The following is a 72,089-nucleotide window of genomic DNA, read 5'->3' on the forward strand; positions in this document are numbered from 1 at the left end:
CGAGGAAGAACATGTCGTTCTTGAAGATCTTCATCTCGATTGCGTCGTCTTGAAGGTTGTGACAATCGTAATGTCTCGTCCGGCAGGTCAGCAAACGAAGGTTCTTGAGTTGAATCCGCTAGTTGTTGGCTCTCCATCTAATTAGCATCACAAATGTAAAGAAGTTACAAACAAGGATAGGAAATTGAATGTTATCTTGCCTCAATCTTGTCTCTTTTATAAGAGAGATTTTCATCTTGGTTTTGATGGATGTCGTTGATGAAAAACTTTGACTTTAGCTGATGCATTTGCTAGATTCCTGGATGGCTCCCATGTGCGTTCACTAATATCATATCCGCGCCAATGAACAAGATATTCCAGCTTATTTTGGTGCCGCCTTGAGTCTAATATCTCTTCCACCTCAAATTCTTCATTATTATCTAGTTCTATAGGAGGCGATGGCATTTGTCTTCTTCCTTGTATATCCGCTGTCTTATATGGTTCAAGAAGAGATACGTGGAATACAGGATGGATCTTCATTGACTCCGGTAGATGTAACCGATATGCAACTGGGTTGATCTGTTCAGAAACAAAAAAGGGGCCAAGCCTACGATAGTCCAACTTGTCACAAGGTCGAGTAGTCTTGATATTGCGACGAAGTAGCCATACCTTATCACCCACGTTGATTTGTGGTTGCTCCTTACGATATAGATCTGCGTTTATTTTTTGTCGTTCTTGAGCTTCCTTCAATTGTGTCTTCATTATTGCATGTAACTTTGACAACCGATTTGCCATATCTTCTGCTGCAGGATTATCAACTTTTGAAAAATCAAAAGTATCAAGTCGTGGATGATAGCCATAATTGGCAAAGAAAGGTGTTTGTTGCGTGGAAGAATGTACCGTATTATTATAAGCAAACTCTGCCAATGGCAGAAGGGTTGTCCAATCATCTTGTTGGTAGTTGATAGTACACCTTAAATATTGCTCCAAGACTTGGTTTACGCGCTCTGTTTGACCATCAGTTTGAGGATGGAAAGCCGAAGATAGCTTTATGTCCACTTTTAAAATCTTGAAAAGGGTCCTCCAAAATCTTGACACAAATTGAGTTCCCCTATCCGATATGATATCTTTAGGTAATCCATGATAGCGATAGATATTATCAATGAAAAGCTTAGCTGTTTCTTCACCTGTGATAGATTTTGTACATGGCACAAAATGTGCCAACTTGGTGAAACGATCTACTATCACAAATATAGAATCATAAGATCTTGAGCTTGGAAGATCTGTGATGAAATCCATAGAAACAGAAGACCATGGTTGTTCTGGTATAGGTAATGGCTGAAGAAGTCCGTAAGGTCGATGACGAGGAATTTTTGATCTTGAACAAATATCACATGATTGTACAAAGTCTTTGACTGACTTCCACATTTGTGGCCACCAAAAATCTCTTGATATGAGTTCCAAAGTCTTATTATATCCAAAGTGCCCTGCTGCTGAAAAGTCATGACGTGCTTGAAGAACACGTAAACGTGCTTCTCCTTCTGGAACATATAGGCGTCCTTCAAAATATAATAGATTATTCTTGAACTCAAACTTAGAAGAATCATGAGACTTGGAAGAATTATTCTCGATATCATAAACAAGAGGGTCTGAGGACATACTGGACTGGATTTGCTTGAGAAAAGTTGAATCAACAGTCAATGTTGATTTCATTGCTCGGAGATAAAATTGCTCCGGTTTCAAGAGGACCGTTCTTTGTTGCTCAAAAGCTGCATCTCCTTCTTTTGGTGCAAAATAAGAACGTCTAGATAGGGCATCGGATAAACCTTGTTGTTTTCCTGGCCGATAAGTGATAATGAACTCGAATCTTGACAAAGACATACTCCAACGAGCTTGACGACGATTCAACACGCGTGCTGACATGAAATACTCGAGGTTCTTGTGATCTATATACACAGTGACTGGACTAGAAGCGCCTTCTAGATAATGACGCCATTCTTGAAAGGAATCCACGATCGCAAGAAGTTCTTTATCGTGGATCTCATAATTGATCTCGACTGCTGAGAATTTTCTTGAATGAAAAGCTATCGGATGGAGTTTGTCATCTGTTCCCATTTGTGATAAAACTGCACCCAAGGCAAAATCTGATGCATCTGTTTCCATAAAAAATGCCTTGAAAAAGTCAACACGATATAAGACTGGTGCAGAGACAAACGATGTCTTCAAGGCTTCAAATGCTGCTTCCGCTTCTTGATTCCATTGAAATTTATCTTTACTAGTCAAGCGTGTAAGTGGAGCTGCAACTCGTGAGAAATCTTTGATGAAGATCCGATAGTAATTGGCAAATCCCAAGAAACATTGGACATCTCTTACCGTCCTTGGAATCTTCCAATCCACGATTGTTTGGACTTTCTTAGAATCCATCATGAGACCATCATTTGAAATGATGTATCCTAAAAAGTCAACTTGAATAGTGTGAAATACACACTTTTCCATCTTGGCGTACAATCCTGCATCTCTAAGTTTTTGTAATACTTGACGAACATGTATTTCATGTTCTTCGACGTTCTTGGAATAGATCAGGATATCGTCTAGATAGCAGACGACAAAATTGTCTAAGAATTCACGAAATATATCATTCATGAGATGTTGAAAAGCAGCTGGTGCATTCGTGAGTCCAAAGGGCATGACATTATATTCGAAATGTCCATACCTGGTTCGAAACGCAGTCTTCCATTCATCTCCTTCTTTGATCCGTACTAGATTATATGCTCCTCTTAGATCTATTTTTGTATAGATCTTAGCTTGATTCAACTGGTCAAGGAGTCCTGATATCAAAGGTAATGGATACCTGTTCTTGATTGTGATCTTGTTGAGTCCTCGATAATCAACACACATTCGTAAAGATCCATCTTTTTTCTTTACGAATAGAATTGGAGCTCCTGCTGGAGATTTTGAATGGCGTATGAAATTCTTCGCTAAATTCTCGTCAATATATGTCTTGAGTTCAGCCATCTCATCTTGCGATAAACTGTAAATTGGTCCAAATGGTGGCTGAGTTCCTTCCTTGAGGTCGATTGAACAATCATATGGGCGATGCTCAGGAAGAATATCTGCATTCTTTTTCTCAAAAACGTCTTGATACTCCTGATATTGACTTGGAATGCCACTTGAAGTCTTTACGTTTTCAGAAATAGGTGCAGCATAAATAGCAAAAGTTGATCCTTCTTTTGCTGCGTGTATAAATGCTTTTGTACCTATCAGTACGGGTTTTACTGTACTAGACTTATAATTTTTTACTTGGTTCATAGAACTATTAATAACGCTTTTGGAAAAGTCAAGTTTACGTGAATTCCAATCTATTCGAGGGTTATATTTTTCTAGCCAGGATAAACCTAAAATAACTGGATTAGACGGGGATTTAATTATGTTAAAAGCTATGTAGCTATCATGACCGTCTATTGTTACTTTTATAGGATGAGTTTCATGAGTGACATCTCCTGAAGACAAGGGACGACCATCTATGACTTCTACATGTACTTGTTTAGGTTTCTGTACAAAGGGTATTTTACGACTTTTAACAAATTGTTCATCTAAAAAACATGCTGAGGCTCCCGAATCTAATAAAGCAGAGGCTTTGTAATTCTTAGGTCCTAAATATAAGTCTATTATAAAACAAGGAGAGGGTTCTGAGGAGAGGATAGGACCTTCATTAGGAATTGTACAAGGTTCCAGCTGCACGGTCCCTATTGTAGCTGGACGAATCCGTTTTCCGACATGTTGTCTTCTTTGACCGTCGTACCCCTCATTTTATAGTTGCATCGTTTCTTTGGACAATGTTGAGCAGTGTGCTTAGGTTCTCCGCAATATAAACATAATCCTTCTTGACGACGACGAATCTTTTCTTGCTCAGTTAGGGGTTTAAAACGTACCGCGTCAATTTGCATGTCTTCTACTTCCGAATGTACGTTTGGCAAAGATGTTGATGTTGCCATTGAGTAATAACGTTGAGGTCCCCGTGAATGATTCTCAGATCGAAATTCAAAAAGTCGATTATCACATTTTACCGCAAAATCGATTGCTTGACTCAAAGTTTGAGGATCAGGTAAGTTGAGCATCAATTTCTTTACTTCGTATTGCAATCCATAAAGAAATTGATTGATGAGTGCAGCATCATCTCACTTGATGTCAATTGCAAGTTGTCGAAATTGTGAAGCATATACTGTTACTGAGCGATTTCCTTGTCGCAGAATTCGGATCTTATTTGTTGCAACATGAGTTGCATCGTGTTCACCATACATAGATCAAAACTCTGCCAAAAAAGCTTCCAAATTGTCCAATATTGGATTTCGTTGTTCAAGAAAAGACGAAAACCACGATAATGCAGAACCAGAAAGTAAAGTGCCAATAAACCTGACTTGTGATCCTGGAGTTGGATAGCTTTGTGGTTGAAGTTCAATTGCCAATTGTACTTGATTGATGAACCCTCGAAACTTTGATCTCGTACCATCAAATTTCTCAGGTAAGGCAATTCTTGGTTCTCTAGTGCTTATAGGGTGTTGTACAATTGGAGAAGGAACGTGATTTGTTGTAGATGTTGAAGCAGCTCTGATCATCTCTATATCTCCACTTTCTGCTATTCTTGTTCTTTCATGTGTTGGTGAATTGAGTTGATGCATCGCAAGCATTAACTCCCTCATTTGCTCTTGCATTTGTGCCATTGCACTCTTCATTTCAACAAGTTCTGCCATAATGACACTAAGAAGAAAAATTTGTTTGATATTGCTCAAGACAAAAGAAAAGAAAGACTTGATAACAAAGAAGATACTAAGAACAATATCAGTTTAGAAGTGGGTAATCCGCAAACTTCTAATACGCTTATGTCTTGTCAAGAGAAAGGGGTAATCCACCCTTACTCAAGAAAAAACAAAGCTCTGATATTGTAAGTGTACTCTTGTCAATCTGTCAAGGACAAAGACTCGATGAGGAAAAATATACACCAAAAGGCTATCTCGATATAATAAGTCAAAATATAAACAAGTAGGTATATTAAAAGGAAACTGAAATGGCTATTGCCACAAGACAAGAAACTAAAGACTCTTGAACCTGGACTAGAAGCAAGAAAGGAGTTGACAAGAGTGAAGAAGCCTTCACTCTTGTCTCTATATATACTATCTAACTAGGGGCTACGTGGCGACGTTCTATAGGACCTCCAATATGTGTTGACTTTGTAGGACACATGCCTTGACTTACAAGGCAAGTTTTTCTACGTGTGGGCCACATAGTTAGCTTGATCTTCAAGCTAACAACATGTGTGGCACATGGCCAACTTCTTGACCACGTTTCTAATCCAAAAAGTCAATTAAAGACACCTATGAAGTCAAAGCAGCGTCTAGGAAGTTTCTAGGAAGCTTCTATATTAAATATTATATAATTAACTTACTTTTACCTATTTCTATATGTAATTATTAGCTTACATGATTATGGCCGTGACAGCCGTTTGAAGATCTCAATACTCCAAGAGGTAAGAAAAAAATAAAAGATCAGGTCTCGCTAGTTGTTTGTGTCAATGCTATTGGAACATACAAAAGGTCATGCATATTGGTTGGAAAGCCTAAAAGTTAAGCCTGCATCAAAAATTGTCAGTGGCCTCTAAAACACTTTAGTCAAGACAAAGCATGGATGGATATTGAGATGTATTAGAAATGGTTTAATAAAGTATTTTATCCCAAAGTGAAAAAGCAAACTAGCCATCATGTTTTGCTTTTGCTGGATAATGCCCTAAGTCACTTTGAAGCATTTGAAAGGGATGATGTCAAGATCATTTTCTTTCCTTCAAACTGCACTAGCAGGAAACAACCATATAATGTGGGAATTATAGCTGCATTGAAAAAGAGATACAAGTATTTGTATCTTAAGGACGTCCTTGATTTTTACCAACTTAATGATGAGACGAAGACTCATAAGAAAGAGCAAGTAATTAGGCTTGTATGAGGAGTGACATGAGTGATTTACGATAAATCAATACATTTCTTAGATGCTGCATAACATGTAAAACTAGCCTGGGATTCTATCTCTGCATTATCAATTAAAAATGTATTGAAGAAAGCAAAAATCATGACATTGGAAGATGCTGCCAATAAACTTGAGGCTGTTTTGATCACTAAAATTATCCAAAATTTTGCCTCTTTGAACATTCAAATTGAAAATGGCAGATTGCGAGAATTCTTATACATTCATGACTAAAACAATGAAGAGTATTGACAAGCGATTCTAAAAGATGGCAATGAAGTATTGAAGACAATGATTAGCAAGGTAGTTACAAAAGATAATGATAAAAAAAATAATGATCACGATCCTAAAAATCTATTAATGAAATTTCATATAAATTTTCTTAGCTTCAAATAACTTTACAAAAGTGTACATGAGATCGAAGACCAATTGCTATGCTGCAATGTCTATAATGAAGTAGGAGACAAATTTGATAATTTAAGAAAGTCATTTGAGTCCTTTCAGTGAAAACTCTAATAGATAACTATCAATATTAAATGCAAAAGAATGAAAAGCACCCGCCAATGACATTGGATGACATGTTTAATCAATAAAAGTTGAATCTGGATTTTTGCTAAAAACATTGTGTGCTTATCTGAAATGCGTACTTAAATGGATACGTACTTAATCGGGAGATGACGTAGTTAAAAAGATATAATCCTTAGATAGTCTAGATTTCTTACAATCTTAATTTCACCCATATTTTAGCCCAAAGTCTTGCTATGTAAGTAGAAATCCATAAGTCTTTTACATCCAAACCTTCATTGATATATACAAGAGCTTTCATGCATGCCACAAATAAAAGGCCATCTTTTGTTATATATGCCGTACCTATTGCTGATGGTGAGAAGCTATCAGGTGGTATCCCTAACAATTATTGAGATTTTGAAGACGTTTTTGAAGAGGAGAATGCAGATATTCTTTTGGAGCTATTACGGACACAAAATACAGACTTGAAATCTAACCAGAAGTTCAAGAAGAAGTGGCAGAACTAGATTAAACAGATGAGTACAAGAACAACACCAAAAAGGTGAGCTAGAACTCCAAGAGGTGTGTTGTCGAGACTAAAGAACTCTTCAGCCTCGATCCCTATATATACTCCTACTTAGGAAGCTTCTCGAGCTACTTCTATTAACTAGGAAGCTTCTAGAAGGTTCCAGAGGCTTCCTTTCTAGAAGGTTCTAGAAACTTCTCGAGTTACTTCTATTAACTAGGAAGCTTCTAGAAAGGTCCGGGGGATTCTTTTCTAGAAGCTTCTAGAAACTTCTCTTCTAGAAGGTTCCAGAGACTTCCTTTCTAGAAGCTTCTAGAAACATCTCTCTAAAAAGTTCTAAAGAATATGTCTCTAATATCACCCCCTCCTTTAGCTTCGATGTCTCTGAGAAGCAATGTTGTTGATCAGTACCAACGCAAGAAAATGAAGATCTGTCGCATAACTTCTGCTGTGAAGTCCAACTATTGTTCACGAGGCAAGTGGTTCATCGACCCTTGAAGCCAACGGTAGTGGCCCACGCCTTCGACTTCTGACCAAGCATGAACTTTTGTGTCCTCATTGTGAAATTGTCCTACAAACACGCCTTCTGGTTGACCATCGTAAGCATGCTCGATCTCAAATACAATCACCAGTGATCGATTACTCGGTATCCTCCGTCGTCATCGTAGTACATGTAGTTCTTCATCTCGGGGTCGCCTTCGTCAGCTACTCGGTTGCGATACTCTGACTGGCATAGTATCTATCTCTTGGCTATTCATATCAAAAGACCAAACTACGATCTATCTTGGAGAAAATAACTACATCAACTATGAATTTAACTGGTGCTCTCCCCTTTTCTTATATTGTTGGGAGAACAAGCTTTAGAAAGAAGCTATCATCCAATTGATTTAGGTTTATCGGGATGTCGTTGATGAAACTCCTGTACCTTTTGTGGCGCATTCGCAAGATTTTCAGCTGGCTCCCACGTTCGCTCATTAATGTCATAGCCGCACCAATGAACAAGATATTCTAACTTTCCCCACCTTCGCCGTAAATCCAATACCTTTTCAACCTCGTATTCTTCGTGGTTCTTGATTTCAATACTAGGTGGCGGACATTGCACTCTTCCAAGAAAAGATGACTCTCGATAAGGTTCCAACAGAGAAACATGAAAGACTGGATGTACCTTCATAGAAGCTGGTAACTCCAGCCGATATGCCACTGGATTAATTTGCTTCTGGATGATAAATGGTCCCAATCTTTGATAGTCCAACTTATCACATGGTCGCTTGGTCTTGATATTTTGTCGAAGAAGCCAGGCTTTGTCTCCAACTATGAAAGTAGGTGCTGAATTCTGAAATCTATCTGCAGACATCTTATAGGATTCTTGAGCGGATTGTAATTGAAGCTTCAACATAGTTTGAAGCTCTGATAGTTGCTTCGCAAATCCTTCAGCTACTGGATTGTTATTTGTTGACGGACTCAATAAATCAAGCTTCGGATGATACCCATAGTTGGAAAAGAATGGTGTTTGTTGAGTCGACGCATGGAGGGTGTTGTTATATGCAAACTCGACTAGCGGTAGATATGCAGTCCAATCGTCTTGCTGATAGTTGATGCTGCATCGTAAGTACTGCTCCAAGACTTGATTCATCCGTTCCGTTTGGCCATCAGTTTGAGGATGAAAAGCTGAAGAAAGCTTGATATCCACCTTCAATATCCCAAAGAGAGATCTCCAAAACTTTGACACGAACTGGGTACCTCGATCTGATATGATATCATCTGGTAGTCCATGATATCGATACACATTATCGAGAAAGAGTCTTGCTGTGACTTCACTGGACGATGCCTTCTTACAAGGAACAAAGTGTGCCATCTTCGTAAGCCGATCTACCACGACAAAGATGCTGTCAAATGAATTTGATGATGGCAAGTCCGTGATGAAGTCCATAGAAATTGAAGACCATGGTCGACGTGGAATTGGCAATGGCTGTAGAAGTCCATAAGGGCGATGCCGAGGATTCTTAGATCTTGAACAGATGTCACAAGAGAGGACAAAATCTTTCACATCCTTCCACATTTGGGGCCACCAAAAATCTCGGGAAATAAGTTCCAAGGTCTTGTTGAATCCAAAATGTCCCGCAGCTGGAAAATCATGGCGAGATTGAAGAACTCGGAGTCGTGCTAGTCCTTTTGGAATGTACAATCGTTCTTCAAAGTATAAAAGATCTCCCTCCACCTTGAACTTGTCGTCATTGGTACGTTGCTTGATATCAATGGCTACTGAATCTTTAATGGTCATAGCACGTACCTGGTTTAGGAAGTCATCATCAAATGATATAATAGTAGCACAAAGTTGAAATCTCTCTGGCTTCAATAACGTTGTACATTGTTGATCAAACGCTGCTTCTCCATCCTTTGGTGCAAGATACAATCTCCTTGATAAAGCATCGGATAGTCCTTGCTGCCTTCTAGGTCGATAAGTGATAACAAAATCGAATTTAGATAGCGACATATTCCATCGAGCTTGACGCCGATTTAAAACTCGAGCTGTCATGAAATACTCCAAATTCTTGTGATCCGTATATACGGTGATTGGATGTGCAGCTCCTTCAAGAAAGTGACGCCATTCTTCGAAAAAATCCACTATAGCAAGAAGTTCCTTATCATGGATCTCATAATTGATTTCAGCAGCAGAGAACTTCCGAGAATAGAATGCAACTGGATGGAGCTTCTTATCTTCACTTATTTGTGAAAGCACAGCTCCCAAAGCAAAATCTAAAGCATCAGTTTCTAAATAGAAGGCCTTTGTAAAGTTTGGATGTACCAAAATTGGAGCTATAATAAATGCTGTCTTCAAATCTTGAAACGCCTTCTCCGCCAAAGGTCCCCATTCCAACTTATCCTTGCATGTTAATCGAGTGAGAGGAGCAGCAACTTGAAAATAATTCTTGATGAAGATCCGATAGAAGTTAGTAAAATCAAGAAAACATTGTACGTCTCTAACCGTCTTCGGAACCTCCCAAGACATGATTGCTTCTACTTTCTTGGGGTCCATCTTCAAACCTTCTGTAGTCACAATGAACCCCAAAAATTCCATCTCCATCTGGTGAAATAAACACTTTTCTAATTTGGCATATAGTCCTCGCTTGCGTAGTTTCTCCAAGACCAAACGAACATGCTCCTCATGCTCTTCCTCGTTTTTAGAAAATATTAGAATATTGTCCTAGTAGATGACAATAAAATCGTCGAGGTGTTCTCGAAAGATGTCATTCATCATATATTGGAAAACCGCTAGAGCATTGGTAAGACCAAAAGGCATGACATTATATTCGAAATGACCATACCTTGTACAGAATGTTGTCTTCCACTCATCTCCTTCCTTGATTCGTACGAGATTATAAGCTCCCCTTAGATCAATTTTTGTAAAGATCTTCGCACGTCCAAGTTGTTCTAAGAGACTAGAAATCAAGGGTAATGGGTAGCGATTTTTCTTTGTTACCTTGTTGAGGCCTCGATAGTCCACACACATCCATAATGATCCATCTTTCTTCTTCACAAATAAGATGGGTGCTCCAGCTGATGATTTTGAATGACGAATGAAGTTCTTGGCTAGATTCTCGTCAATGTACTTTCGTAACTCTGCCAACTCCGTTTGTGATAGATTGTAGATTGGGCCAAAAGGTGGTTGTGCTCCTTCTTGCAAGTCTATGGCACAATCATATGGTCGGTGTTCCGGTAGTATGTCGACGTTCTTCTTTTGAAACACGTCTTCAAAATCTTTATATCGCTCCAGTATACTTACTGTTGAGATCTTCTCCTCGATAGTTGGAGCCGCATAAATGACAAATGGAGTGCCTTCCTTAGATGATCTTATAAACGCTCTTGCTCCAATGAATAAGGATTTCTTTTTTCGAGGTTTTTTACTAGGTTTTTTCTTGGGTAGTTTTGTGGAAAAAGTCATCTTCCGCAACCTCCAATCTATCAATGGATTATGTTTTTCCAACCAAGAAAGACCAAGAATAATAGGATTTGATGGGGTTCTAATAATATTAAAAATAATATGACTACTATGGTCTTTAAACGTTACTTCTATAGGTTTTGATTCATGGGTGATGCTACCAGACAGTAAAGGTCGCTCATCTATGACCTCAACATGAACAGGTTTTGATTTTTATACTAAAGGGATCTTATGACGCTTTGCAAATTCTTCGTCTAAAAAACAAGCAGATGCTCCTGAGTCTAGTAGTGCTAAGGTTCTCAGTTTTTGAGGGCCGATAAACAGAGACATTGTAAAACAAAGTGCAAGTTGGGCAGAAAGAAAGGAACCTGATTGTTGTTGGGATATTTCATTGTCCAGGCGCACGGTTCCTACTGTGGTTGAGCATCCTCATTTTCCTGAACAAATACTCCCCTAGTCTTGACTATGCCTCGATTTTGCTTTTTGGGGCAGTTTCCGACTTTGTGGCCTTCTCCACCGCAATACAAGCATAAATTTTCTTCTATACGTCACTTTTTTTCTTCTATAGTAAGAGATTTGATACGTACCACATCAATTTACATGTCTTCCACCTCTGAATGCGGATTTACATCGCTTGTCGACATAATTGGAGCATGGCGAATTGTATGTTGTCTTGAGCGTTGGTCTTGGCGACGTTGGAATAAGCGATTATCGCACTTCACAGCTTGGCTAATGGCTTCATTGAGCGTTCGTGGATCAGGAAGAGTTAACAGCAAATTCTTCACATTATCTCTTAAACCCCAATAGAATTGACTCATCAACGCTTATTCATCCCAATTGATGTCGCATACTAATTGCCTGAAATCCGAAGCATAGATTGATGTAGAATGCATCCCTTGTCGTAGCGACCGGATCTTTGTTGTAGCCCATCGAACCTTATTGTGTTCACCAAATGCTTCCGCAAATGCTTCCGAAAAGGTTTCGAAGTTGTTTAGTATGGATGATCGTTTCTCAAACAAAGGAGCAAACCATGATAGAGCTTGTCCCGTAAGTAAGGTTCCAACAAGCCCAACACGTGACTCCTCCGTTGGATATCGTTCGGGCTGTAAAACTGTTATCAACCTGATTTGATTGACGAATCCTCGAAACTTGGAACGTGTTCCATCAAACTTATCTAGAAGGCTAACTCGAGGCTCCTTATGTTGTAGAACTAGTGGTTCTTGTCGAACCTAAGGTAAAGTTGTTTCTCCAAGTGCCGAAATTTGAGGCTGGTATAGTTTAGATTGTGCTATCCCAGATACTCCATCATTATGAAGCCTTGCCACCACTCCTTCAATCTCTGCAGTTCTTTGTGATAACGTAGCGAGGGCATTCATAATAGCATCTAACTTAGACTCCGAACTTTCTGTCATACTAATGTCTTGACCTCCAGCCATTCTAAAAGAAGGACAAAAATGACCCTATAAGAGGCAATATTGGTTTATAGGAGGGTAATCCACAACCTATAAAACGCCTTAAGAATTTCAAGAAGAGGGATAATCCACTCTCTCCAAGAAGAATAAGACTCCAATATTGTAACAGAAGAAGTATCAGTTTAGAGGAGAGTAATCCGCAACCTCTAAAAAATGCTAGTATACCTTCAAGTAGAGGGGTAATTCACACTCTACTAAGAAAGAACTAGCTCTGATATCTCAAGTTAGTGTAGTCTCAACAAACTGTCATGGACACAAAATACAGACTTGAAATCTAACCAGAAGTTCAAGAAGAAGTAGCAGAACTAGATTAAATAGATGAGTACAAGAACAACACCAAAAAGGTGAGCTAGAACTCCAAGAGGTGTGTTGTCGAGACTAAAGAACTCTTCAGCCTCGATCCCTATATATACTCCTACTTAGGAAGCTTCTCGAGCTACTTCTATTAACTAGGAAGCTTCTAGAAGGTTCCAGAGGCTTCCTTTCTAGAAAGTTCTAGAAACTTCTCGAGCTATTTCTATTAATTAGAAAGCTTCTAGAAAGTTCCAGGGGATTCCTTTCTAGAAGCTTCTAGAAACTTCTCTCTAAAAATTTCGAAGGAATATGTCCCTAACAGGAGCATCGTTCTTATGATTGTACTATCAATCCTCAAGAAAGAACTCAACTACCATTTGAACCAATTTATAGCCTATTACAAAATGAATTGGCTGCACTCAAAGAATACAATGATGAGAACTTGGCTAAGAACTTTATATGCCATTTTAAATCTCCAATTGGCTCTCCTATCTTATTTGTGAAGAAAAAAGAAAGATCTCTACATATGTATGTAGATTATTGAGGACATAAGAAGATAACCATCAAGAATAGATATCTTCTACCTTTGATTTTAGGACTTCTTGATCAAGTAAATCAAGCAAAAATCTATACAAAATTATATATATATATATATATATATATATATATATATATATATATATATATATAAGGTGCATATGACTTAGTCTTCATCAAAAAAAAAGATAAATAGAAGACTATATTTCAAATTAAGTATGGATATTTTGAATATAATATCATTCCTTTTGGACTTATGATTGCACCAGTTGCTTTTTAATATCTAATGAATGATGTATTTCATGAGTTTCTTGATGATTTTATTATCTATTATTTAGAAGATATTTTAATCTATTTAAGAATAGAAAAGAGCATGAAGTTCATATTTTTCATGAGTTACAAAAACTAAGAGATGGAAGATTATATGCAAAGATAAAAATATATATATTCCACACTACTCAAGTTGACTTTTTGAGATACATCATTTTCAATGAAGGCCTTATGATGGATCTATAGAAGATCCAAACTATCATAGATTACAAGATCCTAAGAATATTAAGAGATGTCCAATACTTTTTATGCTTTGTCAATTATTAGTGAATCTTTATGAAGAATTTTTTTCAAGTTACAGCTCTACTTATACGTTTGACTTATAAAAAAAAACTTGAATAGAATAAAGAAGCAAAAGCATCTTTTTTTGCTTTAAAGAAAGAATTAATTCCTGCACCTACTTTATATTGCTTCAATTTTTTTAAAGCATTCTTTATAGAAACAGATGCATCAGACTTTACATTAGCTTCAATATTGTCACAAATGAGAACAGATTACAAACTCCGTCTAATAGCTTTTCATTCCAAAAAAAATTTAGCACTTGAGATTAATTATGAGATCCATGACAAAGAACTTCTTGCAATTGTGGATTCATTTCAAGAATGGTGTCATTATTTAGAAGGCTCTTCAAGTTCAATCATAGTATATACATATCATGAGCACCTCAAGTATTTCATCTTAGCACATATTTTAAATCATCGCCAAGCCTATTGGAGCATGTCATTATCAAGATTTGATTTTAAGATTACATATTGACTTAAAAAACAATAAGATTAATCAAATGCTCTTTCTAGACACTCTTATCTTGCACCAAAAGAAGAAAACGTGTCTTTTGATCAATAAAGAACAATCCTATTGAAATCAAAGTATTTTCATCTTCAAGCAATGAAATCAACATTGATTGTTGATTTGACCTTGGTCAAAAAAATTCAAACAAGTATGTCATCTGATTCTCTTATTTATGATATCAAGAATCTTTCTCCTAAGTCTCATAATATTTCAAAGTTCAAATTCAAGAACAATCTACTGTACTTTGAAGGATGCATGTATGTTTTAGAAGGAGATGCTCATTTACATATTTTTCAAGCATGTTAAGACTTTCTAGCAACAAGATATTTTGTACATAATAAGACTTTAGAGCTATATCTAGAGATTTTTGGTGGCCACAAATGTAAAAAGTGGTAAAAGTCTTTGTCCAGTCATGTGACGTTTATTCAAGATCAAAAACTCCTCACTATTGATTCCATGGACTTCTCCAACCATTGCTTATATATGAAAAACTATGGTCTTCTATTTCTATTGATTTTATTACAGATCTTCTAAGTTCAAGTTCATATGATTATATATTTGTAATCATAGATTAGTTCACCAAAATGGCATCTTTTGTACCATGTAAAAAATCTATTTCAAGTAAAAAAATAGCCAAGCTTTAGTCAAGGAAATGAACTAAAACATGATGTGCAAATCAATGAAATCCGTATCAAAGAAAGAGTGACAAAACAAAAATAACAAAATACATATATTAAAAGAAATTGAAAAAGCTTATTGCCAAAAGACAAGAAAACTTGAGATTCTTGAAACTAGACTAGAAACAAGAAAAGAGTTGACAAGAATGAAGAGGGCTTCATTCTTGTCTCTATATATACTATCTAATTAGTGACTATGTGATGATGTTCTATGGGACCTCCAATATATGTTGACTTTCTAAGAAACATGTTTTGACTTACAAGGCAAGTTTTTCTATGTGTGAGCCACATAATTAGCTTGGTCTTCAAGCTAACAACATGTATGGCATATGGCCAACTTGTTGACCACGTTTCTAATCCAAAAAGTCAATTAAAGATATCTATAAAGTCAAAACAGCATCTATAAAGCTTGTAGGAAGCTTTCATAGAAGATATTATAGAATTAATTTTCTTTTACCTACTTCTACTTACTTCTACCTATTTATATAGGTAATTACTGGCTTACATGCGTATGTCTGTTACAACTTTTTATTGATAATATCTATTGCTATCATGGAGTACCAAAGGATATTATATTGAATAAGGAGATTCAATTTGTATCAAGGTTTTGGAGAATCCTATTCAAGATTGTAAAGGTAGATATAAAACTCTCTTTAGTTTTTTACCCTCAAATTGATAGGCAAACAGAATAAATGAATCAAGTTTTAGAGCACTATTTGAGGTGTACCATCAACTGTCATCAAGATGATTGAACAACTCTTTTTCTATTTGCAAAGTTTGCATATAATAATTTGGTACATTCTTCTATTCAACAAGCACCTTTCTTTGACAATTATGATTATCATCCATAACTTGATACTTTTGACTTTTCAAAAGTTGATAATTTTGAGACGAAAGATTCAGCAAATTATTTGTTAGAGCTACATGCAACAATGAATACATAATTAAAAGAAGCTCAAGAATGACAAAAGACCAAGGCAGATGTTTATTGCAAGGAATAACCACAATTCAATGTAAGTGAGAAGATATGATTACTTCGTCGCAATATCAAGACTACTCTCATTATGATAAGTTGGACTATTGTAGACTAGGACTTTTTCCTATTTGTTAACAAATCAATCTTATTGCTTATTGATAACATCTACCAAAGTCTATGAAGATCCGCCGTGTATTTCAAGTATCTTTTTTTAAATCGTATAAAACAATGAATATCTTTGAAAGAAGACAAATGCCACTTCATCTTATTGAAGTGGATGATAATTAAGAGCTTTAGGTAGAAGAAGTCATAGACTCAAGGTGGTGCCAAAATAGGTTGGAATATCTTATTCATTGGTGTGGATATGATATTAGTGAATGTACATGGGAGTTATCAAAGAATATTACCAAATGCAAGAAAGAGAGTTGAACTCTTTTATTGACGACATCGATCAAAATAATTATGAAGAATAGCAAATCTTTGTAATAAATGAAATAAAATCAAAAGAAGATAACATTTTATCTTCTATCTTTTTTATAGCTTTTGTGTATTTATGACGCTAAGAAGATAGAAAATCAACAATCAATAGATTTAACTCAAGAGCTTTCATTTGCAGACTTACCACATGAGACATTGTAGTTGTGACAACCTTCAAGATGAAGATCTTCAAGAATGATATGTCCTTCCTCGAATATATGTCGAGATACAATATATTTGGTATCACGACCTTAGAAGTGACTCTCAATGTTTGGTGATTTAATTATATATAGGAACAAGTCCTGACAGTGTTCTAAATGTTTTATTCGAAGGAAGTTATGAAGGCCTCAACAACGACCAAAGAACAAGGTGGTTGTCTTGCCTTGATATGGGACACTATCGATGGCTGAGAGGGCCTATCAACCATCTTTGAAGAGAACAAAGGTCGAAGTATGTGACAAATACAATTTGTCGCATCTTAGATTTCCTCAACACATGAAGACTGCTCCTCGTAGAACTTGTTCCTAAAAAGGGGAGGTAATGTCATAGACATACATAGGTATTCAAGTAAACACCTATATGATTAGGTTGGAATATGTAAAAATAGATAAAAGTAGGTTTATATCATAAGACTCTTTAAAAGCTTTGTAACTTTGTAAAAGCTTCATAGATGTTGCTTGACTTTACATATATTTGTAGTTGATTGATAGATTAGAAACTTAGTCAACAAGTTCACCATGTATTAATAACTTACAAAACAAGCTAATTATGTAGCATACATATAGAAAACTTGCATTTTAAGTTAAGATACGTGTCTTGTAAATTCAACATGTTTTGGAGGTCCTATACGACATTGCCACGTAGCTCCTAATTAAGAGTATATATGAAAGCAAGAGTGGAGTCTTCTTCATTCTTGTCAATGCCTTTCTAGTCCTTAGTCTTATTTCAAGTCTTTGTAGTTTTCTTATATTTTAGCAATATATTATTTTAGTTTAATATTATATCATCTTTTGAGTGACATTCTAGTTCTCTTCAGTGATACAAGAGTGTATTGAGGATTTTTTTTCTTTAAGATTCATGTCTTTGACACTTTTATTTACTTCTATCTAAATCTTTTTATTAAAGTAATTTCTAATATTGATTATATCCATAATAATAATAAATTTTTAAATATTATTTTTATTTATTTAAAATATATATATAATTAAATATTTTAAAGTCAAAATATCTATATTTTTATATTATTATTTATAAATTTTTAGAATTACAAAAATATTATTAAGTTAATTATTATTATGAATATTTACTTCTATAATAGAAATAAGATGAAATGTATTAAGTAGATAATATATTATTTAAAGAACATCAAAGAAGCTTTTAAAATATAGATTTAATCTATAAGTAGTCCATGTGCCTAGGATAATTTTTGTAAGGAGTTTACTACTTCCAAAGGACTACTATTAAAACATCTTGTATATCTTGTCTAATCTTGTATATCTACCAATTTTCCTCTTTTTTAGTTGTTCATGATTTTTTTTTTTTTTGAGTTTTGCTAGATTTATATCTTCAATATTTAATTATGATATATTAAGGAAGATTTTGAATAAATTAAATATCTTATTAAAAATATTAATAAGGTAATATTTTTCTCCTAAAATATTTAAATACATATAATATTATCAATTATCTTACAACATGTAGTACAATATATATATATATATATATATATATATATATACATTTATATTTTTTAAGAAAAACAATCCACAACCATTAAGTTGTAATTATATCATGCTAGAATCAAGCCACATCATATAAAAATACCAAATAATTAAAATATAGAGAATTTCAATATTATGAAAGATGTTTCAAGATTTTAACTAATTTTAGATTATTATATATACATATTTTAAAATATATATCTTATTTGATTGAATTATAAAGACAGATTCTAAATTTCAAAATAATTTTTAAAAAGTAATATTTTGAGATTTGAAAACAATATTCACTACAAATCTTTTTTATATTAATATTTTGTACTCTTTATTTCTATAAAATAAACACATTGAATTTTATATTAGGTGCAATATTGTCATGCATGGAAGAAAATGACCAAATTTACCATATGGCATTTTATTGAAGCAAATTTTAAATAAGTAGGATCAATTGCATGGTTAACAATAAAGAATCTTCTGGATTCTTAAGGTTTATTTTAAGAATGGTATAGCCATCTAAAAAGTGTTCATAATCCTATTGCACTTTAGATTAATTACAAGAATCCTTTGTATTTTATCCCAAAAATTGTTTTAGATTGACACCATGCATATCACAACTTATAATTTCTTAACTACATTTTGTTTTAGTTCAACATATAGTTTTGATGAATCGCCAGATTTGTTACATATTTGGTTCAAAACGAGGCACAAAAAGAAATCCAGCATTGGACAAGAATGAAGTGGAATTGCCACCTCAGCGCGGGGGAGGGATCCACCTCAGCACTCCACGGGGGACCATGTCCACCTCAGCTCCCCTCCCCCCCACACCCAGTTCATCAGCAGCCAGGAGCCACGAACGACGATGGGTGGTAGTTTTCCTTTCCTTTTGTTTTGTTTTTTTGCCACCTTTCTGCCAGATTGCAGCGTGGCCGAAACTTCACCAAATCTGGTCCTGCGAAGGGAGAAAATACCAAAAGAAACAAAAAGAGGAGAAGAGAAGCTCTGGCTGTGGCGGGGATAGGATGTGGGTGGCCGGCGACGCTCCACATCACGCGCATTTCGCCATCGCCCCACAAGCGATAGCTCGCTCCTCGCATCCACATGCGAGGAGAAAAATATCCTCCTCTTCGCGATCTCTGCCCAGACTTGGGTGCGATCACGCTTCTATACCTCCACAGCTCAGAATATTATTTCACAGATCTCTTTGGGTCTATTGGCTCTAGTTCTGTTTGCTCCTGACATTGCTGTTGTATTGTACCGTTGTTGCTGGCTTGCTGTTGGATTCCATCCCGGCGTAGTTCGTGTTTTGGCCATGGCAGGACTGGCCCAAACCATGATGAGCTGCACAGTTGTGAAGGGCAATGCCCTCTCGTTCATGGGTTCTGCCCTCAGTGGCTCCTCCTTCGCCCCTTCCCAGGGTGGACGCTTGGTGGCTGTGCCCTCCAAGATTTGTGCGGTGAAATCTCCCGAGGAGTGTAACGAGGAGGAGTGCGCCCCAACGAAGGAGGTATAGTACTGTACTGCGCTGTCTACTTCACATTTTCGCCTTATTATTGTGTGGAGTTTTCAATGACCGGAGTTTTGGAGGTACTAGGGCATTACGGAGGTAGTACATCGCAACTTAACAGTGACTGGATTCTGGACCCATGATCGAGCTGGGGATGTGGTAGCCCGAGACTAATTTTCAGCGGATACATGATAGTTCGCTCTGTGATGACCCAATTGTGGGTTAAGCACTGTACGTGAACCATTAACTCCTTGTGATGGTCTGATAGATTCTAGGGAATTCCCAATGCTGTAGTACTTGTATGCCTAAATTGAACTGTGTTTTTTAACCACGTAGTTTGTCTCCTCGGATCGTGCCATACTCGAAGGAACCGCACTGCTCATATTGCGAGTTGATAGTGTTCTGGTGATGTTATGTATTCCCGGGGATTTTACGGTTAGAGGTGGTTATGAGTCATCCGGTTGGACGTCGCCTGGAGGTTGGAACTCACAGTACAAACTGATCATGCGAGACGGCAATAAACTGTCCAGGACTGCAGTTGTCATAGTGTTGACGGATACTAGTGGAGAAGCAACGATGAGTTAAGGTTTGAGATATGATCGAATCTCTGCGGGTTAATGGTCAATACCTGGTTCTTTCGCTTATCGTGGTAGTGTGATGTGCCTCTATACAGGTTGGAAAGCTCAGCTTGGACTGGAAAACCGAGGATAACTCTAAGGTGGCTGGGACTTACCCTCCACTCGCTCGCCAGGAAAGAAAGTGGACTGGGTACGTTGAGAAGGACACAGCAGGGCAGACGAATATCTACGCCGTTGAGGTAAAGCCTAGCTGTGAGGTGTATCCCAATTCGTCACTTGCACCATCTAGCTCAATATGTCGGTTAATGTAGAAGACTTGTGGATCGTGTCATGTCAATGTCTTAAGGAAATCGCTCACGATAGTCTCTGGATGACCTTGACAGCCAACTATCTACGTTGCCGAGAGTGCCATCAGCACGGGTACCGCAGGAGGGGCATCTGGTGGTTCAGGTGAGGCCCTTGCCGTTGCAGGAGGGCTCGGCCTGATCGCCGTAGCAAGTGCTGCATCTATCCTCTTGTCGGTGGGCAAGAATGCCCCAGCTCCCCAGACCGCATACGTGGGACCTCCCTTGACCTACTACGTTTCGAAGTTCAGCAGTGAGGTTGCGGCACCCGCTTCCGTCGCAGAGCAAATCTCCACAACTTCTGAATCGCCATCTCTAGCTGATTTGCCTTCTGTACCGAACCCGGAGGCCGCCTTGTCGGAAGCGACTGGATTTGTTCAGCAGCAGGCTTCCGAGGTAGTATCAGATGTCAAATCGACAGTAACCCAATGAATCTCTCAGGGATGCTTCCAACTCCTATGCACAAGCTTGTTGTGAAACGTGCTTGTTTAGAGTTTGTTTGACAAGTTAGAGACTCACGGTAACCATCGAGGGCCATTTCCCCTTTGTAGTGTACATTGTCTCACGTCCGAAATGCATTAATTTGGTGAAAATACAGCAACTGTTCTGTGGCCGGCGATAGTTTAGCTAATGAGTTCAGCAGCCCAGATTAGACTTCATGTGTCTCGATTCCTGAGCTCCACAGGGAGAAGATTGGTGATAGAGCGCGCCTGTCCCGAGTAGTATTGTATCTATGCAACGTATAACCAGCATTTGAAGCAACTCGTTACGCGGCAAATGAGCTCGATCCGGCACTGAATGCTAGGAAGGGCAAGTTGCTTTTTTTCAATATTTGATCGACAGAGGCTCAATTGAAAGTCTATGTTGTGTTGTGTCTCTATGTCTGTATATTTAGTTTTGTTTTTTGATTGTGTTATTTTTCCTGTTATCTTTCTTTCTCCTGTTTTTTCTGGTTGTTTTCCTTTATTGCCTGTTGTCCTCGTGGTATAAGTCCTACTGTAAACGTAGCTTATGGCATTCAGAAATGAATTATTAGATTTTGATGAGTATGAAATGGCCAAGTGTGTCATAACAACTTCACTAGAAGAGAATATTTGTAATAATCTAGAGCAATCACTCTTTCATTTTCAGAACAACTTTTCTTTCATATGCAAACTGATTGATTCAGACTAATGACCTCGTTTTATTCAGGTAAGTAACAAAAAATGATTTACATGTAATGAACAAAAATATACTCTAATCACCCCTATCCAAATAAACAAATTCACCACATACTCAATCGACAATTTTCCTAACAAAATAGAAACATTATAATGATCATAAAAATATCCATCCCCCTGAAAAAATACAAACAAATTATGTCAATTTTTCTACCCTTCAGTACAAAGCATGATACTTTTTTAGTCAGGAATACTTTTGTTGGACTTCTCATTCACTGTTCTGGCTACTCTTCATGATTATTAAAATCTGTATCAAAGTCCCACTCCACTTGACACTTAAAATTCTACATTTCTTATTTTTGACAGTTCTCAATCTCGCTTGCGCTCATTTTTCTGCATTTGTTTATTTCTCTGTTTTCATAATAGTGAAGACCGAATTTATGCTCAACTACTGTTGACCATATTTACATGAGCATGCTTATAATAATACTAATAATATTCAAATTTAAACATTAATTATCATGCATAGTAAACATGATGGCTCAACAAAAGAAATATATCTAGATAAATGGAATAATTAAATAAAAGAAATTAAAACAAGTAAACAAACATTGCAACAACTTGTAGGATAAATCATGATGTTGATTACAATTTATACATACAAAGAAAAAAAAATTGTAGAATTATTTGTTAAATAAATCCATTTTATATTAATTCTTATATTTTTCAACTACGCATAGCTTCAAAAATAGTGTAATAAATTTCTTTCAAAAAAATTGCAATTTTACTACCTTATGCCAATCTTGTGAATTACAATCCAATCCAAAGAACTTGATAACATCTATAATAATGTTAAGAAAGATGATTTATAGTTCTTTTTAGATTTTCCTAAATTAGCATTCACCAATGATGTATTATATTTACAATAATTTGAAAATATACTACTAATATTTTGTTAATTCAAAGTTAACATATTTGCTTTAGATAAACTTGAACTTGTCTCATTGTTACAACCAAGAAAATCTTTAATACTTGTAAATATTTTATAGATTGTTTGAATTAGACGCTATCTCTCAAACTTATTTTCTCATATAATATTATTTTTAATATACAAAATATTCTAAGATATTCCATTTATGTCTTCAATTGAAAATTTTAACAATTATATACTTTATTTAATTATTAGTTGTAATCATAAACAGTAGAACATGATTTATTTGGATGGGATCAGGGAGAAACTAACCAACTTGACTTTGTCAACTTGTAAAGTCTAACTTCTTCAATCTTCATTTTTAAAAACCATGTTTAAATGAAGAACCCATAATTAACCTTTTAATTTCTATTTTTATTGAGATTCTTAATAATTATTTGAATATTTTTTATATAAAGTTTTGAGTTCCAAATAAATGAAATTGTACTAATGAAATTGTACTACTATTCTATGTTTTTTTTTTGCTGCAACTTGTGAATGATTCTGAAGCAATATTCGTCAGGCATTGGCATGTAATTAACTAAAAATCAAAATAATATTAGATTAGTAAGGATTTAAGATAGAACCTCGCAGCTAAACTTGCCCAAACAATGATAGATTGGAATTATGCCATTTTAAGATACATTTGGTTAAGTAGAGCTATATAAGCAAACTTGGGCTCAGAATCCTTTTACCACTAATAGTTCAAAATTAAAATTGAATTAAAAATTGAAACTACTTCTAATGGTCCAGTGCAAGAAACAAAAGAGAAAAACGAAACAAAAAACCGCTTGCAGTCCCACAGTTTGTTGCCATTGCATGAGAAAAGAGCTGTCACAGAAATCCCTTTGAACCAAAGCTTTTGGATAGGCTGCAGCTTCAACATCGAAGGTTTTCAGTAACAGACAAGGCAGCCGACATCCCTGTACACCCTACATCTGTCTGTTTATCCATTGATTGTGCTGGAACTAGCCAGCAATATGTTTATTGTGAGACATATGAAATCACATTTAGGTTTTCCAAGTGAACCGGTCAATTTGCTAGTGTCAGTTCTGTTAGGTGCTGAAATGGCGCACAATTCTCGACTGTGCATAGGTAACCGTAGAACGTCAGAGGATTGTGCTTCGATCGAATGGTATCAACTGTTCAGAGTACAAATTTGGATGTCCAGAGAGTAAGTGTATCTTTAGATCTTGAAAAATGAAAGGAATTGTTCCTTCTCGGTGAAGCCCCAGTCAGATTATAATACCATCATGTCCTACTCGCATATAGCAAGTACAACCACATCAATAGTCCAACACCATTTCCCGTAAATACATCTGTTATGACAAAACAGTCTTCACTTGACATGATTCAACCTGAACACGCGCATGCACCTTATCAGAAAATACACTCTAGTGGTGCTGGTAATAGCACCAATAATAACTGTTCATGAGGATAACACGAGGGAAGTCAACGTGCAAGTTTGTCAAGGCTCCATTTGCAGAATACTGTATTTGATAGAAATCTTCTACTCTCAAGAAGTAATTTCACATGCATGACGCTCCAATAGATGAGCAAGAATTTTGAATGTTCAAACTGAATGTAATTAATACCCTAAATGTTCAGAATATCAACAACCTGTATGAATCATGCCATCACTTAGCAGATCGTTGAAAATCAAATGGCAGATGTGCTCTACCAAAACTTGTGACAACATTCGTCCCTATTCCTCCATATCATCCTTCTCAAAAGAAAAGAATTGTGCTCTACTGAGGATGTACTCTGTTCCCCGGACCCACACACTCGTTGGAGACCACTGAATTTCCTCCCATCCCAGACCTTCTTCCAAAACCTACAAAATAAAATCCATAACCCCCTTGTGTGAGATAGAATTCTGTTCATTTCGGGCGAAAAGGGCTAAAGGAACGCATTTCACAATCCTCTGGTCCAACAGTCAAACAACAATCAGAAACTCAAGGCAAGATACAGGATCAAGACATAACACCCACCTCAACAAATTCTCCTGGCAAGGGTACACCCTTTCGTTTCATGGACGATAGCGACAGAGGTCGTTTACACTTAGACCATCTGTAGTACTCATGTGGCTCGCTATTATGGTGGCAGTGATGGCCACCTGTTTGTCCATTACTTGGATGATTCCCATGCGGTAACTCACCATTGTAAATTTGCGAAATAGGTTCTTTGTCACAAACTCCCAAACTCCATTTATCTTTACCTTTTTCCGTCCCTGAGTTGCCTTGAGAGAAAGAGGTGGCAGTAGTTGCTCCATTACTCGTCATACGTTCTCCATCATACGCCAATTCATACCTGTGCAACCACCAATTAAGTGATTATAAATTAATTACTACATTAACTGCCTAATCTATTACTACATAAACTATAAGGGCCTTCTAATCAGTAAATAACCGACGGGACATTTAAATACGGAAAATTGGGCACGCAACAAAAGCTAATTGAGACTATAGAACCGCTTTGAAGTATTTACATAATGTAATTAGTACTTGGGTGTTCCAGAAAAAGCAAGCTGGTGTGGAAACTCACGTCTTGGATTCTCTATGCAATCACATGCTAAAGAGATCATTTAACTAAGTTGAACACATTTGATGGCGTGAGTAAACTGACCTATGAGTCTGGGTTTCTACATATAATACTTCCCCTTTTTTGAGTCGAGCAGACGTGTATTGTGAATTCTTCAGTCCACGATCAGCCACGATGCTCATGCTGTATTTCGCCCTGCAAATGAATCGAAACAGAATTGATCCATTATCATTGAACACTAAAACCTACCCCTGACAAGTTGGCCATATGTTGATTACATGCTTGCTACTTGCATGTTGGTTCACGACATCGTCACAACAACTTGGCTTTTACACGGAACATAGGTGCACAAATTGTGAAACAAAATTCATAGAACAAGTTTCAAGCAGTCAGTACGGACCTAAGAATCCTAAAAGACCAAATGTGGATGGGACACGTACTTACAAAGTCATTACTTCCTGGAACAATGACAAACAAAAGCTTCGAAGGACATTATTAGCATGTCAAACGCATAGCTCATACGTACGCAAGTCTTTCATGTGTTCTCACTACAAGTACTACCAACGAATTCAGAAATAACGCACCAGGGTTCATTGCATAGATTGTATTGTATTGTCACTTCCTGCATAAATCTTTGCTGCCGATATGCACTCTGCGTGTTGCTTTACACAGTTAAACATCTAGAAAACATCAAATCAGTTGATACATCCAACGGCCAAAAACGAATTTTATAATAAAGACAGGCAAGTATTAAATCATTCGGATGCAGAGTAATCCTTACGTGGCATCATTACTAAAAAACTGTTCAAAACCATTGAGCTGAAAATTGAACGTAAGAGATTTCAGCAGTACAACCAACCAGCTATGAACACAAACCCATGCTGGTGAACCCTAGAACAATGTCCATATACAGTACTTCTTACGCAATTGAAAAAATGAGAATGTAATTGCAGAGAGGAGTCAAATATTTACAGAAGATGCAGCTCTCGTGGTGACAGTTCGCTCTGATGCAGCCGGCGCAAGCGTTGGGACAAATGGAGGAGTTCGAGTCAAAGATGGCTCCAGCTCTACAGTACCCCCTCCTTGCTGCACAATACATAACCAACCAATAAGAATAGAAACATTTATTGAGGGAAGGAAACTATTTTGTCTTCGATGCGTTGGATGAAGAGTAATGAATCCTAAGATAACCCAACCTTCAACCACTGCCACATTGGGATTCATCAGTAACTAGAAGACTTATAAGTTTTCATACCATCAGGACTTCGATAGTTTCAAGTCTTCAAAAAACAGGCAGATATGAAAGTTGAACAAGATCAACAAACTCTTCATTTTCAAGTAATTTCTTGAAGAACTAACCTTCACTAATCGGCACCTCTCAACGCTGTAGCTACACCCACTTCCGCCTCCCCAGGCACGCGATCGAATACTATTTCGTAGCGTAGACATGTACACTGCACCAATAGACCCCACACGCTTTGTAACAGATGGGAGACTTCAATGACACACGTTTGCGGCGTTTGAAAGCATTTGCAAGTATAGACTGTGACCACATCTGCCTCACGCCCTTGGTAGGAAAGACGTACTATTTTGAGATTCAAGAATTCGAACGGTGGCTCGCAGCTCTAATATAGAATTTGGAGGCGGAGACGGAGAAGGTGAGTAGTATCCTGTATGTAACAGGACTGCAATCATAACAAATAGACGCTTTAGAAAAATTGCATGGTTTTGATTTATCAAAATAAAAATTTAAATCGAGCAAGATCAGAGCTGAAACGATCCTTGCAAATCTGCATAAAGCACAAACATTCAGCATAAGACAATAATCAAACCTTTAGAATGTTATACTAATGTTACCTGCAACAATGTCTGAGTCATTTGTGTATATATCTGTTCCCCATAGCTGACTACCCCGTATCTGAAATACCGTTTTAACAGAAAAATTGTTCGCTTTTAGTTGTGTGGAGGTGTCGCAAGAGTAGGGGGATACCAAATTTGTATGAACTAGGACAGTTTGACCATGGATAGTCAAAAATTAGAATAAAACCGTCTAGTCTTACTAGTCAGTACCTAAATAAAGTGAACAATTCACGCACACGAAAACAATTAAGATGATGATTTCAACTTTTCAATAAACCTATAGGAAAGGTTAATTAAGAAGTGAACAAATTCACAAGAGCATTGAGTTGCAACCTGACGGTTATTAGTAGTGGCGTGCTCAGCAGGAATACGAATTTCAACGGTAGGACCCGACCCATTGTCTGGACTGTTTCGTTCACCAGACTCGTATTCCTTCCAAAGTTTCGCGAGTTCCGGCATCCCTTCTCCAATTCTGTAAGTAATGAACGAACTTTCTGCCCTACCTGTTGAATACAAAGCGCACGATATCAGACCGTCAGAAACAGAAAAAAATAAGGTCTACTACAAGTCGTATCTGGAGGACATGCGACATGAAAAACATTGTCAATCAAAACACCCATATCACTTCAATCCACGGTTGACCGACCTTGAGTCCTGCATTACACCAAAAAGAAAGATCAGTATGCTGCACTAGCAGGTGTATGGAAGAAAGCGGTTTTAATGAGCTTGTAGCAGGATACCCCTAAAGCTTAAATTATAAACAGGAAAAACCAACATAGGACGTTGACAAAGCACGAGCTATCTTCTACAATCTGTGTTGTCCGTTAAAGTGATGTTCAGATAGACGAAAGTGATTGATTCACAGATTAATGATAACATAGGTGACAAACTAGAGACACCACTGCGCCAGGAGGATAAAAAAAATTCGATTGTTAAGAGGGTAAAAATCCAACGACATTTGTTCAGGAAGATAGTGAGGATTACATGTTCGAAGCAACGCTGATCTAAAACACCGCACAAATATTTCGCAACATACTTGAGTAGAAGTGAACGCATTGCTGAATATAATTTCATCAAAAAAAAAAAAAAAAAAAAAAAAAAAAAAATCCTCCAATGCGTCATATTCCAGAAGAAACAAAATCAAAACCTACCCTTCATTGTCTTTGGGCCGAAATCGTGACCGGGGGTCTCGGTTAGAAGGATTTGACTGGCCCCTGGGACGCAACATCCTCTTACGCTGCTGTACTCCATAGCCATGAACGGCATCCTTTTCTTTATCCCCTTCCGGACGTTCACTGTCCATATTGCTCAACGAATCACGGTCTTTGTCCAACTCGCGACCCCGTTTCTTACGCTTCTCACCATCCCCCTCTTCATCTCTCTCCTTCTCTCTATCTCTCTCCCGCATACGCTCGCGCACTTCTTTTTCGAACAATTTACGCTCGTCGACCTCGCGCACAGGCTTTCTGTCCATCTCCACGTCCTCAACCTTGACCCCTTTTCCCTCCTCTTTCTCCGCTTTGTCACCGAGATTATCATCTCGCTCCTCTCGCTCTCGCCAATGGGAATCCCGATCACGCTCTTTCTCCCTCTTCTCCCGTTTCTCCGAGCGTACTGCCTCTTTCTCCTTGTCACGCGACCGCTCCCGCTCCCGCATCTTCTCTTTCTCTTTGTCGCCCGTCTCTCTCTCCTTCTCATCTCTCTCATAATCTTTCTCAGCATTAGCATCCAAGTGCGGATGCAGTAATGTCGGCAGCACACCATCTTTCCGCTCACTAAGCGTGTCATCCTTCTTCTCTTTCTCCTTCTCACGCAGCTCTTCCTTCTTCACATCCATCGGCACATCCTTCGCGGCTGCTTTAACTTCGCCCTCGCGAGGGCTCTTTTTCCTCAAACCTTCAGGATTTCCTTCCATCCGACTGTTAATCACCAATTCTTGCCCTACTTCCCGACCACTCCCTCCCTGCTGCAGCAACTGCTCCTCGCCCTTCATATTTACCTTACCAAGAAGTTCCTTGTTGCCACTACTCTCCCTTAGCGCATCCCCATAATCCTTCCCGCCACTTGTCTTCCTCTCCAAATCCATACGCCTTGGATCCCGCCCCTCTCGATCACTCTTCCCCTCTGCACTCCCACCACCAAGGTCCTTCAGCTTGATCTTCAGTGTCTGCACTTGCACTTCCTTCCCCTCTGCAACCATATCCTCAATCGGCCCGGAGCCACCTCCATCAGTCGCAGGTTGATAATTCGTATGCGCACTGTTGTTGAAAAGCTCTACCTTCTCTCCAGAGTCCACTCCACGATCACCATGGCGCGCTACTTTAGTAGAACGAGACTCACCTCCTCCTCCAAACGCGAACGCAGACTCCATAATCACTCCGCTCCCACCTCCCACATGTTGCGGCTTCCCAGTCCGAGTGCTGGCCCCCTCGACTACTGCCGCCGTCTCCTCGTGCTCCCGCTTCACCGGAAGACTCATTTCATCTCATCTCTTCACACGAAAATTTCCAAAAAATAACCAGCATTCAAAAGCCACTCCCTCAATTGCTCAAAACTGACGCAAGCTGTAAGAAACTATAAAAGCTCTCAAAACTACTGACCCGGCTCCATCCCCCCCCCCTCCTCGCTCACACCCACGAATACCAAAACGAAAAAAAATCCAAAAACCAGATTACGCCAACACCGCAATTCCACATCCCTCAAACTTCTCTCGCGCGTTCAATCCCCTGATCCCTCCCTCCCTTCACCCCCACCCCCAGAGCCTTACGTTACACCGAAATCCATTCCAGTCGAGCACAATACACCAACCACACTAGGCATCCAACTTCTTAGCACCATATCGTTCCAATCCACCAAGCTCCCGCCCCCACACCATTGCTTGTAGCAAATGCTTGGCGCACCGCATGAATAGATTAATTGCAACTCCACAGCGGAACAGATTGGGAAATTGAAGTGCCTAAACTCTGAAGGGCAAACAAAAATCACACAAACGCACACTAAACTAGAGTTTGCTTACCTCCATGAACCTCTCTTTTGTGGTGACAGGGAAGACCAATGACAGAATAAGTTCGCGAAGGAAGAGAGCACCAACTCAGCCACATCGAAGTAAGAGTGAACAACCACAAAGCTCGACGTCGACTCCGACTCCGACTCCTTCACATCAGCAGCGGAGCAAGCAACAAAGAGAGCCACGATCAAAACCAAATAAAAATAAACCAGCAACAACAATAACAACGAAGAAGAAGAAGTAGCAACAACAACGACAGAACCCTCCTCAACTCAGCAGTCGTTGAAGTTACGTCCGTTGCACAGTCGACTTCCTTTTTACTTTAATCCTGCGGCGTTTCCTTTTAACTTTAACTTTGAATTCCACTTTTACTTTACACTTTTACTTTTTGGCTTTGTTAACTCAGTGCCATTTCAAACAGCAACCGTGAAGTAAAAGTAGTAGTGGTTAAAAGTATCCCGATATCTGCTCCGTATACTTGTTAATGTAAATTAGAAGGGGGTTAAATTAGTCTAGAACGCTCTTCATTGGATCAATCCTTGTGAAATCTCTCAGTGCCAAATCCATTGATGGGATAAGTAGTGACTAATGTTTTCATTGAATAATCTGATTTTCATGCATATTTTGCACTATTTTGTCCCATGTGGAGATGGTGTTTGTGGAACGTTGTGGATGGGATTTGGTTGGATTAAAAAATTACACATAGAAACAATTGAATGTTAGGTTAAATTTGACCACTTTGACTGTGTTGAGTATATGACATGGTTGTAAACATGGTTTGAGAAGTCATGTTAAATAAAAGCCAAATGATTGAATGTTGTTGCTTACTTAGAATGCATCAATTGTTGGAATATGTGTTGTTATGATAATGGGATTTTTGTCCAATTGTATTACCTCAAAAAGTCTAACGTGTGTGACTGCTCAAGCATGTGTGTCCATAGGTTTCAGAATGAAACAGTGGATTTTTTTTTATAGAATATATATATATATATATATAAGACATAGAAAACTATTAAAAAAAATTCATATTTGAATGTAGTAATTGTGATTCTGAAGAAAGTATGATGCATACTATTAATACAACACAATTGTGATTAATTTTAAAGAGACATGAATGTAATTATCATTTGTTTTTAGGGTTGCATTTAGTGATCTTCACAAGAATAAACATGATATTACTTCTCTTTATAAATTTCCTTTGAGGATTTGAAGGAAACTCTTCTGCACTCTGTGCAACTCTTGGAACTCTGAAACCATTATAATTTAGTAGAGATACTCAAAAAAATCTAATGACAAATACATAGTTTTTAATTATTTGTACTTGAAGTGTTTAAAACTGGAAATGTTACCGACTTTACCTTATTAATTGTATTGGTGGGATTTACAACTGGTCTGATTGTACATACTGTTCTTTTTCATATAATTAACGTTATCAATATATCAAAATTAGATAATTAGTTTTTAAAAAATATCTGAAACAACTAGTAATTTTAAAATCTTGCCACACATTATTGAAAGTAATTAAAAGATTAAAAAATAACTATCCTGAAATTAAATAGTATAAACATCAATTTTGGGCTGTCAAACAAAATATTTAACCTTTATTTATTTAGTTTTACAATATTCTAAAAAATAAAGTTAAATTCAAAAGTTAGCGTTCAATTGTAACATACTTGATAGCAATCATTGTTAGTGTTGATGCAAAATCCAAACAATTGTCGGCAAACGAACGAGAACGAGATGTGAGCCCTAAACCCTAAAACCCTAAAACCCTATCAACAGCAGCAGCGACTAAAATCTCACGTCCTAGGAGGAGAAGATTTGCATGAGACATTAAATTATTACAACGAGTTTGAACTGTTATATGTATTTAAGATGAACATGTGTTCTCAAATCACATGTTATATTTGATGAAATGAGATTGATTTAAAGTTTAATAGATTTTTGTCATTACAAGAGATAAAACAATAGGTGAAATTATAGAGAATATGCTTGTAGAATTTTGGTCATTAGTTTCTTGCATGAACATGTTTATGATCTATTATATTAAATAAATTCATTTTCACCTATTTTCATTAATAATTCTTATGATACAAAATCACAAATAATGTATCTTGAGATATCATACAATCATTAATATTAGAAGTTGTTGTAACCATCAACACAACAATAATTTATTCTTTAGAATTTTTTTCAAAATATTGAATCTCAAAAAATAAATAAACAATTAAAACAAAAATAAAAAACCCTATAGATTTTCACTAATTCATGTGAAAATTATATCTAATAACTTTGAAATTGCAAGTATGCATGACAATACCTTAATTATCTACATTGTGTTAAATCTCATAATTTTGTAATATATATTTTCAGAAAAAATATTTTAATATCTATAAAAGTCATATTGGTTAAAATTTTGATTTGTGTTTTTACTCAATTGAAAAAAATGGTAATGCTCATTGTAAAAATAAAAAATATATATATTATATTTAAGTGTGAAACATCACGATTAATTTTCAATTGCATAGTTATAGTGTAAATATGAAATGTATTTTGTGATCTTATTTGAAACATCACAAACCTCTTCTAACATTGCAAGACAATACATCAATTCCACAACATAGGTTTAGAACGACATATGACATTAATTAAAAAGTGGATTTTAAATATGAATCTTGTATTAATAATACATTATCCATGTCCAATTGAAACATAAGCAAAGAATTACAAGAAGAAGGAACTATATCAATGGATATGGAAGAGAAGGAGGAAGTGGATTTTCTCCCTCAAAGCCCATCTCATTCCACCATCACCAGTTGTCAATTACTCATATATTTGCTAAATGATGCAATAACAATGCTTGGGTATGCTTTCCATTAACCTTTTTAAGCTTCATATATATATATATATATATATATTATTTTTTTTCCTTTCTTTTCTTTTGATTTGAGATGTTTATGTACAATTTCAATGTATTCATTGGTCTTTGTTTGAAGTTATTAGATACTTGGGCATGATGACGGAAGAGATTTTATGTTGGAAGTGGATCCCAATTCATGATTTTGAAGTTGGAAATGATAAGGATGATTTAGTGTATGAAGGGGAAAACTACTCTGAAAACTTGGAAAACATGAAGGCAAAAAGTATAGAAGAAAAAATGAACATTGAGAATTGTGGTGGAAAATTAGACTTACATGTAGAAAGTAATAGTTTTGATCAAACAAAAAAAACATGCGTTCTCAATGAAGGTCCTCACCAAAGAGAACCTAACATGAGGACAAGAATTAATGATAGGAGAAGAACACGTAAGAAAGTGAAACAAAATATTAACATGAAAAAACTTGAAGAACAAAAGCAACTACATAAAAAAGAAATTATTGAAGAAAGAGTGCTTGTTGAGAATAACAATTTAGAAAACATTGTAATTGAAGAGAATACGTTTGAATGGGTGTGTAGTGGAAAATCGCCTCGTTATTGTCAAAAGAGGGTGATAGAGCCACTATGGCATGGTTACTTTGGAAATATGAGCTACAAAGATGTTTCCCCCAAAAATGATGAAAATGATTCAAACGACAAAGAAATAATACAAAACGTTGAAATCAAAGAACAAGGTAAAGAAGACTTAGACCCACATGCAAATAAAGAGTGCATTTATCCCATAATTGAAGAAATTGATGACAAGCTTGTTTGCATGGATGATGAAGGCAATCCTTTGAAAGACAATGTAAGCATTAAATCTGTAACTTCAACTACCAATTCAGTGTTATTTTTGTCGTTGTAATTTTGTTATATATATATATGTATATATATATATATTAGAATAGCGTACATAACTTGTATTATGTAAGCTATTCTAAGTTAGTGTAAATGTTGAAAATATTTCTAAAAGTATAAACATGAGCAGGAAAAAATAAAAATAAAAATAAATGTTTACAAGAATAGGTAGATATGGAAATATTAGTAGAAAGCTTGTTTGTGTATGCGGAAACCACACGGGTATGGAAAGAAGAATGGGATACATTTTCAAAAATGCCAGAGCACCATTCTGTTGTTAGTGTACCCAAAAATAGTGTGAACTGTGAAATTGATGGAGTTGAATTCATACCAATGAATGATACAACACTGATTAAGTCAACATGGAATTTTGTTTGCTATATACTTGTAAGGATTTGGGCTTAAGTTTTATTGAAATGTATTGAAATAGAACTAAAAAAAAAAAAACAAAAAAATCTTTATTTTAATTATGTATCAATTCCAAAATCATGTGTTTTTATTTTTACGTATTGTATTGAATATAATAATAAGATCATCAAGATTACAATAATAATTTCATCTAAGTTTTAGTATACAAAAATTAATACAAGTTTAATAAGTTCAGTTCATTTGCATATTTTCCTGAAATCAACGTTATGCATGGTAAAATCAGAATCAAGAGTATGCAAGGGATCAATTAGACCAACTGGGACTTGAAACACATCCTACTTTTTGCTATTTGATTGACTGTCTTAAGAAGGTCTCACATCATGAATGATCTAATTGATGAGTTCTTTGAATGTATTAAATCAATACTATCACATGTTGTGTAATATAAGTATATATATATATATATATATATATATCATTTCAATTAAACATGGCTTAACCAATTTTGTTACATTGTATTGTAGATTAAAAATCTTGCATTGCAAAGATTCTCAACAACTGTTGTAGAAGATGAAGCCATTGAATCTTACCGCAGAGACATGTTTGATTCAAAAGCATTGGTACTTCCATAAAAAATAAAAATAAAATAACAATAAAACAAAAATGAATTTGTTTCAATTTTTTTATTATTAACGTTTTAAATAAATAAAAGTGTTGAACTTGAAAATGTGTAATAAGGTTGAACTTGACGAATAAATGTGATGCAGTTTGAGAAAGAAGATCAGAGATGGAAAAATGACTTAGAAAATGCTAGAAAATCACATGAACTTGATTTGTTTCAATACCAAGATGAGGAGAAGCTCATTCACCGTAATGATTTATTTCATTTTTTTTGACACTTACAAATGTACATTTATTTGGTAAATATTTTTTATTATATTAATAACAATGTCTGATATGAAACTCTACTGGATTGATGATATGTGATAAAGAGGACAAGAATGATGTTGTAATGCTTGCCAAGAAAATGGAAGACAAACTCAAAACCAATTTCCTTGAATTAGAAGCTCAAGAGTTTTCTGTTTTTAGTGCTAAAGTGAGCAACAATAATAGTTATTATTGTAGTATACATGTTTTTCTTTTTCTTTTTCAATTATGTGTTTAAAAAAAAAAAACAAAATAGGAGAATATGTATATGTAGTCTAAGGAATGGATTTCACCATAACTTCAAAAAATAATAAACCTAATTATTTTGCTCTACACTCATCATTCAATTTATATCATTCATAGATTTACTTGATTTTGTTCAAAACCCATGTTTACATTAAATCGAATGTGTGATATTTTGTACTTTGAAGAATAGTACAATGTGTTATTGATAGAGAATGCAAAAATGGAAGAAGACTTGTTTGATTTGCAAGTAAGTTGTTTCCTCTTCTATATAAAACCATTTCTTTCTCAAAAAACTGTAACAAATAATTAGTATTTGATCATCAGAATACAAGAACACAAGAATATGAACATGTGTGTGTGAATATATGTTGAATGTTTTAAATTTATTTTGCAGTTGAAAAACCGAGATAAAGAACTTCAACAACGTGGTAAAAAAGGTCAAAGCATAGAAGAAGTAGAAGAGTTGATAGCCACATATGAGATTGGGATCAAATCTAAGACTAAAGAACTGGCAGAATCAACAGTATATCCTCATTTTTACAACTTTCTACTTTGCGATTTCCGAAAATGTTAACGAAATTAGTACCATATAAATCCCAATTATTCTCATGTTTTTTTAAAACATGGTGTGTATGCAAATACAAACAATGTCTTTATTTGTAATTTTAATTTATTTTCAAATGATTGATCGAAATACAATGACCAGACTGAGCTGAACACACTTCAAAGTTATTTTTGTAAAATGGAACATTTCTTTGCAGAAAAAGCTCGTATGGTACATACACACACACATATAAATATAAATATAATTTTAAATACTGAATTTTTAATTTTTATTTATATATATTTTAAAAATATTCCTTGAACTACAGTCCACAAATTTCCTCAAAAATAGTTATATCCTTAATTTTTAAATATTTTTGATTGATTGGCTTGTGAATCAATGTAGGCTGAAATTAAAGAGAATGAAGAAAGAATCATTAGATTAATTAATGTGGTAAGAACCCATTTGAACTATATATCTCTCTATCTATCTATCTATCCATATATATATATATATATATATACACACACACACACACACACATATGTATATATTTTTTTTACTGTTTTTTTGTAACCAAGTTTGCAAATCTTGGTTTTCAAGACATTTACTCTTTCTTATTTATTTATTTATTTATTTATTGTTAAAAAGAGTAACTTGAAAAAATAAAAAATTATAAATTTGAATTAATGCGACAATAGCCATTTAATAAATATTTGAGTCATATTAACTCATGCTTGAATGAAACAAAAAATTAGGAAAAAAGAAGGAAAAGGTGGTTACCATATTATGCTGCTTTGCGAATTCAAAGATATTGGGCAAGATACAAACTTCGCAAACATGGTTCTTATGAAAAGGTAGTCAGAAACATGATCTCCATTTTGCTTTTCTCCCAAAAGGTTAACTTTTTATTATATCTTGATATTGTGAAATTATGAGGATAATAAAATTAAGTTTTATTTCTGTTTTGGAATAATGATAGGGCAAGGGCAAGAAGAACAAAAGCAAAAAAAGCAAGAAAGACAAGAAAAAAAATTTAACATGACAAAGTTTTACTTTTTAACTTATTCATTTATTTTGATGGTCTAAAACAAGACTTTGCAAGCAGAGGAGTTAAAATCCTTTAGACATCGCTCAACTGATGTTCTTATTTTTTTAGGTTTATGTCTCACTTCTTTGATTTTTTTATCTTTTCTTCAAAAATGCATTCAATAAAATTCGTTTTTTGGTAATATTTACACATAACATATCTATATGTCTATCTATAGATAGATAATTGATGATAACGAACAAAGTAAAAGTGATCATGAATAAAATGTTATTTTTACACTTTGCACTACAACTGAGAATTAAATTATTATGTATCATCATGCTTTTTTAATAGCATAAACTTACAGCCAAATATTTTATGGATGTAACTAACATGTCCATTACTGTAGAGTAGAACTTTTCAGTGTCTTTAGTCACTTCATCATTAAACTGCTGCAGTTGCACTAAATAAATGTTTGTAACAAGACTCAACATTACATGTATTTTAGGTTAAATAATACAAAATCTATATCACAAGTATGTAAATTCATAGTTTGGGAAAATAACAACAAAAAGAAGAAAAAAAAAGGATTAAAACAAAGTATAAGCTAAATTAGTTAGTAACTAATTATCTCACAAAGGAAATTAAATAGAAGGAATTCTCATGCAAATGTAAAATAGTTAATGTTTTTATAAAGTGAACAGAACATGTATAATTTAAATGGAAAATTAGATAGCATTGTTCAAAACATAAAATAAAGAATGAAACACATGGCTTGAAATAATGAATTTGAAATGATAGTTAAACAATAAGCTCAATTGTGAAAATGAAATCACAATACACTAAAAAATCTATTAGAGAGTCAGCCAATGCATTGTTTATAGGACATTTGTGTGGAAGATAAATCATGTTTATTTTTGACAATATTATTAGACAAAGTCCAAGTAGTAGATTTATATATTGAAATATCTTGAAACAAACAACTTGATGCAATCCATCAATGGCAAGTCAAATCATTGTGCCATTTAGGTTATTATAGATTGGATGTTAAAAGGTTCATTTATATCTCTACTACTAATTTTGGCATGCCCTCTATTATATTGTAATATTATTATGATAAAAAATAATTATTGATGCTATTTAATTAAACTTCTTTTTACTCTAATATAATTCTAAAACCAAGTTTTATTTATTAGAGACCAAAAAGAGGTGACTCATTTTCTCTAGCGTGAAAAAATTTGCAATAGAAACATTCATATATTGGTTAAAATCTCCTATTTAAATTTTTGATATATGTTTGTACTTCCTCTACTTATTGAAGTTGTAGCCAAAGTCATAATCAATTAAGCAATTAATTATATTTATCCTAAAATGAGTCATAGACATGTGGAGTGTTTTGTAACTTACAAGCATAAAGAAGAATAATTATCTAAAGAATATAATAAGATATTAATTGATTGAAATTTAAGATTGTGAATTTTAATTGTTTGTTGTGGTATCAATTCAAATACAACTCCTATTGCAAAGTTATTCCAAATAGATACATAATTTTGAATAGCTTATTATATTCTAATCAATTCCAAATAAATCTTAAATAATCCTTTAAAATAATAATAAAATTTCATAAAATATTAAAAAATTATAAAAAATCTTAAAAATTAAAAATTAAAAATTAAATATTTATATTAGAATATCTAAAAATTAAAGTATTAGCAATTTAAATTCTAGTATAAGCTAAAATAGATTGAATAGTTCATGAAAGTGCTTAGTCTTCTTAAAGACATTCCTAAAATTTATATTAGATCATATTATTTTATTCTTAATTATGTGAGATGTTATTTTTAAATTATTTTTTGATATCTTTATATTATTTTAGTCTAAAATTTTTCTTATTCAAATAATGATTCTATTTTAAGACTTTTAACCTTCAAAGTCAAGCAAGGATACTATTGTGTTGTTTTCTTTGTCTTAAAGCTTGAACATGGATATCAATATGTTACTTTTTTAATATCTCCTTTGAGTCCATTCATCACCAATTTTGTAGTAAGCTTCACAAATTTTGACCTTGACTTACTAGCATCAATATCTTCTCTTATTCTTTGTACATATATATAATACTTTGAACTAAAATTAATTATATTCTTAGAAACCAAGTTTAAAAACTTTTTGGCCTTTTTAAATTAATTTGAAGCAGTATGTAAGGCTGACAATATTAACTCTTCAAAAAGCAAGGTAAGAAAGATTTTACAATGCTTCACCAAAATTGTATGCAATTGATTTTGTTACTTAGATCTTATAGTTCAAAATAATTAGATATAGTTAATTTATTATTAAAAAATTATAAGAAATAAAAAAAAAGACATAGAATTAGACTAAAAATTTGTCTTTTGTTTTTAGACATTATTGATATGTCTTAATTTATAATTGTTGTCATAATATGTAAATTCTTGCTTGAGAATGCATCAAGGACATAGTTGTAGAAGATAAATAGAAAAATGGAACAATAAGATTCTAACAAGTCTAAAAGAATATTAAATAAATTTTAATTAAAAATTAAAAATCCTAATCAAATTTTAACTAAATCTTAAAGAAGTTTGAAAGAAATTATTAAAGAAATATAAAAAAATCATAAATTAATCTAAATATTGATCTTTCAACAATAATTTCTCCTTGTTAAATTATTTAAGTTCTTTATAAATTTGTAAAATTATAAATATATAAGTACAAAATATTTTCACCAAGTTTTTTTCTAATCAAACTAGTAGATTTTTTAAGATTACAAAAATCCTTTACTAAGCCTAAAATTCAAATATCCAAGATCCTAATCCAATAAAACTTCTATATCATTTAATCTAATTGTTTGATAGGTCTCAAATTTGTAAAGCACATTTTAGACAAGCATAATAATAAACCCACAATTTTTCACTTATAAATTTTCTATAAAACTGACAAATATTTCAAATACATAAGTTTTTTTTTTTTTTTTTTTTTTTTTTTCAAAACCTCAAATCTTTGAATATATTTCTCTCTTTGAAAAGCTCTCAAAAACTCAATATGTACTCAAATCACCTCAAAAAATGCCTAAATAATCCTTCTAAAGTCCACTTTTTAATTATACTCTTCAATCATCAAAATATCTTTGAAATTGCCATAGGTGTGTAGTTTTGTGCCTTGAAGTTTGATTTCAATGCTGATTCACAATCAATCCTCCTATTATTAATTCTTAATATTTCAAGATAAATTTTTCTACAACCTATTATTTATTCTTTTTAAAGATGTGTATATATTTTTTTAATCTACATTATTTTGTCTTATCAATAGTCATACAATGTAAATAGAAGTCTTTTTTTTTTATAAAAAATTAGTATTAATATTAATTATTTTTATCACCTCCCTATTTTTTTATGTTTGGCTATTTTATCTTTAAACTAAGTTCTTATATAATAGAACCTATATTTTTATCTTTCACTATATAATTGTATTACAATACTATTCCATATAATACCACAATCCTCAAATGGTTTTAATAGGCTTTCTCCATCAAAGCTACAAAATAGCTTATACTTTCTAAGGTCAAAAGAATGGACTAGGTCTTTGAAGAATTAACAACATAGGAGAAAGCAATGTAGAAACACCTCAAGTTAATTAAATTCTCTCTTTTTTACTATCTTTTTCTTCCAAACACAACCTATTTTAATCTTTAATATTACATGCTATTCCATCCAAGATTCACACCAAATCTCTCTGCATCTAAGTTCTCACTAGCTCTATTTCTAATTATAAAAATTGAAACTATAAAAAAGAGGCCAATTTTATATAAAATCACCTCCAATAAATAACTTAACAAATGAAGAGTATTTTGGTAAAGATTAAACAAATTTATATTATCAGCCAATCAATCTTAATACCATCAAAGACAATATTATAATCCAATTTTTTTTTGTTCAATTTATAAATGTATTCGACTCACCAATCTTTAGTATGTCAATCCAAAGCTCTCTAAGCAATAGATGTGATGTAGGCATTATGGTCTCATTCTTGACATTGTTATTTTTTTTATTTTTTTTTATTTTTATTTTTTATCATTCTTCTGATTCTTTTAATTATGGCTTCATTTTTGTATGTAGCTCTATTAAAAGATTTAAACAAAATCTTTTGCCACATAATTAAATTTTAAAAAATCAAAATATAAAATTATAAATGATAATCATAATTAGCATAAAAAGGTGTTTGTTGAGTAGAAAAATATATTAAATTATTATAGAAAAATTCTACCCATAATAAAAGAATTTTTTAATAATATTAATAATATTTAATTATGTATTTTAGATATTTCTCCATAATTTTATTTACTTATTTTTTTATTCATCAATTTGAAGATGAAAAGACAAAGATAGTTTTATATCTATCTTTAATATCTTTAAAAGGTTTCTAAAAAATCTAAATACAATATAAGTCATTTTATTTGATATAATATTTTTTGGCAATCTATAATAGTAATAAATATTATCAAGAAAAATTTTAGTTTTTTCTTTATTTTTGATAGTTTTTATAATAATATAAAATATTTTATCTTGATAATATAATTTTTTATTAAAAATATAGAGCCATATTAAATAAAAATTATAAGATTTGTAAGAAAATCTATAGAAACAAAAGACTATGCTTTTTTTTATTATAGATAATGGCTAAAAAAGTCCATAAGATCAATGACAAGGAGTCTTTAATCTTAAATAAACATTACATGATTGTACAAAGTCTTAAACGACCTTTCAAATTTGAAGCCACTAAAAATCTCTTAATTTTAACTCTAAGATCTTATTGCATGCATAATGACTTATAGTTGAAAAGTCATGCTGAGCTTAAAGAGCATGTAATCATGCTTCATCTTTTGAAGTATATAAGCATCCCTTAAAATAGAATAGATTATTTATAAACTCAAACTAAAAAATATCATAAAATTTAGAAGAATTATTTTTAATATTATAATGAACAAGATGTAAAAATATACTTAATTGCAATTGATTAAGATGAAGTTAAAAATTAATGTTGATTTTATTTCTAAAAGATGAAATTTCTTTAACTTCAAAAAAATTATTATTTTTTAATTAAAAGCTACATCTCTATTTTTTGGTGCAAAAGAAGAATATATAGTAATAGTGTATAATAAATCTTCTTGTATACTTAGTCAATACATGATTTTAAATTCAAATCTTGACAAAAACATGCTCCAATAGCCTTAGTAATATTTAAAACATATACTAACATAAAATACTTGATATTCGTATAATTTATATAAATAGTCATTAAATTAGATATGTCTTCTAAATAATGGCTTCATTTTTGAAATGAGTCCACAATTACAAGAGATTTTATTAATATGGATTTTATATTTATTATTTGTTGCTAAATATTTTTGAATAAAAAGTTATTTTTATTTTTGACAATATCATATCTAAAACAAAGTCTAATTTATTTATTTTAAAAAATATAATATCTTACAAAAATAAATAAAATTTAATATTAGAAAAATACTAAAAGCTTTTTTAAAAGCTTTAAATGTTGCTTTAGTCTCTTTAATGTATTTAAGTTTGTTTTTATATGTCAAATGTTTAAGTAGAGCTATAAAATTGAGATTTTTTTAAATAGATATCCAATAGTAACTAAAAAATCTTTAAAAACTTTAAATATTTTTTTAATATTTTTTGAAATCTTTTAATCTATGATAGTTTAAAACTTCTTAGGATCCATTAAAAGGCTATTATTTGAAATAGTATAGTCTTGCATCTTTAAGTTTTTAGAATACATAATGAATATAAAAATTTATGTTATTTTGTGTTATTGTAATAGATTAAATTATTATTTAAATAAAAAATAAAAAATTATAGAAAAATTATTAAAAAAATTATTAATTATATGATAAAAAGTAGCTTATGCATTTATAAGATTTGAGAAGAAAATGAGACCTTTAATAGGTACTACACAAGATTCTAGCTACATAGTCTCTATTATATTTTGACAAACTTATTTTCTAATATGTTCTTTTTTTTGGCAACTATGCTTCTTATTTTATAATTTTATTTTTTAAAATAATATTAAATAATATACTTAGATTTTTAATAATAAAAATATAATAATTTTTAATAATATTAATTTTTTTTACTCAATAAAAGAATTAAAACATATTGTATCAGTTTCCACAAGTTTAGGTCTTGATGTATAGATTTATAAAAATTAAAAAGTTATCATGACTTGAATTATATCTTTTTATCTAAATCTTTATTCTTGGTATTTTTTAATAATTTGATTATCACATTCAATGGTACAAGCAATAAATTATTTTATTGAGTCTATTTTTGATATTATCAATAAAAAAAAATTATATTATCTTTTAATCCATATCAAAATAAATTAATAAGGACTTTATCATTTCAATCTACATCTTTAGTAAGGTTTCTAAATTTAACAAAATATACAATAGCTAATCTTGATTCTTGTTGTAAAGATAGGATTTTTCTTATTGCTATATTTTTTAATAATTTTTTCTAAATATGGCTTCAAATAATTTTAAAAATAAATTTAGAGCATATAAGAGTTGTGTATCTTTTTACATCAAATATGAAAATGAAAAGAAGGCACTTTTAGTTATGAGTGCTCCTATAAATCAAAATTGAGTAAATCAATCAAGATTTTTTGAAACATGTAACTTGAGATAAAACTTGACTTAATGCTGAACCTCTAAAATTTTGATACTATTCCATCAAGAAAATTTGGCATACTAATCTGAGCTTCCCTCATATTTAAAGTAGTAAGACTTTTAGAATTCATATATGAGGTTGATCTACTTATTTCTTTCAAGTTCACAAGTTCTTGGCATAGACATAAGACCTTATTATTGATTAATTTAATAAGTACAGGAATACTACTTCTATAGTTGATATTGATAATATATTAAATTGTAGCTCCTAAATTCTAACATATTTATAAAGATTTATAATAGTAGAAAATCTATTTTTACTTCTACTAAGTGTAGCATCCATAATTTTTTCTTCCATTTTTGTAACAAACAACTTTAATAAGTTTACAAATTAAATTAAAATAATTTAATTTGTACCTCTGAATATCATAAAAAAAAATTTACAAGGCAGATAGTCCACTCTTTTTATAAAAAGAATCAATGTTAGAAAAAAAAGACATTAAAAGAAGTAGAGTAATCCACTCACTTCTTAAACAAAACAAGACTAGTAAATTGATATTCTTATCAAATTTCAAAGAATATAAAACAAAATATAAATATTTTCTTGTCTTATTCAAAGAATGCAGATATTTACTAAAAGATTGTATAAATTAAGATTGTACAAATAAAAATGACTTTTTTTGTAAAAGAAAAGATTGGATTATTTATTTTTATAATTAAGTAAAATAAAACTTCATTAAAGAGAATATTTTATTAGTAGGAATATTTCTTTGAAGTAACTTTTTTTTAAGTCTAACAAAATATGCCATGAATTCTTTTTTAATAATTCAAGAATACAATCGACAATCAAAGATCAATTCACTAAGTAGTCCATGGTAGAAATTGATGCTAAAAGCTTTTTTTTGTTATTTTATTTTATTCTATTTTAATTTCTATATTTTTTCAAAAAACATTTTATTTGATTCAAATTATCTTCTTAGTTTTATTTAAGCAAGATTTTTTCATCAAAGTAAAATATTTTAGATAGAATGACATTTTTAATTTAATTTTATTTATTTATTTATTTATTTCCATTTGTTGAGATAGAAAAAATTATTTATTTTCTTCTATTCCAATGTGTTTTAAAGAGAGTTTTGTTGATAGTGACTTATATTTTGTTAAATTGTAATGTCCCTATAGGATTTGAAATATATGTCACATGTGACACAAAAATAGGAATGCCAAAATGTAGAATGAAGTTTAGAAGGTCTAGTTTAGAAGACCTATTGGGATATAATATAGGATAGAATTAGAGTTGAGGGTCAATGTATAGGGTAGATTTTGCAGTGTAGGAGTAAGTTTGAAAGAAGCATATTATACTTTAGGTGTGGCATTAATAAATTTATGAACTAAAGTTTTTATTTTCATGCTTGTGTAGATCTTATTTCTCTTTGCTATTTATATGATTGTCAATATGCAATTATTTATTTATTTATTTATTTATTTATTTTGTAATAAGTTAAAATGTCACATCAAGAAGAAGATTTAAACTTGATTTATAGAATCTAATCTAATTATCGGATTTTAAAAGGTCATTATCATAATAGAGTATGTTTTTTTTCAAAAGATTAAAAAATAGGTGTAAAAGAAGTTCTAAAGAGAGCTACAAAATAGTAGAATGTGATATGTAAATATTTCTTTTGTTTAGTAAATAAAAACATTCTTCATTTTTAAAAGGATTTTGATACAATGAAGACCATCTGAGTGAAGAATTAGAACATGATTGAATTTTAGATAAATGGAAATTAAAAAAATTGACATTCCCACCATAAAAAATAATTTCATATATGATGAAAAGAAGTAGGAGGATTGAGTCAAAAGAAATTGTACATAAGTATCCAATTTTTTTCTATTTTTTTTCCACATATAAGAACTAATACTATTTTTATGATATAAGATGAATGAAGTAAATTTCAACCTTTTCTATTAATAAAATTTTCTAAATTTATGATTTTAAATTTTAATTATTTTTTTTAAAAAGAAGGATTTGTCTTTTCATTTATTATATGCTTGTTATTTAAGCACCAAGCATATAATAGGCAAGATGGAAAATCTTCTTTTCTAATTAGGTCTACTATAAACAAAAATTTATTAGACAATATTCATGTATAAGTTCATTCCACAAAAAAATTCTTCAAAATCATTTATATTTAATAATTATTTAATTCCTCATTAAATTTTATTTTAAAAATATATAGTATTTTGTGTAAAATATTTGTTTTTGGCTAAGATTTCTTATAACATTTTAAATCTTTACTATTAATATTAGCATTATTATATAAATTATCAAAATAATTTAAGTTTCGAAATTAATATAAATTTGGAACCAAATTAGTTATTTAATAGATAATAAACTATTATCATTAATATATATATATATATATATATATATATATATATATATACATATACACAAAGAGAGATAATTACTATAAGTTTTAGACTCTTATAAATTATTATTATCTTTTTTAACAAAATGTTGCATATATTTCTTGAAAATGGTTGTAGAAATGACAAAAATACATAGTACTGAATAATCTTCAATGTAAAATTAATGGATGTATGGATTTAGACAATACTTATTATCTCTGTAGGATATTTTTTTTGTCTCTATAAAGTTCTATTTAGTTTTATTTTTTTATAAAGTATTTAAAAATAACTTCAAAATTTCGAATTTATTTTGTAAAGGCAAATGTCATGTCCTGTTAGCAAAATGGGATGTTTTATTTATTATTCATTCACATTTAAATCTTTGAAATATATTATTAATTTGATTACATTTAAATTTATCCAAAATCTTTTATATACTTTTATTTTGGCCATAAAAAAGCTTCATGTAACTTAGTAGCATTTGCAATGTCAACACATTACAAGAATTATTACAAGATTTTAAGCTGGTGGAAAACTATGTTATATGTGCCAACTTATTAATAATCTTGTGAATATTTGCTCTTGTCTTAATATCCTTTATTTGTATTCAAACTTATTTTTTTCTATATATCTTCCATGTGCTTAAAACATAAATTTATATTTGACTTGGTAAATAATTTTGAAATATAGGAAATACTATTATTTAGAATATTTACTATATATTAACTTGAAATACACATTCTTACAATGAAAATTAGCATTTAGTGACATTTTATTTATTGAAAGAAGATACACAATTCAGAAGTATATGTTTTTACTTATTATGCAATTAATAATAAAAAATAGAAAAAAAAAGAAATAATCTAAACTTATTGTATGCATCAAGAAATTTATATTTAATATCTAAAGAGTGATGTTTATTTTTAATTTTTTACTTTTATAACAAAGACAATAAATATCTTAATTTTTCAATTATTAAAAACATCTTAAACAATGAAAAAAATAAATAAACATCATAGTGAATAGTAATATTATTATATAATATGGAATAATAAAAAATACTACATAAAACACCATCATTAATATAAATGGTGTTTTATGTAGTTGGATATCAGTAACAAAAGATAATCTTTTTACTTAATAAAATTTATTTAACTTTTGTATTGTAAACTTTATAATAAAGTAAAAGCTTTAAATTTTCTTATATTCTACATTTTAAGACTTTTAACTTCAATCATATTTTTTTATATTTATTTATCTTTGTTTATATATATATATATATATATATATATATTCTTATTAACTATAATTCTCTTACAGTTATTTAATTTTTTGTAATATATATCCTATAAATCTTATTATAAAGCATATTAAATTCTTATTGTAAAAACCACTTAATTTTTACTGATATGCTTGGTCTTTGGATATGGCACCTTTACAACAAAATTAAGGCAATAATATTACTTTGCATATAAGTTTTCAGTACATTTTTTCTTAATAATCTTTATTATTCTTTTGCATTTGTAGTTTTGTTGTTCTTTGTACCTCCACCAAAAGAAACAAACTTTCTATTAGTATTGTACTTCTTTTAAAGAAACTATTATATAATAAATAACATTAAATGGTAGAATTAATTTATTTAAAAGTTTGTATTTGTTTTTGTATTTGCATTATTAATACTGACCTACAATATATCTATTACTTATAATTTAAAATAAATAAATTATTATTCAAAATATTTATTAAGATAAAAAATTATTTCTTATAAATAATCATTATATTTTATTGATTCTTCTTGATATTACCAACATCTCTAATATTGATCTATGTGCAAACAAATCTTATCATAATAATTTTTTTTGAATAATTTTAAAATCCTATTTTAAAGTATGTATTCTAATTCCTTGAGGTTCATTGTTGTTGATGTTTATCCAATATTTCTTTTCAAATGGCACTTTTATTATAAAACTTCTTGTTAAATTTATCATTTTTTTTTTCCAAAGTAAGATTTTATACATAAAAAACCTATGAATGTGGCACTTTTATTTAGTCATATATGTTAAATGTGTGAATATCTTGCTAAGCAAGATACTCTACTTGTAATCTCTTAAATCACTTGCATTTTTTTATACAATCTATTTTTTTCTTAATGTAGCATTTAATTTAATTTAATTTTTTGGCATTGCTTATAAAATATCGGATGTAGTAAGAAAACTATTTACCAAGTTACTACAATGTACTCAAATATATCTTATTAAATATAAACATATTATTTCATATTGTATTATTATTGAATTCTTTAAAAATTAATAAATAAATTTTTTTGTGTGTTATGTTCTTTCAAGCAACACTTGTCATTACAAATGCTTGAACAAATGGGCGATTGATACTAATGTGGCTTTTCATTAATATTTGATTATAAATATATTATTATAATTCTAATATCTTAAATCTCAATTTTTTTATAAATGGTTATTATTATTGTAAATTTTTGTATCTTTATTATTATTATTATAGAAAAGATGTATTTTGTATATATATATATATATATATATATATATAGTGTATTAGGTTTTTGATATTTAAGACACATCTATTAGATATATATTATAATAGAAATTAATAAAGTCTATATTAAATAAGACACTGCTTACTTAATGGATGTTCAGCACAATTAAAATTGTTTTGTTGATGCATTATTATTATTTTTTTATTTGACTTCTTTACTTAATTGAAAATACATAAAATTTAAAATATAAAATATAGAGAAGAAAGAATGTAGGACTAGAAATATAATAGGTATTGGTAGGCTACTTTTGGACTAATAAAAGCAAGTAGAATTGCTTCTAATAATTGGACCTACCCCTATGAAAATCCAAAAATCATACTTGTTTTTTTTACAAATAGTCAATGTATTTGTCTATTTGACTTTGTTTATAACTTGATTTATTCATCCTAGATTTTACAACCAAGCTAAATGGTTTTAAATGTTCCACAAAGTGCATACATTGTCACATGTAACCACTAATCGTCTCTAAACATTTAGTAGTGATTCAAATCACCAATTTGTGTGTCTTCTGTGCAACAAAGCCTCACAATAGCTTGTGTGTTTTGCAAGAAAGAATAACTAAGGAACCATGTTTATTCTACAAAGACCCAAGTGTCACTCCATTTTTGTTTTTGTTTTCTACAAACCAGTAAAAATGAATCCTTCCTCAAATTACTTGGACCACCTGCACATGCTGGAACACCCTTAAACCCCTCCAAAGCCTAGTAGAAAGCGAGAGAGAGAGAGAGAGAGAGAGAGATAAACATAGAAAGTGAAACGTGTAATGAAACACAAAACATGGTGCATCTGAAATCTTCGGCTCCCTAGCATGTGACTCATCACAAAGATAGAGAGCGTCAGATAATTGTCTCAAGCAGATTCAAATCCACGAAATGGCTACTGACTTGAAGAATGTGGGAACCCGGTAAAGTAGAGAGGGGGACTAAGAGTATCTTATTGGGAAGGGGCCCCAATGCTATGCGGTTAAAAGAAGCCAAGGGATCAGTGACCAATCATGCCAGTGTTGTCGGAGCAGAGAGACTGAGCACGAGTGACGGTTTACTGCAAGTGATAGGGCGATCGATCGATCAACGCACCGTTTTTCTACTGTCATACATTCGAAACTGAGCTGGGCTGGACTGGGCTACACAATCCCACTCCTGCAATGTAACGTAGTGTATGTAGGCTCAACTGGGTGGCACCCAGTTCCAGTGCTGATTGATCACGAAGGCAGCCCATTTAGTTGGGTCCGGAATTGGAAAGTAGCAGCAGGGTTCTTCATCTGCTCGCAATTGCCAAACTTTCTTTTCGCCCTTGTCGTAGGCAGCTTCCGAGATTCACTTCTGGTTTGGGATCTAGCTACTTGTGTTTATGGATTTTAAGACGGTCATTGCAGGTCGCTGAAAGTGATCTGTTTCTCGTTCTATTGTAGGTTTGTGTGCAGAGGAAGTGGTTGTGTTCGGAGGAGAGAGAGAGAGAGATGATCCGAATTGGATTTTGTGATGTGAAGGAGAAGAAATAGAGGATTGTTTTGAGTTTTCGTGAGTCGGAGGAGGGCTATGGTTGGTTTGATCTGGGAGATTGATTGTTTGTTGTTCGATCCCGCAGCGGGAGTTTTTGAGGGTGTGAAAGAGGTGATGTTTCCTTGTGTTCAGGTGGGAGTAATTTGTCGTGCTGTCTCCGAGTAGGCGAGGCAGGATTGGGCTTTTGTTGGAGGCATTTCGTCTCGTGCTTGGAAGAAGATCGGCCCGTGGTGGAGTTCTGGCTCATGGTTGGGAGGTCCTTTTGAGGACTCGTTCATAGTATATCATTATTCGTGCAGATTCTAGGGTTGTAGTTGTCCTTGGTTGCAACGATGTTCGTTGCTCCGGAATTCCATGGCCGAAGTCTTCGGATGTGAGACGTCAGTGTTGTAGCGGGGATTTAGTAAACGGGAAAGCAGATACGCAGAATTTGAGGTAGTGTGATAGAAAATCAGGAGTCGAAGAGCGTAGGCATGCAATGACTCCGATTACAAAGACCGAGAGCGCCCATCAGAAGTACAGGTCGGGACATTATGCGGAGGCTCTGGAGCTATACACAGAGGCTCTGAATGCTGCCACGCTGCTGAATCATCAAATTGCCCTTCACAGCAATCGAGCAGCATGCTATCTCAAGCTGCAGCAGTTTAAGCCAGCAGCAGAAGAATGCAGTGCGGTTCTAGAGCTCGATGCCAAGCACGCAGGGGCGCTGATGCTGCGAGCCCAGACTTTAGTTGCAATGAAAGATTACCATTCCGCCTTGTTCGACGTCAATCGCTTGCTTGAAACCAACCCCGAATCCGAAGTGTACCGTAATTTGCGAGAGCGATTGCGGACTCAGATGGCCTTGGCACCCATTCCGGAGGCGGACAGTGAGACTCCTCCCGATTCTCCCTCCCACCAACCAATGCGTAAGTTGCCCGTTCTGGCAGGACCACCTCCGAAACCGGTGGGGTGGGCTGCAATTCCGAAACCGACGGGACACACCTGTGTGGATTACTCCCGCTGGAGCGGATTGGGAGACGACATCAGCAGCGACGAGGAGGAAGCAGAGGAGCAACCTCAATACGCTTATCGGCTGAAAAATGTTGGATTGAGCAATATTCGAGTTGTATAAGATAGCTACCGACTTATCTTCTGGATCATTTCGTTTCTGAAAGTGGGGGTGTGAGGTTTGTTGAGGTTCCTCAACCATTGTACAAATACGAGAACTATATGTCAATCTCAACTTGAAAAACAAGTGTTTTCGAAATACTCTACATCTGCGATGTTAACATCGAGGATCAACAAACTCCTGCTTGGGTACATTGGTAACCCTTGCTGCTTGCTACAAATACTGGTACCCGTATCTATGATGTAATGTTATGTTATCAGCGATCAGGCAGTTACAAGTTTGCGATCTCTATTGGCTGTTGATCTTCTGGAAGCTTCGTATTGTGGATGACTGTAGCTTGAGATTCGAACGTGTCCCCAGTTGGCTTTTCCTTATCGTCTTGGTTTTGAGGATTCATAAGCAAAGATCAGGAGTGGTTCATTCCATCAATGTGGAAATGCTTGCAGGGGATTCCTTATAAACAGGACAGTTGAAGCATTGAATGTCAAGATGTCGTGGACCCTGGGTTCCATTGTTCCCTGAACAAGGAGACCTGACAACATGGAGAGATTGTTGCGGCATGAGGCTGTGTGTTTTCTCCTCTTCGTGTGGGTAAGTATTACCGCCTGGCTGTAACCGCAGTGTGCAGTTTACAAACCTAATCTTTGATCATTGTGTAATGCATTGGAGAGCAACTCTACAAATCAACACCGTAACGCGCATCATTCATCTGTTTCCTACCATCATCATCACCGTAGTATACTGCATTTGAACTCCAGACTCGGAGTGAGGTGCTTTTTCATAGCAACCTGTACAAGTATGCAACTCCGCTGTTGTGGCAGAAACAAAATCATCTGACGAAGCATACGAAACTAAACCGATTCTCATCCCGAAATTTTAGGCATGTTACCATCTGGCAGCTGATGAAGCTAATCAACCAGCCAGCTAGCTGGACACTCAATATTTTCAATCTTATCAGCTCTAGTAAATGAGACTCCGACTTAGACCGTGTCCCCTTTAACCCACACCCACATTGGCTAGTTTTTGGTTACTCTACTCTATTTGAAAATCCTTACCATGGGTGTTACCTATCAACTTCCAGATGGTACTCATCCAGCAACTAAGGCTCTAGGCTCCTCCGAACTCATGCAAGGCAGGTGAACTAGACCATATCCTGGACAGTTCACGATACATAAATGCCGAAATCAATGATTTACAAAGTTAAGGTTTCAAGGCTGCTTCTGCTGATCAACGCCCTTAAAGATTCATGGACAAACGCCGCACTCGCTGCCCCCTTTTCAGCTCTCGTAAATTTGCTCCAATCAAGCTCATCGAAACTCTGGTAGACCATCAAATCCCGGTGCTTGGGCACTCTCGACATATGCATTGTTCCTGGCATTCCGGACCCTTAACATGGTTACCACTTTCTCTTTGTCTCTTTCCTGCTGAAGGAGCAGGTTTAGACAACAGCGTAGCACGTAGGAATTGTACAACTTATTGCGGTGGATTTCGTATCTGCTCCAATTATTTGGCACGATGAATTTTGCATCGCTACCAGCGTAGTGCAAGCTTTTTGCACCAAATAGCAACAGCAGCAGCAACTTCGAGTGCCATTCTACGCTATTAAAGAGCTAAATCAGGTGCAGTGTCTGCTAGTCCCTTCAACCACTTCGTTGAAACAGCAATTCTCAACATCGATTGCAACGACTCTTGTACTTCGTTTAGATCTCCTCTTCTTGGAGGCTTTGAACTTTGCCTGGTCATCTTGGAGGCGTTTTTTTTTAGAGTGTGATGTAGCATTTTCATATTAAACACGTAGGATAAAATTTTCTCAATCCACCTAGTAGTAGTATACTAACACCTTGATTTGATCATCTCAAAGTATTGCATAGTTTCTCTTGCCTTTTGTAGACATATAAAAAATTATATATATGTACATATATTTATGTATTTTAATTAAAACAATGAATTCTATCTTTTTGTAGAAAAAGATACATCAAAAAATTACACAACTTTTATTCTTTTGTTTACATTGAATTTGTATACTATATTATTTTAATATTTATACTCATATATAAAATTTTATTCATCCAAACATTATCATTCATCACTTTCTATGATATAGCCACATCTTTTTTTACCATCTTATGATTAGTTTTGTCTATCCTTGTCTTTGGATCCTATTCCTAGTCCCTTGTTCCATATCTCTTCTTCCTATTTCTATTCCTTGTGCCTAGTCTTTTAAGCTTCATCTCCCCCCTCTTCTCCTTTCTTCTCTTGCTTCTTGTTTTCAACCTCTTGTTGAGAAGCATGTACCCCTTCTACATCAAATTGTGCAAATCACGGAAAACAATCACAACATATAAATGAATAAGATGGATAGACTCCCTAAGTTTCTCAAGAAGTACTATCAAAAGCTTAATTATGTAAATGAAGTTAGTGGCATTCTTATGCTATAAGAATTTTCGCTTTCCACAAGATATCATGGTCTTTGTTAAGTTAAGTAGTGCTTTTACCAGAATCTTGGCAAAAAGAATTGGCATAGAAGGCAATGTTAGTATTATACAACTCTTTTTATTTATCTGCATAAGTATAAAGTGTGCTATCTTAAAGACTTTCTTCACTACTTCAAAACCTTAACATTCACTTTTGTTTCACTTTGGTATACTAAATTGTTATTAAGCTATTGCTTCAACATATATTGCTGCTTTTTATCTCCTTATTGTAAATCCGATCTTTCATTTTGTTTGTTATAAATATCCTTAAAGGTGTTGGATGTGACTTGCCTTCTATTTCTTGATACCATCTATAACTCACCAATCCATATTAACTTTCTACCATACTTCTTTTAGAAGATTAAAAACTAAACACAATTCAATCCCTATAACCATGTTCAATACAAATCAATTCTTAATAGTGAATATTTATTCCTTGATCAACATTTATTTTGAATATATATTATTGAAAGGACTCCAACAAAGATCTATACAAGAACAAGGGAGCTCAAGATAGGGAGGTTGGCAATAAGAGACGAGGAACGGAGAAGAATGAACAAAATTAAAGATGAGATGGCAAAGGAAGGTGTGGCTTTAACAACTTTTTAAATATATTATGTAAAGTTAAGGCTTTGGTATTATTGCTGTTATATGTCAAGGATAAATTTGGTTTATTTAATTTTTTTAAAATTATTATTTATTATTTTGATTTATAATTTATTTTTTTATTGGTATAATAATTATATTACAAAACTTATATTTATATATCAAAAAAATAATCTTTGTCATCTATTACTTATATGCTTATAACAATATTATAACATGCCAATAAGAATCCACATTTAGACTAAGCTTAAAGTGCATGCATTACATCTATGTATCGAAGTAAGTTACAAATTTTGAAAAGATGGAAAAAAGATCAAAATAAATCTCTCATTAAGCAAGGATTAGATGGTCTAGCTTAATTGTTTAGTTGAAATAGTACAAGACTTGCAATCCAAATTGTCACATGACATGGCATTAGGTGCCTTTTCTTCTCAAATGAATGTAATTGGTATTGTACGCATTTATAATAAAAATTACTTCATCTTTTAAGTCCTAATGAGATTTATTTTAGAATTAAAATTGACTTTTAAATAGGACTAAATCTCCTAGAATTGACTTCAAATTAGACTTTGGAGAGATATTAGATGAAGAGTTTTATGAACTTAGTATCTTTGTTAAGTTAAGTTTTATGAGTATGCTAAAGAAGTAAATATATTATATGAGGATTTTAGTTGTATATAATTGTATAACCTCTTAGTTAATCTTTTTTATTTCTTTCAATGCTTAAACTCTTAAATTTTTCTTTTTTTTAAGTAAAAAAAATGGCCTAATTAATTGCAATAAATATTAAGACAATATTTATCCACTTGACAAAATTTCACTTTTTTATTGTTTTAATATGGCAATATTATGCTATACTTATGCACTTTTTTTATGTTTTTATATGGAAATATTAGGCTATAATTATGTGTTCTTGTAATATTAAATTTATCAAAGGTTATGATGGATTATTGCAAATTCTTTTGCATTAAACTCCAAAGAAGTACATAAGTTTTTGTAAAATTATGCAATGATGCTGTGAAAAAATTGGCTTCATTAGTTGTAATAGAGACCTATATCTATTCACTTGGCCAGAATGATTTATTAATAATGCATTAAGTTTGCATGTCATTTTGTTTTTGATGTGGTTTACTAGCTCTTAATATGTTGCAATATACAATGGTTGTTTATACAACAAAATTACATTGAGTTGTATAGTGAGGCTTAGTCCAAAAATCTATAATATTATAATAATCTAAAATTATAATATATTTATATAAAATTTATTAAATATTAATTTTTTAATTGAACATAATAAATTTTTTTACTTCGTACAAATAATCTGTAATAATAGTACATAATTTTCGGATATATTATAAGATATTTTTTGCCATAGAACTTGAACAACAATAAGAAATAGAAAATTAGATATATTTCCACCTTATTTATAAAATAATTTTAAAGTTAAATTATCCAATTTTTAAAATTTGGCACTTTCCAATAAATTGGTATGCCTATACTACTATATTTTAATTTTCTTATATTTTAATTTTTAATTTTTTATATAACCAAACATGCCAAAAAAACACAAAGAGTTTGTTATATATCTGACTTAAATACTCAACCATAATCTCAACTATTTTTAATTTTTTTTCTACTAATTGAGAACTTGGTATTCAAAAAGTTACTTAATTTTAAAGACATGTAGAAATATGTTAGTCTACATCACGTATTTTTCTTATGGATTAAATTTCAATTGATTAATTTGCATCATTATTATTTTCTTTGATGTAATTGTTATGAGAGCAATTTCTTTTTTCCAATATGGAAAAATAAGATTATAAAAAAATCACTAATTTAAAATAATCTTTTGATATCTAATATGATTATAATAATCTTTTATCTAACATACCCAATAATAAACATTAATTAAAAAAATAATCAACATAAAATTAAAATTAAATTAACTCTTAATATTTAGAAATTAATAAATCAAGTAAAAGACAACATATTTTTGGAATTTATATTAGAAATGCCTTCAGTTGGTTACAAAATACAAGATTGTTTTTTTATCATTTGCTTTTATAATAATAAATTGACTTGTTTCTATAAATTTGATGTTCCTATAATTATTGTAATTTAATCTATTTAAAAAATTATCTAGATTCTTCATTAAAAAGCATCTAATCTTTTTAAGGAATAAGAGTTAAAAATAAAATAAAATAACCGAGTAATATTTATTTACTTATAATGAATATAATTTTTTAAAAATTAAATTAATACGAAATTAAAAAATAAATACAAAGTTTTTTTTTCATACAACCACAAAATAATAAAAACTATGTATTCAAGAATTATTAAATTTTAAAGAAAGAAAACACATTAATAAATTTATAAAAGCAGGAATCATAATAATTTATTTTTAATAATAATAAAAGAATTAACATAAAACAAGAATACATTATTATTTAAGATATCAAATTGTAAAAATAACTAATATATATATATATTGAAAATTTACACATTTAAAATAAAAACTTCAAAAATTATTATAATATAATTATAATAAATGATATCAAAAAATATCTCAGAATAATAGAGAATAAGTTAAATAATAAACAAGAAATGCATTATATATGAAATATAAATGATTCTAAAATAATTCTGAACTAAAGTTATATTACAAAATAAAGCAGGTTCAATATGATAATTTAGTTACAGATAGTTCTCGAGGTTATGATTTTTTCAAAAAATAAAAACACACAAACTTTATAATAATTATGCACTAATATTAATAATACTACATATTTCTTTTTGAATCTTCTTTTATTAATTTTATTTAGTAAATTTCTAAAATTTTATCTTAATTAGAGATAATATTTTAACTTAATTTTTTTCATAAAGACCAAAAATTTTAAAAATTATTAATTTTAAGCTTCATTTAGATATTATATATTTTTTTACAAGATATCATATATTTTTTTTATTGAAAAACTTATCTTATAGAATATAATTTATATAAAAAGAATAGTATTTTAGTTTTTTACATGTTACAATTAAAAATGTATATTTCTAAAAATTAATATCAATAAATTTTGGTAGTAATCAATAAAAATAATAATAAAAAAAATTAAGTTCTTAATCAGCTAGAGATCTTATTTTAAATTTTTAACTAATTTTAGATAGGTGTTAACTTTCTAAATTTAAATCAATAGTTTGGCATGGAAATTTCCAATTTAATTTCAATTTTCTGTTTTAATATTTATTATTTTATAAGAAGATTTTAACTTTGGATATCAAATTAGTAGTTATTTAATAAACAAAAGCATCTCATCATAGTAGTAGGAAATAAATTTTCTTAATTAATAATTCATTTAACACTTAAAGTCACTAAAATATGATATAAGTTACAACATATCAAGAGTATTTTTTAATATATGCTTAATTAAAGATTAGCATTGTATTATAAGGGAAACAAGCCAGGATTGATGGCCCAACTTGAGTATGTACACTTTCTATAGATGGTGCTTATTCTTTATTTTTTAAGTAAAAGTTTAAATCTTTCTATACCAAATTAAATATTGCCAAGTATGCTAAAGGTATGAGATGATACTTTCAAATAATTGTTACACAAATAAAATCTTAAACCAAAACTTCAACATATTAATTAGTCATATAGGATTTTTTAGTATTTTAAATAAATTTCAAGAGAATTAATACGATTTTCAAACTATTATCTTTAGGCATTAATATTTATAATTTTTTTTAATATAAATGAATTTATAAAATATTTTTTATTGTACAAGTGAGAATTATCAAGTTCTTCTATTTTTAATTTTCAATTTGATAAGTCAATACTACAAAACATAATTATGGTTTGTCTGTATGTTATTTTTTTTGTTATTTTCCTTAATTTCTTATTTTAATTAAAATAAAACAGAAATACATATAAAGCAAAATCTCTATGAGAAAAAAGAATCATTTTTTTCAAACTTTTAATACTCTTAATTGTGGTTTATTATTTTAAAATATCAGCCAAAAACTCCTAATTTATAAAATAATAATTTTATGATAAGAATATAGTTATAAATAGTTAAAATGATAATAACATGTATAAAATTAATAGCAATACAAAAATTTGGTACATTCTTTTATCTTTTTATTTATTTGTGCCAAAAATTGGTAATAACTTGTTATTTTTGACTCTTTACTTTTTTTCAAAGTTACCCACCAGTTAGTATCTATGTTTAACAAAGGTTGATTCTTCTCATGTGTTATACAAACAATTCCATTTACAAAATGGATTTTCTCACTTAAAACTTAATTTTATCCTTATTCATATAAATATAACAATAAAATTATGATAAAATTGTTTTAAAAAAAAGGTTGAAAGCAAAAATTATATTTTATAAATGTTAATAATGCAAAAAAGAAAAATTGATACTTCAATATCTTATTTATTTATAAGTTAGAATGAGGATTGTTTTAGTATTATATAATTTATACATATATTTACATACTTGTGGATATGTATAAACATATAATTTTATACATCTTGCAATTTCTTATTATAATAAATGAGCCACACATAGATTAAATCATAGTTATTTATTAAGAAATATCAGATTTAATAACAAGGTGTAATTTTTTCATTTTTTTTATAATTAAATAATAAAATTTTACTTAGTCTTTGTTTAATTTTAATTTTTTAAAATAAATATTATTTATAATACATCTAATTACATGAAAAGAATAGAAGGAAACTCAAGACTACATACATAGCCAAATATTCATACACACATATCTCATAAAACTCCCATAATGTATTTGCAGTCACCAGGACATTTTCAATGGTACAAAATACATGGCAAGAAGATTTACAATTAAAAATATATAAATACCTGTTCCAAAAATATAAAATACCACCCATCTTAACAAACATGCTTATTTTTAAAAATAAGTATGAAAAAAACAAAACAAAAAAAAATACATGCACTACTAATCATTACACTCCATCTTGATGCAAACTTCCATAGCTATGTAAGAGAGACATGATGCAGCTTGAGGGCTCCACCTTGTGCTTACACAAAGTACAATTATGAGCATGTATAATTACACATGGTATCCAAAGATGACTTTTACACAATCAATTGCTATAGTGGAGGTAACTTGTTACTTTATCATGCTTGATTCATAGTCAAAGACACCACCAAGGTTATTGGATAGTGGTTTGAGTCATAACTAGGATTAGTGGCAAAGTTAAGGAAGTTAGTGAAAACAAGTAGACATGGAGGGTACATGTTCTTGGTAGTATAACAAAATTTTATAGAGGGATAATCAACATTGCAAATGAAAAGCAAATGGCACCGACGCAGCCACGTATATTATAGAAATAAAGTCATATATAAATATAGTCAAGGCACAAGTGGCCTAGTCACATGTTTTCCTGACAAGGTCAAATGAAGGTTGTTAAGTAGAGCAAGCACATCATGAAGATCAAGTCAAACCAAAACTTATTATGGCTACAAATAACTTAAGAAAGTATGCCAATATTCACCCTACTATAGTAATTTTAGAAAAAAAACTTCATAATAACTTGTTTTGTAGTTGCATCAAGTTTTTTTAGAACAAAAAGGCCATAGAAATCTATGTAAAAAGAGCCAGAGTACAACTAGAAATGAAGCATCTATTGAGATGCATCACTATAGCCAACTTTATGAGAGAAAGACAAATTCAAAAAAATATTTAAGGATATTTAACTTTGATTAAAGTAGAAATCAACAAAAAACATTGGATAGGAAAAATACTTGGCCATGGTTTTTTCAAAGTTAATAATAAGGATGAGGTGGCTTTACAAAAGCTATTTATATGAATGTGGCACCTCTCTAAATAGAATACTTGTATTCTATAACCATGGATTTCAGGATTTGATTTTAAGAAACCGGTTGAAATAAAGATGTCAACCTAAGTTAGCTTAGAATCCATCTCAAATGAATTTCTAAGTAAAGCCAATAATATAAATAATTATATAGATAAGAATATTCAAAATAATAAAAATTCTCACTAAAGTTTTTGTGTGGCTATTATTATTAGCACAGCTTATGATTTTTCCATTTCTATTAAAAATTCAATCATATGGTCTAAGAATTAGATCCAAATTGATTGTAACAACTTATCTATATGATGTTAATGTCTTGCAACTTCACACATCATTCAAGATTGTTTATTCCTACTAGACTATTGAAGAATGGATACAAAAATGAGAGCAAGTACATAGCTCTCATAGATTATCCAATCTCTCTCAAAGATGAATATTTGAATAGATCCATAGGGTACAATCTAAAGAGAAGGCAAAACCATAGCCATCTCTCTTTCTACACCACCTCTGTAACCTTTAAACGTCCAAAAATATGTCGTTAGATTATTTATTAGCACAGAGGAACAAGTAGCCTCCGAAAGGTAGAACAATGTCCACTATAGATTGTACCACAATCATATTGATAAAAATAATATGCATAAAAGAAGACTTAGTTCAACGAGATGAATTACTAGAAAAAATAAAATAAGATAAAATAGAAGTTAGGCCTCTTCTTATAATACTAGTGAGTTCATTGAAATCAACAAATTTGTAATACCTAGAAATATTTGATTTAATTTTTAAGAATATAGAATGCTTCAATTGTTGCAAGAAGGATGTCTGTAAATAAATGAGAGGACAATAGTAGATATGGATGCGATCCTTCTTCTAAGAATAGATATAACAATTGATAAAAAAAAAGTGAGCATTGAAAGGAAACAAAAAAAATTCCATACTCGACAAGTTTGATATACAATTCTTGAAGGTGGATCTAATTTTGAGATGCCACAAAGATCAATGACTAACCTTCTTGCCTCACCTCTCTTTCAAGTGGCATATATAGTAGTGAACCATTTTGAAAGTAAATACTTGCTTGCGATATCCTTGTTGCAATTAAAAGATAATATAGAGTAGATTGCTGAAACCTTGTAGCTTGGTGGGAGAGATGGTGGAAAATTATAAGATTCATCTATATAAATTCATACTAATGGAGTGCAGGAGCAGCTACCTCCCTTAGACGGCAAAGAAAATCAATTAGATATAGATCTTAATAGGAAGAACATATCTCAAATAATTTTTGAACTTGCTTTGAGTGTGGTTACTTATAGAATATTTGAAACATGGAGTACAATGAATTTTCTTCTTAAAATATGTCAAATGGCATAAAGAAATCATGAGGGTTATTTGAAAGGTCTCAACATTGTCATATTATATGTGTTCTTGCTTGAAAATGCATCACGTGCCTAGTTGTAGAAGATAATTAGAAATGCAAGAACAATCCTATCAAGTCTAATAGACTCTTAAATAACCTTAAGTAGATCTTAATAATTTTGATCAAAATTTAATCAATTCAAAATAAATTCAAAAGAAGTTATAAAAGAAATACAAAGAAGTTCTAAACCAATTCTAAAGAAAAATAATTAAAAATATTAAAGAAATATAAAAATAAAACTTTAAAAAAATTACAGTAATCTCAAAGAAATATTAAAAATTTAAATCTTTAAAGAAGTAATAAATAATCCTAAAAAAAATTAAAAATAGAAATCTTAATATAATCCTAATTGAAATCCTAATTAAGCCTTAATCAAATCTTATGTTATATCCTAATAAAACTCTAATAAAATTCTAAATCCTAGATAAATCCTAAAAAAATCTTAATCAACCTTTAGTGAATTTCTAAACCAAATTCTAAACAAATCTTAATCTTAATCAAACCCTAGACCAAATCTTAAGTCTTAACCAAATCATAGACAAATCTTAAATTTAATCTTATAGAAAATTGGAATCTTAACAACTAATAATCAAACCATTGATATCAATTCAAAATTTTCATACTTCTTAATATACTAAGCATAAGAAGGATGAAATCAATTGCACTTATCAATTGAGAGAAACACAAGATAATTCAAAAGGGTATTAGGTGGCCTCCTACTCCAACCTAAATGCTGAACTTCTAACATCTATACCTCCTTGAATCATTGAATTACTCTCAAATTTCACATAAACATTGGAAATCAAGTTTAATATCCACAGAAAAAAAATTCACTTCAATCCAATTGAAAAATTGATAAAGATCTTAGAAACACTCATTGACCCTCAAATTCCAATTTCTAAGTCCTCAATCCACAAAAACCTTCACTTACTTTGATCTAACTATTTAATTGATCTCAAAAATTTTGCACACGTTTTTAACTAGTTTACCAACACATTTTCTAAAATTCACCTCTATATATATTACAAAACTCAAGAAATCTTCAAATTTGTAAACATATTTTTTTTGCTCAAAATCTAAACCAATCAAGAACATTACTAAATTTAAAAATCCTTTAAAAACTCAATATTGATTTAATTGACATAAAACCAATGCTTAAAAATCTCTCTTCAAGTTTGTTCTCAAATTGCACTCTTTAATCTACCAAAGAACTCTAAAGTCACTTTAGGTATGCAGTTTTATACCTCAAGGTTTGATTTCAATCTAGGTTGACAACTAGTCTTTTGCGGGTATTAATTCTTAGCTTCTTGAGGTAAAGCTTGCTAAAAACTACTCTTAATTCCCTCCTACACATGCCTATATTATTCTTTTACTTCATTTACTTTGATTTGACTCATTTACGCCTCTACAAAATAAATAGAAGTTTCTTCTAGAAAAAAAAACAGCATTAAGACTAAATCTTTTACTATCTTTCTATCTTTTATACTTATTTTTTTACTACATCTTTTTCCTAGGCTCTTCTATAATAACATCCATATTTTTATTTTTTACTATATAATTATTTTATCACATGACAATGTCATGTTGTTATAAAAATCATGATACATCTCTTTCATGTATTTTATGAATAGTTGCAGAGGTAGGGAATTTAGAATGAGACGTGAATGTCCCTACTACCACCATGGTTATCTTCTTGTTTATTGGCCAGAATGAACTAAATAACTAGTGCATCCAAATATCAATGTATAAAATGCCTTTATTGACATTGAGGCATACTATAATTTATTATATGCATCTTATCTTTTAAACAATTCAACTCCCTACTTACACCAAATTTCAAATGAAAGTCATGATTATGTTGTAAAATATATAGAATCTTAACAATCCTTAAAATTAGATATGATGCAAAATTAATACAATAAATTTATGCTTGGGCTAGATTTCTTGTACTTTTAAGAGTATAAATTGAAAGGACAAAAGCTCACAACTTTGTATACAAAGCTATAGGCCAATGGAAGATTTTATAGAATTGAAGCCACAACAACCTATAATAATAGTCATGATTCCAATGGTGCAAGGAGCAAAGAGATGTGCACTTCAATTGCATCTTGCCTCCAATTGCTAGTTAATTAGAATCATCATTGTTGTTTCGGTAGAATCCAATGATTACTTTTGATAGGAACAATAGAGGAGGATATGGCATTACTTAACATTTACGCCTCAAATATCATTGCGAAGAGATACATGCTTTGGCTTGAGCTTATCAATGAATTATCGTGAGAATTAAGGTGGTTCATAGTAGGAGATTAGAACTTTGTTGAAAGATGGAACAACAAGTCCAATGCCAATAAAGTGATGATTTTAAACACAAAGCAATGCATCTTCTTATCTCTAATAACTAGGTTAGAAGTAGAAGACTTGTTTTCAATTGCAAGCACCATCAATTTTAGTTGGCATAGCTAAAGATGGATAAAAAGGAGACCAATGGCTATACTTAATTGAATTTACTCATGACTAACACAAAAAAGTAGACAACATCTAGCAAATATAAAAGCCATGGAGATAATATCATTGATGTATGTCATGTATGTGATGAGCATAGCCTACTTACATATTATAAAGGTCAAGATGAGATTTGGCAATTGTATATGGCACGTATAAATCTGAATTTCTTTAATAAAATGCATCATTGTATCAGATTTTACAAACAATATTGTATTTGTAAAGATGCCATTTCTTATGAAGAAGAGGAGTACTTGCATACAAGATTAGTTACAACCGTCTCAACAATCCAATGGATATTAGGGAATGTCTTTTTACAAGCATAACTAATCAATTGTGTGGATGAGCTACAAGTATTAGAAAAACGAAGTTCCATAGTCCATGGCTCAAAAGTCAAATAAAATAGAAGAATGTGGATGATATAGGATCCGAAGATTTTTTTAAAGCCTACAAAGATTGCAAGGGAACCGACAAACTTATAGCCATGGATGATGAAAATGGACAAATCCATTATAATCCATCAATAATATCATACATCTATAAAAAATACTTTTCCAAAGTGTACAAGGCAAGAGAATAGTTTGCTACAAAGAACCTTGCTTGTGTGTAAGTATTGCAGGGTTTGCTCACTCATACTATGAAAGAGATGATATCAGCACTACAATGACCAATAGCTTGTTAGTGCCTTGAATACAATGCATTCCAAAAAAACATCCAAATTGAATGGAATAATTATTGAATTCTACATAGTCTTTTGAATTATGATCAAGGTAAAAAAAATTGAGATGTTACAAACTAACATGTTATTAGATCACTTGCCTCCAAGAATAACTAAAGGACTAATTGCTTTATTGTATAAGGGTGGCTCTCAATTTTATCTCACAAATTGATTGCAAATAACCTTACTTAATATTAGTTACAAGATTTTTGCAAAGGCTCTTTAATTATGGATATAACCAATCCTATCCAAAATTATTAGCCTAAATTAGACAACCCTCTTACCTAGGAGTATATTTTGGTCAATTTATTATTATCCCAGAAAATAATTATATAGGTACAACAATCTAGGCATCCACTTCTATTTCTTAAAATTGACTTTTCTAAAGTTTATAATATGATAGATTGGAAATTCATGTTTAGAGCTATGGAAACCTTTGGCTTGCCTCAAGAGTTTATTTGAATGGTAAAACTCATGTTTTGTGATCTTGAAGCATGTATTAGGGCCAATAGATCTCCACGTTCTCCATTTGTTATCCAAAGAGGAATTAGAAAAGAGTATCTACTTACCTCCTATGATTGTTGGAGAAGTCCTAAATACCACGGTTTATATAGAAAGAATGATGGGACAAGTTAAATGTATCCATCTACCTATGGATCAACAGATCATGGCTCAACACGAGATAGAATGGGCTGGCCTGTAGGCAGTAACGCTGGCACCACGGTCTATGGTCACACTCATAGGGTGCGGGTAGTGCAAGTGAAACGAGGCCAGCAGAGACACACCCTACAACTATTCTATGGTCGAACAGATCGCTTCCAATGGGATCCGGGGAGATTCAGGTGGAAGGACCACGGTTCAATTCTGGATTATTCGGCACAGTTGGGGAGGTTACTCCTGCGGCAACGATATGTGATCCCAGCTGTCGTGGAGTCAAAGTGGGGGGGGGGGGGGTCTTGCCACACATACAAATTGAGATGGGTTCAATGTTTGGGACAAACGCACAAGAAAGGAAGCCGGCCTCCTGTGGCTCGTTTGGCATTGTGCGGTTGCTGTCAATATATTGAGAGGAAGAATGAACGTGAATGTTGCCCAAAGTTGTCCTGTCTGCGCCGAAGGGATAGCCGAAACAATGATCCACACGTTTTGGGAATGTTCGGCGGCCAACAGAGTGTGGAAGTGGGGTAGTAGTACATTGGAGAAGCTCGTAGTGCAGAGCGAGCCAGGGCCACTTACATGAAGAGCAAGAAGGGGATGGCGAAGTGTACCTGGTGCACAAATTAGGCCAGAGAGCAGTGGTGACAGGAGAGGCAGCCACACAAACCCAACACCGCGTTCAAATCAGAATAACGACCGCGGAAACCAAACCCCCCAAACTCTTCAGATCACGTCGAAACAAGGGATTTTTGCCCATGGAATACCGCGTAGATACAGAAAAGTGAGCTCGCAGTGGTTACTACTGCGGGGATCATCGTCTGGAACCTTTGGATTGAGAGAAATGATGTCGCCGTCAACGATCGACTGTGGCCTTAAGAACAATGTGGCTCTGCCTAGTGGACTATGGAAGGATTGCTTGGGCTTCGACACAAGCAAGGGTCAAGGAGACACCAAATCAAGCGCCAACACTAATTGAAACATTCCGTTTTCAGTGGTGAGTCGATGAGACGGTAGCAACATGGGCCTCAAGAGCTCCCCAACGGAGATTAGTAAGTCCTGTGTAGGTGGGTCAATCTTAGTTTAGTAGTAAGGGTAACTAATTGAAACATTCCGTTTTCAGTGGTGAGTCGATGAGACGGTAGCAACATGGGCCTCAAGAGCTCCCCAACGGAGATTAGTAAGTCCTGTGTAGGTGGGTCAATCTTAGTTTAGTAGTAAGGGTACTACGTGGAGGCCGGCCCTGGCCAACTCACGTGTTTGTATAATTTTCCTCTGCAGTAAAGTTTCGCTTTCCTTGTGTCAAAAGAAAAACTTCCACAGCTATGATCATCCCATTCCACAACAGTTTCAAAAAGCTCACAATCTGTTACTATCCCAAGTGCTATAATAGTCGAAGTTTTGAAGAAGGTGACATGAAAATGCGGACTGTGCAGTGAGAGTGAACAAACTGTTCAAGACAAAAGAAAAGAGAAAGTTTTGTGTGTGTGGTGAAAAGCGTCCTGAAGGTGCATTTATGAACACGGCACAATCTTAAGAAGGATATTACAACTGGGAGAGAGAGAGAGAGAGAGAGAGAGAGACGGGGTAGATGAAGAAGCAGTATGTTTTTTTCCTGTTTTCCTGTGAGAGAACCCGAAGGAGAGGACCTGGTCGCTTCTGTCACATGCAAATGGTCCCAAAACTGGTTGTCAAAAACTGTCCTGCGGGGCTACGTAATGGGTACAATCATCCTGCTCCTCGTCAGCCTCCTCCCCTTCCTCTTCCTACGTGGGGTTGATGATACTTACTGTAATCAATCAAGAGTACTGGAGCAGCAGGCAGTCAGGGCAGGGCAGGGCAGGGTGATAGTGCGACTTGGCCTGTGAGCATTCACGCGCTTGAGCTGAGGACATCACCAAGTGACTCCAACAGCGACACACACACCCCATACATATGGCAACACCAGCACCAGCACTAGCACCCCTTCAGGTACCTACCTACTACCTAACTAGACGGACGGACGGACGGCATCTCTAGAAACGGCATCCCAAGCAGTGTCGTAGCCTTGTCGCTGTGGCGCCAGGCTGCGAGAGCGAGCGGGCTCACCAATAATGCAATGTGCATCAGGCCGGCACGGAAATGGTGAAATGAAACTAAATGCAAACAAGAATAAATAAGGGGAAAAAAAACATCCAGCAAAATTGTTTCGTGTGGTGAAGGGGGGCAGAGAGGGGAACGTTTTCTCCCTCTCTGTCTGCCCACGATGTGTGCGATAGATAGACCTCATGGGCTCAGCTCCTGCTCGCCTTGGGTGTTCCGTGTCGAACCATGTCCTGCAGCAGACCCTCCCCGAAGGCCACATCCGGTGGCACGACTACTACAGCCTCGGAGGCTTGTTCACTAGGCGAGTTTCTCTCAATTCCTGGTCTCGTCTGCTGAACCTGAGCCTGCATCGTCGGCAGGACAGTCCTCTGCAGACCCGTTCGTGTCCGTTGGTCCATCCCGGAGCCGAGACCGTGGCTTCCTCCGATCGACCGATCAGATGGTTCGGATTCTAATGACAACTGGGGGCGTCTAATAAGCGTTTCAAGGCTTTGATCAATTCGGCTACTGCTACCTCCTACTAATGGTTCATGTCTAAGTTGCCCCCTACTCATAGTGAGGCTAGACGAATCAGGCTCATACAGTGTACTTGAGCTAGAAGCTGGACCCATATGGCTTGATGGTAAGTTGGGGAAATTTAAACCCCGTAATAGTGGAGAGCTAATTTGCGGGATAATCCCGGAGCCTGATCTCTGCATGCTGTCATTTTCAGAAATTGGCCGGTCCGGCGATTGTGCCGGCCCTGGTCCGGAACCTGCTAAGGATGAACCAGGCTGCTCGAATTGCTGCTGGATGGGGAGCTGTGACAAGTTCGGTATATTCCTAGATATGAAATCCGAGGGTTGCGCATTGAAATGGAATTGTTCTTGTTTAATGGGATCGAATGCCGGGTCTTGTAATCCAAGCAACTGCGACGCTCTAAATATGCTGTCTTGCCCTGGGAAACCAAAAGGCCCCCTAACCATAGGGTTCAATTGCTGCCGCGGGTTTGAGCCTTGAAAGTTCTGATTGAGCTGCAAGCCTCGTGGATTTCGAAGTTCCGCTGCTTGCTGGAGAGACGGTAGGTCGAAGCCTGGAGGAAGAGGCAACAGGCTGGAACCAGAACCTAGAGGACTCTGTCCAGGGTTCAGAAAGAGCCCACCACCCACCTGCGGTCTGTCGCCGAAGTAGCCCCCTCCAGGTCGATGGAAACTCGGTGTTTGGTGACTGTGGGTGCCTTCGTAGGTTGTGATCACCAGGCCTGCGTCCTCTTTTGATCTCTCGACTCGTTTTCTCACCGGGCAAAGGGGTGTCGTGCACCTGTAGTAATTTCTGCAGCATGCAATAAACACAAAATAAAGTAGGTCAACTGTCCCTTGGAAGTTGTTGGCTGGGTTTCTCTGAAATAAATTTCTAACCATTAAATGATTAAAGAACAAACACTAGCGCTTTGGTCGTGGTCTGCACAACTCCCTACGTGAGCTTACTTCAGTATCTCGGACAACTATGTTCTAGCTGCTACATCGCCAATAATATAATTGAGACAAAATAACATTTCTATGATATAATGGGGGTTGGCAACAGCAGGGTTAGTCATGATCTGCGATCATAATAAGTTCTGTCAGTCAATCCTGTGGTTTTAGTAATTGCACTGACTAGCCACTGTAATCTAAGCAAAAACAATTGGGACATCCAGACATGGATCAACTTCATGAATTTGCTGAAAACTTTATCTCAGCTTATATTGTCGTACTACGATAGGCTAGCAGTTGATTACTGCAGAATACTACAAGTTAAAAGTTGAACTTCAAGTCATAAAAAAGGTATTAAAGCTTACCTAGGATGAGGGCTGTTCTTCACGGCTTTCTGCCCATACTTGCGCCACTTGAAACCATCATCGAGGACATCCATATCAGTTCTGGTTTTGATAGCATATCTGGGTTCTCTTAATCTCTTAGCACCTCCTCGTTTCCTCGGCTTGTTTCTGCCAAATCATTGAAAGTATTATTGTTCATAATCTCTACATTGTAGTCAGAAAAGAGCCTATATTACTGTTGACCTAATGTGATTTCAAGTCTACTGCAGTAACCCCAGGCCCTTGTAACCCCTTTTGCAGTCACAATTACATAATTTTCCATGAGAACACTGCAAAAACCCTTGTCCAAGTAAAAGTGCCAGGAAAACTATAAAAATGTCAAATGACACAGACCTCTAATATTTCAATGGAACGAACTCTATTAGACTTCAGTGAGGATACTGAGTAGGTAACTTGACTTGAATGATGCGGCGGATGGTCTGCCCAAAATTTAAACCAATCAGTTGCCAACGCGTCCAGAATCTAAAGCTATAATGTTTCTTAAATCTCCCGGGTATCAAAATTGTCTACCCTACACACAGTCTCTAATCGCAGACTAATATGTCTTAACATCCAGGCAGACCTAGGCCAAGTAAATCGAACTTGAATTGTTCCTTTTTAAGCTTCTCGGAGTGAAATCAAGCAGAAAAAGTCGGTTCAAATAGAATGACGTCCGAACATGCATGAATATTGTCAATGAACCCCTCATTCCATGATATTTCTTCATCAAACCGAATTTGGTCAAAAGGAGGGTTCATCTTGCAGATCAGAACATCTGTGGACGAGGACGATGTGCTCAATACTTCATTGTGATGCACGGATTAAGGTTCCGTCTACACAGAGCGGTTCTGAATTGCGAGGGTCCTAGCTGGCGAGACTGTTAGAACACTCATGTCATTGTCATATGATTCAATGTGGACTTCTAGTGGAGCTCACGCAACCAGGTCTACCCCTCGCATTATTTGTGAAAGAATAAAAGTCCACAGTGAAGGTAGAATTCGTCGACATGCTTAACATGATGGTATGCTTTCAACAAAGTGTTTAGAATATGCACTGGTGAAAAAGTCTCGAGATGCACAGATCTACTTGTGGAAAGTGCTAAGCGAGGGGAAAAATACTCCAGGATATTCCTGACACGAATGACAATATGGTCCAGCATATACTAAAATTAAAGATAGTGAATAGTCCCTTTCATAATTCTACTTGAAACTTTTTGTGGAAATCATTCCAGTTCTTGCTGAACGAAATTTACGTCCAGAACTTATCTTTTTATTTTTCTCTTCTCCAAAGTTAAGAATCGTTCGGACACTAGTATTTTAGTATTGGCATCAAACAAGCCTGGAGTTCAGACGGACGCCATCATAGAATCGTGTGTTCAATCGTTGTCAACGGCTTTCAAGGGAACCGTTGAGAGATTCCTTCATGATATCAACGTTGCCTGCCTGAATTGCAGTTTCAAAGTTCTAGAAAATTGTGAGAACAAAATGAGTGAAATAGGCAGATTAAAATGCTTACTTGGGCTCCGACTTTTTGGGATCCGTCCCTCCAGCTTCTCCGCTAGCTGATGCTTCAGACATTTTCCTTTTTCCAGTACTGGTGCCCTCGCTACCTGTTGTTGAGACCTCCTTCTCCACCTCATCTTCATCACCTGCATTACTCGTCGACTCAGACGACAACGAGGTGTTGGAAGTCCCTGCAGAAGTCGTTACGGAGCCGCCAGCCCCTTGAATTGCTTCAGACAGCCGAGGAGACACAGATGTGGGCCAATAATTCTGTGATCTGGGAAAGGGACTTTGGGAGCTACCACCAAATTGTACCGGACTATGACTGGGAATTGAGAGTTCTTCGGAGCTGGTTGTCCTATCAAACCGCGGCACTGGTTCTGCATCTGATTTCGAGCTGCTACCGTAGTTCCCACGGGGAGTCCCATGTCCCTGAAATTCTTTCCTTGCGACTTTGCTTGACCGGGCAGGAGAGCCGGCACTTGTGAGGCTCGAAGCAGGCTCTTCCTTGATTGAATCTCTCCACATAGATTGTGACAACAACGGTGGGCCGGAATTTCCAACTCCAGTTCTCTCCAAGATGTCTCCTCGAAGCTGGTCACCATGAGATGTAGACAACGAGTTGTGTGTGCTGCATCTCTGATCAGGGTCATGTGAATCTAGATTGCACGCCCATCTAGAATCTCCTCTCTGATGGGACTCGATTGTTTGGTCCTCTAAAAGCCATGGAAATTCAGCAAGCGGGTTGGTTAGAAGGTACAAAGGTGGAGGCTGTGAAGTGCGGTAGAGACCGTTTATTGCGGTTTGGAGATCTGAGTTCAAAGGAGAAGAAACATTGAATGCCGTCCAGGGATTAGACGTCGTCAGCGTCAAGTACTCTGATGAGGGCTCGGCCATGGAAGCTCCTGAATTGGAAAGAGAAACCGTCGCCTCCTGATTAGTTTGGTCCTGCCTCTGCAGAAGCTGGTCCAGAGTGCTATCGCACTGGCTGCCCTCCTCATTTGGGGCCTTGTCAGCCATGGCCACAAAGCGTAGCTCTCAGTATGGATCCGCGATGACGCCGAACGCCG

At 33.3% G+C, this 72,089-nt stretch overlaps 6 protein-coding genes across 20 annotated transcripts in view; 3 read left to right on the forward strand and 3 right to left on the reverse strand.

Annotated features, from left to right (window-relative positions):
- Positions 1 to 19,028: 19,028 nt before the first annotated feature.
- On the forward strand, positions 19,029 to 21,520 carry LOC112279875 (uncharacterized). The gene is made up of 4 exons (XM_024514605.2): positions 19,029 to 19,100; positions 19,253 to 19,738; positions 20,412 to 20,555; positions 20,700 to 21,520. The coding sequence occupies exons 1-4, from the start codon at positions 19,029 to 19,031 to the stop codon at positions 21,090 to 21,092; spliced, it is 1,095 nt and encodes a 364-aa protein (XP_024370373.1). The 3' UTR covers positions 21,093 to 21,520.
- Positions 21,521 to 23,390: 1,870 nt separating this feature from the next.
- Positions 23,391 to 27,675, reverse strand: LOC112280382 (uncharacterized). 2 transcript variants are annotated; one of them, XR_002969312.3, is made up of 10 exons: positions 27,525 to 27,675; positions 27,189 to 27,249; positions 26,918 to 27,016; positions 26,691 to 26,785; positions 26,304 to 26,417; positions 25,916 to 25,983; positions 25,416 to 25,526; positions 24,782 to 25,100; positions 24,411 to 24,624; positions 23,391 to 24,148 (listed from the first exon to the last, which is right to left on the reverse strand). XR_002969312.3 is itself a non-coding variant. In XM_024515825.3 (9 exons), the coding sequence occupies exons 1-9, from the start codon at positions 27,648 to 27,650 to the stop codon at positions 24,496 to 24,498; spliced, it is 1,122 nt and encodes a 373-aa protein (XP_024371593.2). In that variant the 5' UTR covers positions 27,651 to 27,675; the 3' UTR covers positions 24,243 to 24,495. The 2 variants fall into 2 exon arrangements, 1 of the variants encoding a protein (XP_024371593.2); XM_024515825.3 differs by lacking the exon at positions 23,391 to 24,148 and having other exon boundaries at positions 24,243 to 24,624.
- Positions 27,676 to 27,709: 34 nt separating this feature from the next.
- Positions 27,710 to 30,390, reverse strand: LOC141045225 (uncharacterized). Of its 2 annotated transcripts, XM_073532974.2 has the most exons (4): positions 30,208 to 30,390; positions 29,532 to 29,682; positions 28,343 to 29,381; positions 27,710 to 27,845 (listed from the first exon to the last, which is right to left on the reverse strand). In XM_073532974.2, the coding sequence occupies exons 2-4, from the start codon at positions 29,668 to 29,670 to the stop codon at positions 27,818 to 27,820; spliced, it is 1,206 nt and encodes a 401-aa protein (XP_073389075.1). In that variant the 5' UTR covers positions 29,671 to 29,682; positions 30,208 to 30,390; the 3' UTR covers positions 27,710 to 27,817. The 2 variants fall into 2 exon arrangements, with proteins under 2 accessions (XP_073389075.1, XP_073389074.1); XM_073532973.2 differs by having other exon boundaries at positions 28,343 to 29,682; positions 30,208 to 30,357.
- Positions 30,391 to 31,256: 866 nt separating this feature from the next.
- LOC112279741 (uncharacterized) lies at positions 31,257 to 37,387 on the forward strand. 9 transcript variants are annotated; one of them, XM_073532592.2, is made up of 14 exons: positions 31,257 to 31,940; positions 32,823 to 33,062; positions 33,202 to 33,922; positions 34,141 to 34,359; positions 34,625 to 34,711; positions 34,866 to 34,961; positions 35,109 to 35,211; positions 35,334 to 35,437; positions 35,705 to 35,761; positions 35,909 to 36,037; positions 36,221 to 36,289; positions 36,464 to 36,511; positions 36,817 to 36,915; positions 37,041 to 37,387. In XM_073532592.2, exons 2-14 carry the CDS (start codon positions 32,947 to 32,949, stop codon positions 37,101 to 37,103), a joined length of 1,911 nt encoding a protein of 636 aa, XP_073388693.1. In that variant the 5' UTR covers positions 31,257 to 31,940; positions 32,823 to 32,946; the 3' UTR covers positions 37,104 to 37,387. The 9 variants fall into 9 exon arrangements, 8 of the variants coding, with proteins under 8 accessions (XP_073388693.1, XP_073388696.1, XP_024370183.1 ...); XM_090249257.1 differs by lacking the exon at positions 31,257 to 31,940 and adding an exon at positions 31,954 to 32,647; XM_073532591.2 differs by lacking the exon at positions 31,257 to 31,940 and adding an exon at positions 31,954 to 32,502.
- A 12,333-nt stretch (positions 37,388 to 49,720) lies between these two features.
- LOC112279510 (70 kDa peptidyl-prolyl isomerase) lies at positions 49,721 to 51,516 on the forward strand. Its single transcript, XM_090249258.1, has 2 exons — positions 49,721 to 50,088; positions 50,398 to 51,516. Exon 2 carries the CDS (start codon positions 50,744 to 50,746, stop codon positions 51,377 to 51,379), a length of 636 nt encoding a protein of 211 aa, XP_090105384.1. The 5' UTR covers positions 49,721 to 50,088; positions 50,398 to 50,743; the 3' UTR covers positions 51,380 to 51,516.
- Positions 51,517 to 67,188: 15,672 nt separating this feature from the next.
- Positions 67,189 to 72,089, reverse strand: part of LOC112280083 (uncharacterized) — an 8,093-nt gene continuing 3,192 nt past the window's right edge. For all 5 annotated transcript variants that reach the window (XM_090249262.1, XM_073532979.2, XM_090249261.1 and 2 more), the window contains 3 exons: positions 71,033 to 72,089; positions 69,500 to 69,646; positions 67,189 to 68,994 (listed from right to left, as the gene is read on the reverse strand). The exon at positions 71,033 to 72,089 is cut by the window's right edge and continues 928 nt beyond it. In XM_090249262.1, coding sequence (XP_090105388.1) covers positions 67,872 to 68,994; positions 69,500 to 69,646; positions 71,033 to 72,039 — 2,277 coding nt within the window. In that variant the 5' untranslated portion in view covers positions 72,040 to 72,089 and the 3' untranslated portion in view covers positions 67,189 to 67,871. The remainder of the gene's footprint in view (positions 68,995 to 69,499; positions 69,647 to 71,032) is intronic.

Source organism: Physcomitrium patens, chromosome 3, assembly GCF_059467195.1.
Source record: "Physcomitrium patens ecotype Gransden chromosome 3, ASM5946719v1, whole genome shotgun sequence".
In the NCBI taxonomy this organism is placed as follows: domain Eukaryota; kingdom Viridiplantae; phylum Streptophyta; class Bryopsida; order Funariales; family Funariaceae; genus Physcomitrium; species Physcomitrium patens.

Coding starts and splice junctions, on each gene's coding strand:
- LOC112279875 (XM_024514605.2), top strand. CDS start 19,029: ATGTCCACCTCAGCTCCCCTCCCCCCCACACCCAGTTCATCAGCAGCC. Junction 19,101..19,252: donor GCCACGAACGACGATGGGTG/GTAGTTTTCCTT, acceptor TGGCGGGGATAG/GATGTGGGTGGCCGGCGACG. Junction 19,739..20,411: donor AGTGCGCCCCAACGAAGGAG/GTATAGTACTGT, acceptor GCCTCTATACAG/GTTGGAAAGCTCAGCTTGGA.
- LOC112280382 (XM_024515825.3), bottom strand. CDS start 27,650: ATGCCGGAACTCGCGAAACTTTGGAAGGAATACGAGTCTGGTGAACGA. Junction 25,984..26,303: donor CCACGAGAGCTGCATCTTCT/GTAAATATTTGA, acceptor AGCAACACGCAG/AGTGCATATCGGCAGCAAAG. Junction 25,527..25,915: donor AATCTATGCAATGAACCCTG/GTGCGTTATTTC, acceptor ATTCATTTGCAG/GGCGAAATACAGCATGAGCA.
- LOC141045225 (XM_073532973.2), bottom strand. CDS start 29,670: ATGAGTCTTCCGGTGAAGCGGGAGCACGAGGAGACGGCGGCAGTAGTC. Junction 27,846..28,342: donor CGGCCCAAAGACAATGAAGG/GTAGGTTTTGAT, acceptor GGTGTAATGCAG/GACTCAAGGTCGGTCAACCG.
- LOC112279741 (XM_073532592.2), top strand. CDS start 32,947: ATGGATATGGAAGAGAAGGAGGAAGTGGATTTTCTCCCTCAAAGCCCA. Junction 34,712..34,865: donor TGATTGACTGTCTTAAGAAG/GTCTCACATCAT, acceptor ATTGTATTGTAG/ATTAAAAATCTTGCATTGCA. Junction 35,212..35,333: donor TGAGGAGAAGCTCATTCACC/GTAATGATTTAT, acceptor TATGTGATAAAG/AGGACAAGAATGATGTTGTA.
- LOC112279510 (XM_090249258.1), top strand. CDS start 50,744: ATGACTCCGATTACAAAGACCGAGAGCGCCCATCAGAAGTACAGGTCG.